The following is a 70,961-nucleotide window of genomic DNA, read 5'->3' on the forward strand; positions in this document are numbered from 1 at the left end:
TTGCCATAAATTTTATTAAATCGAGCAAAGCAACGTGTCGCTCGTTCACTGGGCGACACAATGATGTCACCGGCTGAACAGGCTAGATCAATATGTCACCCATACATCGGGCGAGATCTTTCACCCGGTAAACGAGCGACACGTTGCTTTCTTGGGTTTTTTAATACCTTGACCGTTGAGCTCCATTCAACGGGCGATATCTTGTTTTTGTCCGATAAACAGATGACAATAGCCTATTCCTGCAATTATTTCAAACAGATGTGTATTCTTGCATATATATATAATCGGCGGTGGAGTCAGAGCGACTTGGGAATCACATCATCCTCTGCTAGTATGTGGTAGTCAGCTCACTGGATCACTTACACAGTTACACTTACTAGATAGATTCTTGTTTATATTTCTATAAGTCTATTGTGAGCCTTCCATATATTCATCATGTGGGAGTTTATTATCCGCTTTGTTATACTGTTTATTTTAACATATTTTTTCCATATATATATTTCTAGTTATAAGAGATTACATACATGGTGAATTCCATAATTTAGTGATATACTGTCGTACCTAGGTAAAATAGTAGCGATTGTTTCACTATTGTCCAAATGTTAGGCACATCTTTGTATATTCTTTTTTGAGTGATATTTCAACATTTTTTTAAATAGATATTTGTATATTTGCAAAATATTAATGTACGCAAACAGAATTGAGACAGTTGAAGTGCTTGTCATGTCTCGTCAGCAAATTGCACCATTATGCGTGCCCTGCTCCAAGAGATTTTTTTACAACTGCCCAAAGGAAAAGTAGTCTTGTTCAGAACTGGCTAGCAAAATATGAACGGATCTATTGTAACTAAAGCTAGAATAGTTTCATAGTATTTGCTTCACATTCATATCTTTTCATGCTCTGATCTCTCCAATCACATGATTGCTTCCATGATGGTCCCATTTGAAATTTGTACCCGTCACAGCATGCCCCAAAAAAATCAACTTCAGTTCTTTCCTACCGGCCAACAATAGGCCCTGTGGTGGGTGCACATGAGTTAGAGCCTGGTGCCTGCCCCTGCCTCATTGGGTCCACTGTGTATCGTCTTGGTCTTCCTTGAAATTTGGGGGTTTTTTCTCAATTTAAAGGTCATATTTTTATTTGAATTTTTTAATAGATGATAGCTTTATCTATACCATTTTTTTCAGATTTTTTCATAACTATTTCAATTGTTTTGAATTTCGAGAGCATTGAAATGATGTATTTTTATTTTTTAAAAATATGTTTTTAGCAACTGGACCGTCACACTTCTAACTTACGACACGAGTATAGAGTTACAAAATTTCAAAACAAACATATATATATATATATACATAATTTACGGATTTCAAAAATAAAAAGACCTCAACCTGCCCTTCACTCGGCTAATCTGCCCTCCTATATCGATGTCCATCCAGTCTCGTGGCTAGCTGATCGCCGGAATGACGTAGCACGGTCCCAAAATGTTGTGCGTCGTGGAACTGTTGGAGTGTGTGCCATGAGCAGACAAGAGAATTGGAATCCAAGAAGGAGATATTCTTGTGGGTTTTGGCACTACATCCACTGAAAGGTCCCGAATATCAATCATCCCAGTCCAAAAATGCTGATTTTGTGTGGCTAGCCAACATTAGCAGCTAATATTGGTTGTCATTTTGTTTTGGGTTTTGGCACTACATCAAGGTCCCGAATATCAATCACCCTAGTCCAAAAATACTGATTAGCTAATGTTGGTTGTTACTTTGTCTAACGGAAAGTTACGTACTTTCTAAATTATTAGCGAGATCTTTTCATATTCACCGAGTAACACCAACTGCGCCATAGTGTTTATATATTTGTATCTATTTTTTTTTTTACAGAATAGATTTTATATGTCAACCTATCACTATCAGCTTTTTACAAGCCAACAGTGATGAAATATTATTGTCAGTTTGTATTAAGGACCGATACTAAATATCCATTCAAAAAGAATACAGTGAAACTTGACTATCACTGTTGATTCTAACCGCACACCAGCAGTGATAGTTCGTCGAGTATCACTACGATTAATCTTACGAACCGATCGTGATAATGCAGTGATAATAATGATAATTTATCTTAAAAAATTCATAATTTTTTCATATGAACTCGAATGTGGACAAACTTTATATGAAAGTTGCAGTCATCGATAAGATCTACAACTTTGTAGTTGAAACTTTTTTAATTTAAGGTCATTTAGATTTCCAAATAATCATAAAATGTTTCAGAAAATAAGGATTAAAAGAAAATTATATCCTACTGTTATCACAAGTATTTCTATGATGTGAGGGTAAAAACGTATCGCACGAGCTAAATATTGTTGGGTTAGAGTGCCACAAACCTCACACGCGTGAAAAATCGGTGACTTGTGACTTCACAATGAGGGGAAAAAAGACAAATTTAATTCACGTAAAAAATCATGTGACTTTTAACTTTACAATGAAAACAAAAAAGACAAAATTCATTGTAAATGGTTTGACAGACTATGTAGAATAAAATTTATCTTTTTTATTCAAATGGTACAAATCCTATTTTTTGTCTAAATCTTTTTTGTTTGCTTGATCATAGTACCATCTACAACAGTTCGGTTAAAAAATTCATGACTATTTAAATAGTGTTTTGAATTTTGAGAGTAATAGATATATATGTTTTTATTTTTTAATCTGACACCTATTGGAAAGGTGATATCTTTATTTTTTTTAAATATATCGCTCGTTGGAAAGGTGACATCAAACTTTTTGGATAGTGTTTTAAATTTTGAGAGAAATAGACTATGGTGTTTTTTTATTTTTTAACCTGATGTTTATTGGAAAGGTGATATCTTTATTTTTTAAATCTATCGCATGTTTGAAAGCCAATATCTTGTTATCGCCTTTACAACTGGACGACACTAGCCTATTTTTTAATTTATCCAAACGAATGCCTAGTTTTACAATTTTTTGATTTTCAAAATAAAAAAATCAACTTCTGTTCGCCCCTACCGGCCTACAATAGCCCTGTGGTGGGCGCACCTGAGTCAGAGCTTGCTGCCTGCCCTGCCTCCTTGGGCCCACTGTGGCTCGTTGGCCTCGTCTTGACGTTCTTTAAAATTTAGATTTTTTTTCTCAATTTACATGTCATATTTTTATTTGATTTTTTCGGACATACATGATAGCTTCCTCTCCATCATTTTCCATTACTATTTCAATAGTGTTTTTAATTTTGAAGCATTGAAACGTTGTATTTTTTAAAACATATCTTTCAGCAATTTTAGTACGTGATTATAGAGTTGCAAAATTTCAAAACAGATATATATATATATATATCACTCAATTTTTGGATTTTAAAAACATAAAAATAAAAAAGATCTCGACCTGCCCTTCACTCGGCTAATCTGCCCTCCAATATAGATGTCCATCCAGTCTCATGGCTAGCTGATCGCCGGAATGACGTAGCACGGTCCCAAAATGCTGTGCGTCGTGGAACTGTTGGAGTGTGTGCCACTAGCAGACAATATAATTGGAATCCAAGAAGGAGATATTATATTGGGTTTTGGCACTACATCAACTGATGGGTCCCGAATATCAATCACCCCAATCCAAAAATGCTGATTTTGTGTGGCTAGCTAATGTCGGTTGTCATTTTGTTTTGGGTTTTGGCACTATATCAACCGAAGGGTCCCGAATATCAATCACCCCAGTTCAAAAATGCTGATTTTGTGTGGCTAGCTAATGTTGGTTGTCATTTTGTCTAACGAAAAGTTACGTACCTTCTAAATTTTGGGTTTGATTACCTGGATTGTTTATTAGCGAGTTCTTTTCATATTCACCGAGTGACACCAACTGCGCCACATTGTTATACACTTGTACCTGCTTTTACGGTGAGCTGCGTATGCGTGATCTTGACATTTTTTTTTATGTTGCTAGATTATATTTGGTCTTTGATGTTCAAAATATGTGTGGTAATACAATCTGAGTTTTCGATCGGGCGACTTCCTTATTTAACACCACTAAAATTCTCAATCTCGGGGTTGCATTGCCGGTGCCAATGACACGTGGATTGTTAAGGATTTTAGCGGTGGCAAATAAAGAATCTATCATCTATAGTATTTCAATTTCTATGCATATTTATGCTTCAGCGTCGTATGCTCCTTGTCCGACATCTTTAGGGTTTGGTTACATCGGAATTACTTTATTCTGGAAAGAAAAAAAACTAGTATCGATAAGAACCAAGAAATTATAACCTAAGTATCAAGATTCAAACATGGTAGATTCGATCTGGAAAATCACATAGTAAAATATTTCGCAAAATCAACAAGCCAAATTAATTAAAGCAGGTAAAATATTTCGCAAAATCAACAAGCAAATCAACCACATCACATCAACATGGCAATCAATCATTTTATTCCCTCCTCTCTTATTCACTGTGCTAGCAGTAGCCCACAGAGTGCCCCCCCCCCCCCACAAGATAGAGCCACACGACGGTAGTGCTATGAACATGATAGTAGTGACACCAAGCTGACCAAAGGGAATTCAAGCAGGTCCCAAATAAAACGCCAAAACTCTTAGATTTTTCCACCAACGTGTTCCCTGTTCCGACGGACTTCATTCCCCTGTTCAGGCGTCCACGACCTCGTCATGCTTGGACGCGAGGACGAACTCCCCACTCAATGCCGACAACGTCTTGATGGACCCGTCGACGGCATTCGGTCTGCCCAACGCCTTCAACGCCAGGTGCGCCGCCTTCTGGCCAGAGATCATCATGGCGCCGAACGTCGGGCCCTGCGAACAACAAAGGAATTGAACAAATCCACATCGGTCCAAGAACCGTGTAAAAATGGCAAGATACCATGTAAAAGATGTTGCAAAAAATTTGATCTTCTCTTACCATCCTCGGGGCACCGTCGATCTCAGCGACCTCCATCCCGGTCACGATCATGCCAGGCACGACCTCGCGGGTGAGCCGCACGATCTCATCCTCCGCAGTGTTCATGTCGAGCGCTTTCATCCCGGGCACGGTGTCGATCATGCCGATGTCCTGGAGTCGCTTGACCCCGGTGGCCCCGAACGGCCCATCGTGCCCGCACGAGCTCACCACCACCTTGGCCTCCATCACGTTGGGGTCCATGCATGACTGTGTGTCGTGGTTCATTGACACGAGCGCCCAGTTGGTCACCACGCCACCGACGCGGCCCTGCTTGACGATGAGGTCCTCAACGGCGACGGCGTTGAAGAGCTTGACGTTGGGCCGCGCGAGGAGGCGGCTCATGATGGTGGAGGTGAAGAGAGCGGCGTGCTTGATCACCACATAGTCATCCGCCTCGTCGTACGCGATGTCAAGCTCATCGAGGAAGAGGTGCGCAGGCTTGCGCACCACCATGGCCGAGAAGAGCTGGCCCCCAAGCCACGCACCGCCTCCCGGGGACACAGACTGCTCCACGATTGCTATGCTGATGGATGGGTCCTTGGAGAGCTCGTACGCGCAGGAGAGCCCCGCAGATCCCGCGCCGACGATGACGACATCGGTGTCGGCGTAGGTGATCATGTCCGTCATGTAGCGGCGTGTCATCTCGCGGGAGACGATGGACTCCTTGATGGGGCTGAACTTGAAGGCGTTGAGGTCGTAGGACGGGTTGGAGGAGGAAAGGGACGAGCAGATGGGGCCAGCGGCGCACGGGGTGACGACGACGGAGGATGGAGAGTGCGTGGCTGTCGGGATGCGGAAGCCAGCGAAGGAGGACCTGAGGAGGGTAGACGCAGTGGTAGCCATGGCTGACATGCTTAGAGCTTCTTGGCTTGTGGAGATGGATGAAGCTCTGGATGGTGCTCGTAGTGTGAGGGAATGGGGCTGTTGTGGCTGGGGTTTAAGAAGGTGAAGGAGCCTAAAACAAATATCTGGGCACTGTGGCTACGTGTCAGAATATGGACCCAAAGAGTTGGGAGGCTGTGGATGTGGATTGGTTGTTCATATATTTTGTGAGGGTTTTATGGATGGTTTTTGGAGAGTGACGTGAGACATAGACTTGTTGTTAACGGGTACCTATAATTACATTATCATCTGTTAAGTGTATGGTGGCTAGCTCATTGATCACTTATATTTACTTAGATAGATTCTTGATGATATTTTTAGAAGTCTATTGTGTGACTTTCATATATTCATTATGTGAGAAATTATTATCTGTTTTGCTATATTGTGTATTTTAACATATTTTTTCTATACACGTAGTTCTAGTTATAAGAGATTATATATATATGGTGAATTACATAATTTAGTGATATAGTGTTGTGCCTAGGTAAAATAGCAGTGATTGTTTCACTATTATTCAAATGTTAGGCTTATCTTTGTATATTCTTTTATGAGTGATATTTCTATTTTTTTTTTAAAACAGATATTTGTATATTTGTAAAATATGAAAGTACGCGACCAGAATTGTGACCGTTGAATTGCTTGTCATGTCTCGTCAGCAAATCGCACCACTTGCGATATGGTGACATGACACTCCACAAGCTATACTTTCAATCAACATAGCAATTAGTCATGATGACATGCTTCTCCTGTAGTGGCTAATGCTTCTCCTGTAGAGCCTCAGTTATATATCCAACACTAGACTACAAAAATGTCATCTTTATTGAAATATCTGTGCCACATTTGGGTCCAGATGATTCTTGAAAGCGGCATTGCATCCAAAAGACTTTTCTAAGAAAGGATATGTTATTTGTACACCTTTCCTTTCTTCCCTGGTTTAAAATGTAATGATGTGACCCATGTATTAATTTTCTAGCACAATGAAACATGCCGTGAGCTATAGATCTTTCAAACAGTGGGCAGCGATTTTTGACATCGGATATTTCATCGGGGGCACGTCATGATCGTGTTTTGAGTCATTTATAACTTAATTGTACCATTGATGCAGTTATTTATGTACTCCAAATGTATACATTACGCATGCCCTGCTCCAAGAGATTCTGTTTTACAACTGCCCATAGGAAAAGTAGTTAGTCTTGTTTCAGAACTGGCTAGCAAAATATAAAAGGATCTTTTGGAGCTAAAGCTATAACAGTTTCGTAGTATTTGCTTCACATTCATATCTTTTCGTACTCTGTTCTCTCCAACCACATGATTGCTTGCATGATGGTCCCATTTGAAATTTGTAACAGTCACAGCATGCCCTAAATATATTCTCTAGTATGGCTCTATTTATAGTGACATAAATAATTTTACAATTTTACCGAATAACTTTTACGATTGTCTTGATTGGAGCAGATCGATGGTTGTTCTATATTGAAGATATTTTCAAGCTAGCCGTGGTATCTATAATCTTTATGAAATCTATATGGTTTTTTTTATTGCAAAAGCAACTACCAAAGTTTGAGGCATTAAGCTAGAGGTAGCATTTTAATAGTTCCATATTAGTCCTTTCACATGCTTGACTTTGTTTATATCGACATGTGCTATTATCTTCCTTATAACTTGTAGATATTATTATAGAATATATCTTATATACTTACCTATCGTTGTCTTTTTTAATCAAAGACTAGTGCTAAATATCCATTCGAAAAGGACCAGCAGTGATAATTGACAACCACTATTGGTTCTAGCAACAAACCGGTAGTAAAATTTGACTACCGGTGTTAATTCTAGCCACACATCGATAATGATTATTCGTCAAGTTTCACTGTCAATTCGTAACATGAACCAGTAATGATAATGGATAATAACTTATCTTAAAAAAATCATAATTTTTTCATACGAAGTCGGATAAGGACAAACTTAGAATAAAAATTGTAACCATCGACGAGATTTATAACTTTATAGTTGAAAACCTTTTAATTTAATGTTATTTAGATGTCCAAATAATCATAATTTTTTTTAGGAAATAAGGATCAAAAGAAAATCATATCCTATTATTATCACAAGTACTTTGTGGTGGGATGGTAAGTACGTATCGCGCGAGCTGAGTGGTCCCAGATTCGAGTGCCATGAATCTCACGCGCATGAAAAATCAAATAACTTGTGACTTTAAAATGAGAAACAAAACACACAAATTTCATTATACACGGTCTGACAGACTGTGTAGATTTTTTTTTATTTTCATTGTATAAATCATATTTGTGTCTAATTTTTTTGTTGGCTTATCATAGTATCATCTACAACATATCATAGTATCATCTACAACATACATTCGGTTCAAAAAAATCATTTCATTCGCGAGGAGCTGGATAAGAAGAAACTCTCAAGTCCAGTTTGTTTATGACTATTTGGATAATATTTTGAATTTTGAGAGCAATATACAACAGTGTTTTTTATTTTTAACCTGACATTTATCGGAAAGATGACATCTTTACTTTTTAAACCTCTCATCCGTTGAAAAGGTAACATCTTGCTATCATCATTCCAACTCGCGACTTAACCTATTTTTTTAATTTCTGCAAATGAATCCCTAGTTTTAGGATTTTTTATTTTCAAAATAAAAAACTCAACTTCGGTTCGCCCTACCTGACTACAATAGGACCTGTGGTAGGCGCACCTGAGTCAGAGCCTGCTGCCTGCCCCTGTCTTGTTGGCCCACTGTGGCCTTGTCTTGACCTTCCTTGATATTTGTATTTTTTTCTCAAAATTTTCTGGTCATATTTTTATTTGAACTTTTTTTTGTAGAAATAGATGATAGCTTCCTCCATATCAAATTTTCATAATTTTTATTACTAATTCAATAGTATTTTTAATTTTAAGAGTATTGAAACGATGTATTTTATTTTATAAACATATCTTTTAGCTATAGGGACCTGTCACAGGTCTAACTTACCACATGAGTATAGAGTTGCAAAATTTCAAAAAGACATATATATATACACACAATTTTCGGATTTTAAAAATATAAAAATAAAAAAGATCTCTGTTTGCCCTTCACTCGGCTAATCTGCCCTCCTATATCGATGTCCATCCAGTCTCGTGGCTAGCTGATCGCCGGAATGACGTAGCACGGTCCCAAAATGTTGTGCGTCGTGGAATTGTTGGAGTGTGTGCCAATAGCAGACAAGAGAATTGGAATCCAAGAAGGAGATATTATTTTGGGTTTTGGCACTACATCAACCGATGGGTCCCGGATATCAATCATCCCAATCCAAAAATTGCTGATTTTGTGTGGCTAGCTAATGTTGGTTGTCATTTTGTGTGAGATATAGATCATTCGAACAGTGGGCAATGATTTTTGACATTGGATATTTCATCGGGGCCGTCATGATCGTGTTTTGAGTCCTTTACAACTTAATTGTATCATTCATGCAGTTAGTTATGTACTCTAAATGTATATATTACACATGCCCTGCTCTAAGAGATTCTTTTTTACAACTGTCCAGAGAAAAAATAATTAGTCTTGTTCCAGAACTGGCTAGCAAAATATGAACGGATCAATTGGAGCTAAAGTTGTAACAATTTTATGGTATTTGCTTCACAATTCATGTATTTTCATGCTCTGTTTTCTCTAATCATATGATTTCTTACATGAAGGTCCCATTTGAAATTTGTACCGGTCGCAGCATGCCCCAGATATATCCTCTACTATAGTCCTATTCATAGTGTGACATAAATAATTATACAATTTTACCGGATAACCTTTATGACTGTCTTGATTGGAACCGATCGATGGTTGTTCTATGTGGAAGATATTTTCAAGCTAGTCGTGGTGTCTATAATCATTTATGAAATCTATATGATTTTTTTATTGCAAAAGCAACTACAAAAATTTAAAACAATAAGTTAAAGGTAGAATTTTAATAGTTCCATATTAGTCCTTTCACATGTATGACTTTGTTTATGTCGATATGTGCTATTGACTTCCTTTTATTGCTACAGATAAACCATATAAGAAGCCAACGGTGATAGAGTATCATTACTGTTTTATATCAAGGATCGACACAAAATATTCATCCGAAAGGAATCGACAGTAAAACTTAACTATCACTATCAATTCTAGTCACGCGATAGTTAGTCAAGTATCACTGCCGGTTCATGTTTCAAACCGTCAGTGATAATAGATAATAGTTTATCTTCCAAAATTCTTAACTGTTTTATACGAATTCGGATGAGGACAAACTTTATATTAAAATTATAGTCCTTGACGAGATCTATAACTTTGTAGTAGAAAACTTTTTAATTTAAGGTCATTTAGGTGCCCAAATAATTATAAAAATATTCAAAAAAACAAGCATCAAAAGGAAATTATATCCTATTGTTATCACAAGTACTTCTGTGGTAGGATGAAAAGAACGTATCGCGTGAGCTGAGTGATCCTGGGTTCGAGTGCCACTGTACGCATGTGTATTTCGCGCAAAAAATCATGTGACTTGTGGCTTTACAATGAGAAATAAAAAGGACAAATTTTATTCGCGTGAAAAATCGTGTGACTTGTGACTTTACAATGAGAAATAAAAAAGACAAATTTCATTATACACGGTCTAACCTATTGTGTATAATAAAATGTATCTTTTTTATTCTCATTGTACATATCATATTTCTATCTTTTTTTCAGAGTTAGATCTTAGTATCATCTACAATATATATTTGGTGAGCAATAGAATGTAGTGTTTTTTTTTATTTTTTTAACCTGTTACCTATTGAAAGGGTGACATCTTTAATTTTGTAAACCTATCTAGGCACCGTCGATCTCGGCAACCTCCATCCCGGTCATCTCGCGGGAGACGATGGACTCCTTGATGGGCTGAACTTGAAGGCGTTGAGGTCGTAGGGTGGGTTGTAGGAGGAGAGGGAGGAGCAGATGGGGCCGGCGACACACGGGGTGGAGACGACGGGGATGGAGATCGCGTGGCTACCGGGAGGCAAACGCCGGCGAAGGAGGACTTGAGGAGGGTAGACACGGTGGTAGCGATGGCTGACAGGCTGAGAGCTTCTTGGCTTGTGGAGATGGATGAAGCTCTGGATGGTGCTCGCAGTGTGAGGGAATGGGGCTGCTGTGGCTGGGGTTTAAGTAGGTGAAGGAGCCTGCAACAAATATTTGGGCGTTGTGGCTACGTATTAGAATATGGACCCGAAGAGTTGGAAGGATGTGGATGTGGATTGATTGCTCAGATATTTTGTGAGGGTTTTATGGATGGCTTTTGGAGAGAGAGGTGAGCCACAGACTTGTTGGTAACAGGGTACCCATAATTATATTATCCTCTGCTAGTATGTGGTGCTCAGCTCACTGGATCACTTACATTTACTTAGAAATATTTTTATCGATATTTCTAGAAGTCTATTGTGAGCCTTCCATATATTTATTATGTGGGAGATTATTATTCACTTTGTTATACCGTGTATTTTAACATATTTTTTCTATATGCATAGTTCTAGTTATAAGAGATAATATAAATGGTGAATTCCATAATTTAGTGATATACTGTCGTGCCTAGGTAACATAGCAGTGATTATTTTACTATTGTCCAAATGTTAGGCATATCTTTGTATATTCTTTTTTGAGTGATATTTATACATTTTTTTTTCCAAACTAGATATTTGTATATTTGCAAAATATGAAAGTACGCGACTGGAATTGTGACCATTGAAGTGCTTGTCATGTCTCGTCAGCAAATCGCACCACTTGCGATATGGTGTCATGACACTCCACAAGCTATACTTTCAATCAATATAGCAATTAGTCATGATGACATGCTTCTCCTGTAGCGGCTAAGCCTCAGTTATATATCCAACACTAGACTACAAAAATGTCATCTTTATAGAAATATATGTGCCACATTTGGGACCATATGATTCTTGAAAGTGGCATTGCATCCAAAAGCCTTTTCTAAGAAAGGATATATTATTTGTACACATTTCCTTTCTTCTCTGGTTTAAAATGTAATGATGTGACCCATATATTAATTTTCTAGCAAAATGAAGCATGCAGTGAGATCTAGATCTTTCAAACAGTGGGCAATGATTTTTGACATCGGATATTTCATCGGGGGCACGTCATGATCGTGTTTTGAGTCATTTATAAGTTAATTGTACCATTGACGTAGTTAGTTATGTACTCCAAATGTATACATTACGCATGCCCTGCTCCAAGAGATTCTTTTTTACAACTGCCTAAAGGAAAAAATAGTTCTTGTTTCAGAACTGGCTAGCAAAATATGAACAGATCTATTGAAGCTAAAGCTATAACAGCTTCAAAGTATTTGCTTCACATTCATATCTTTTGCGCGTTCTGTTCTCTCCAATCACATGATTGCTTGCATGATGGTCCCATTTGAAATTTGTACCCATCACAGCATGCCCCAAATATGTTCTCTATTATGGCCCTATTCGTAGTGTGACATAAATAATTGTACAATTTTACCGAATAAACTTTATGATTGTCTTGATGGGAGCCGATCGATGGTTGTTCTATGTTGCAGATATTTTAAGCTAATCGTGGTGTCTATAATCATTTATAAAATCTACATGGTTTTGTTATTGCAAAGCAACTACCAAAGTTTGAGGCATTAAGCTAGAGGTAGAATTTCATAGTTCCATATCAGTCCTTTCGCATGCATGACTTTGTTTATATAGACATGTGCTATTGCCTTCCTTATAACTTGTAGACACTACTACTGAATAGATCTTATATACCTATTCATCACTGTCAGTTCGTATCAAGGATCGATACTAAATGTCTATTAAAAAAGAACCAGCAGTGAAAATTGATTATTACTGTTGGTCGTGGACGCGAGCAGTCGCACCGCTGTCGATATGTAGACATCGAAGACTTCGTGTAACACCTCTCCGGTCACCGGGTACCGTACGAAAGCTTACGGTGACGTGAAGAAGATAGCCCAAGGTCGTGTCAAGCCGGTTCAGCATTTCACCGAACAGGTGGTGTGCACCGCCACCACGAACTCCTCTGATGATGAAATTCACGGGTCATCGCTCCACCACTCCAAGGATCAAAGAGAACTGTTCTGTCATTTCATGGATGCTCAACTGTTGGCGTTTACTACCTAAAAAACGGTTGGCCTTTGCTTCCCTTTTTGTATACGCTCCTGAGGGATGGGCTCCGCTGGTCTGTGCTTCAGGCTGGTACATGACATGAAGGAAGGTGCGAATCGTTCTCCTCGCCGTGGTGGCAAGGTGTGATTAGAAGACTCCTAGCAGAGATTGGCTCTGGTGGCCCATGAAACAGCCTTCGACCGCCTTGACCCCATCACACTTCGTACTTCCCCTCCGCGTCCTCCTCCCCAACCGACCGAACGTAACTGATCTACAGGTGTGGGAACACTAGGCAGGGCGAGGCGACGATCGAATGGACAAACTCTCGGGCACCCACCCGAGATCGGGTCATCTAGGGTTTCCTCCCTCCAGCCCCCTTCCCTCATTGTCGCTCCCACGGCGACGACCACACCGGGCGACGCCGGCGGAGGGGCGGGGATTTGGAAGGTGAAGAGATGGTGAGGTGGTGGTGAGGAGGAGGATGTGCTGGCATCGGCGGCTTTGGCTGCCTGCTCTGTCCCCTCTCGTCATCGCGTCGATTTGATTTGATTTGGTTTATCCTTTTTCTTCACGATTTCCCACCGTTTTTTTAGGATAAGTGGATGGTGGGCTGACTGGATTAGTTTAGCAATTTCTGAGGCTTTTCTAGAGAGAAACAGGTCAGAGCTTGCGTATGTTTACCAGGTTACCCTTTCTCTTGCAAGCAGGTCATGTGACGGGAGTCTTCTTCAATCATGGTGTTGTTATTCACCAATTGATCAAACATCGGCAAAGTTGCTGATGCCCCTTCTGAGATGCCCGTTCTGCCTTCTGAACGGACATAAAATTATCTATTCACCGTATATAAATGTACAAATATTATATCAAGAGAACACACAAACTGATTCTTGAGTTCATTCTCTATCCAATCTCTATTGTCTACAACATCTACTCACAATAGTTATTTTTAATAGAATAGATTAGCATTCCGTTTCAAGGAGACGTATTCACATATCAGATGCTAACTCTTCTCTTCTTTCAATGGGGATTGTAGCGTAAACTTATACTCCCCCCATCCCACAATATAGGGCGTCTAAATTTTTTCACCGAGACCAAGAAGAGGGTGCCTAAGATGATTTCTTCTTGATATACCCCCCGCTTGTGTCGTTTCGCCCATCGCTGCATGAATGCCCGCATCATTTCGTTGGTGGACGCTACATGCAACCTCACGTCGCTTCGTTGGGCGCATGCGCATGCAAAATATTTGGGCGCTCGCGCTCCTGCGCCAAAGCCTTGCTCACTCGTGCTCTCTCCTCACCTGCCTGCATGCCATGTGAGGTTAGCAACCTCGCCCAGATTAGCGCCCAAATTTTTCAAGAGGTTAGCGCCTAGATTAGCTCCCAGATTAGGGCGAAAAACAGCAAGTTAGAGCGCGGATGTCGCCCAGATTAGCGCCTAGAGCACAAATTTCGTTCTCTTCCTACAAATAAGCCATGAACACAACAGCTCGGCCACCACTCTCTCCTCTTCTCTCATCCATTAGCATGCTCCAAAACAATGGCGAATTTAGACCTAAATGTACTGATCAATTGGGAAGAGATTGAGGACTATGATGGCCCTGTCATCGACCTCAATTATGATCTTGAATGGGATGATAGCGATGAAGGTATTATACACATCCTTTGTTCTGTTATTTTGTTCCCCTATCATGCCAATCCCTGATTGATCATGTATACACATTGTCTTGTTTGAACAGATGTACCCGGAGCTGCTGCCAGTGACCATGGTCAAGGAGAAGAAGATGGTATCCCTGCCCATGGGGAAGAAGATGACGCCTGCGAGACGAGTAAGATGATTAAATCTCTTTTTCCATGCTAAAGGAAATCTGTGCCTTTTCGTGATATGTTTTTTCCACACATTTGTAGATCAAGTTGGCAATGTCAGAAGGAGGAGGCAATATACTGATGATCAACGCCAATCCATATATAGCATGCTTCTAGAGAGGACTTCTTTTGGCGTATTGAAACATGGAGTGACGAAGACTGTTTCTATTGAAACGGGCGTGCTTTTGAGAGTAGTGCAGCGGATATGGCTAAATGGACAGTGGGGTGGTGGGGTACATGCAGTCTGAAGCAAGAAGGCAAAGAATTGTGGTAGTAAACAAGTAGCCTTCATTCTCGAAGCCATAGTAGATGTCCCTTTAAGTAGACAAACGACAATCCGAGATCCAGCCGACGCTATGAATATTTCAAAGAGCACGTTATTTAGGTCGTTGAAAGAAGGGAAGTTTAGGCGGCACACGAATGACATTCAATATGCATTGACCGAAGATAACAAGAGAGCATGGGTTCGGTTTTGCCTCTCAATGCTAGATAGCATAAGCATGCCGCAAGAACCAACTTTTGATGGTACGTACAATATCGTGTACATAGATCAGAAGTGGTTCTATCAGACGAGGAATTATCAAAACTACTTCTTGACACTAGATGAGGATAAGCCAGAGAGAACCACTAAGAGCAAGAATTTTATAGAAAAGGTGATGTTCCTCATGGCAATTGCGAGACCTAGATTTGATGGGGATGGAAATGTTACATTTTCAAGGAAGATAGGCATATTTCCTTTTGTTTTCGTAGAGCCGACAAGGAGAAGTAATGTGAATAGGTCAGCTGGTACGTTGGTGACTAAGGCATTGACATTGGTAACCAAGGAAACAAGCTGTGAGGTCCTGCCCGCGATGAAGCAAAAATGGCCAACGGAGGAATTTGGTACCCCCTATTCATCTAGCAGGATAATGCTAAGACGCACATTGCAATCGATGATGACGAGTTTTGTCATGTGGCAGCAGAAGATGGTTTTGATGTAAGGTTAATGTGCTAGCCACCCAACTCTCCCGACCTCAATATGTTAGATCTTGGTTTTTTTGAAGCCATTCAATCCATGTTTTAAAAGTTATCTCCAAGTAGTGTTGAAGACATTGTCACCAAGGTAATCCAAGCTTTTGACGAGTATTCAATTAATAGGAGTAACCGTATTTTCCTCACTCACCAATCATGCATGAGAGGATTTTGCGTCGAAAAGGAGGGCAACACTATGCAATCCCACACTTGAAGAAGCAATCACTTGAGAGGAATAGTGTATTTCCTGTTGGGTTGCAATGTGACCCAGAAATTGTGAACGAAGCATTTGAATACCTCAATTAGATTTTGTTCTTGCAAATGTAATCAAACCATGCATGGACCTCTGAATTTCTAAGTGCATTTGTATTGTTTGTAGTCTTAGTCATGCGTTTGCTTTTGGTTTCGTGTGGCAGCTTGCTTCCTATCTTTAAAACGAACCATGCATGCAGACGGGGTACTCTCAGGAGAATTTGGCAAAAATTGCTGAGGCGCCTTGTATTATGGGACATCGACAAAAATTTAAGGTGCCTTATATTGTGGGACGGAGAGTAATACACAAGCCCTTGCAATGGCCAGGAAATCACCGTGCAGTTCAACTAACCAAGTATCTGACTACATACCAATACCAGTCACAGTGGCATGAGATGTCATGCAATTACCATGCAATAGTGGAACAATACATTCATGCTCAAAGACGCATTAAGGGGGAAAAGGTTAACAACAAAACACCATCCAGTCCCCCAAACCTTGGTACAAAAAAACGCCGGACATGCATACAGGCTATGACTATGCTCAGCCAAACGCACATATCAATATCTTTCTTTTCAGATGACACCATAACTGGTCGTTGAACAGCCCAAACAATTATATGATGACAACGGCCACAACAGGATTTCAAGTCCATCCATGGTCATTAACAAACTTCAAGTGCATACCGCATAAGCAGTCTCCAAAAAGCGGAATGAGATAACCCCATTTATATATTAAAGATGAGATGATTCAAAATTCGTGTTTGATGGAAAGGATAGAACAAGCCTATTTTAGGATATCGGACTCACCGGCATCCTCACGTCCCGAGTAGGACGATTACGTCCGAGAAATTTTCTAGAATCCCCTCCAACACCCAAAAGATCATTCTCCTATAGGAGTATCCTATCCCCCTCATCCTCAAACCAAACATCTGGAAAAAATAGGATGTGATCATCCCATCTAGAGACATCCCACCAAACAAACACTACCTTAGATCTTTTCTAGAATCCCCTCCAACACCCAAAAGATCATTCTCCTATAGGAGTATCCTATCCCCTCATCCTCAAACCAAACATCTGGAAAAAATAGGATGTGATCATCCCATCTAGAGACATCCCACCAAACAAACACTACCTTAGATCATACAGGACAATTAGTTATTACAGAGAGTATCAGGGGTATCCTCATATCAGTATCAAATCATAACATGATTACAATGCTGCTGTCTCAATAGGCATCAGGGGGACAGATCGACACATGAGGCCCCAATAACCTGACAAATCCATCGTCTCGATCATCTCTTCTTAAAACCATACTTCTTACGCTCGTAGAAGAGATCAGTCTTGGCACTTCCAAGATTGACAATCTTGGGACAACCATCTCGGTCCTTTTCCTGCTGTGTACACTCCTTGCAGTAGTAGGCATCTGAGATGCCAACACCTCCACAGATGACACACCTTCCCTGGAAGGAGCCGTAGTTGCACTCATCACAGACCCGGACAAGCGTACATGGGCGCACATATGAGTCACAGATGACACACTTGCCATCGCATTTCTCACACAGGCGACCAATCGCAATGCCAGGCTGCTTCCGGCACATGATGAGATCAGGATGATGCTTCGCCATGCCTGTCGGATCCTAACCTGTAAAATCATAGTGGAGCAGCATAGAGATAAAAATAGTGCAATGTCATAGTCCATCAGCAAAAGGTAGAACAAGCACAAGAACAAAAATTCAGTGAATATCCCTGGTAGAAGCAAATTATAAATTCAATCAATTATCTGTAGACCTTTTGATAACATTAAGAGCTTTCGATGCATCGTCTCCTAGAGGAGCAAACTGTTTGCAAACACTACCAACTTTAGTGCAGCAATCCCATGAGAATCACAGAGCAGTTCAATTATTCATTACTAACATTGAAGCTCTTTTGGAAGTACATCTGGCGTCAACCAGGTTTGTCAATTTAAATAAGAATAGCTCACCTGGAGAAGGTGAAGAATATTGAAAACAGGTACAACTTATAACCAAATTTGACATAAATACAGCGAGTCCAGGCACAAATCCGACTGAAAATAGTGCAATCTAGCCAATGCCAGTCTTTTTTATGAGATCATAAAAACATCTGACATGGCATCTAGGTGTATGCTTCCAATCGATCCCCGGAACAAATGATCAATAACCAAACTACAAATTTAGCTAAGAGCTCGACACCATGGGAAGGAGAAGATGAGTCCGCTAGATGCCAGACGCCAGTCCAGTTTGGAGCCCAACTCAGTTTCTTATCTCAGCAGCCCATGACGACACAACCCATGATCTGTTGTTTGCTTCGACAACCAGCACAGGCCCAATCGCCACTCACCGAGAGCCTCAGCACATCTTGCTGTCGACGACACCTAGCTTGCGAATCCCTAATTCCCCAATACCCGACGACTCGACGAGGGCAGCAGGAGCACAGGGCGTTGGGCCCAGGCGGACGGCAAGCGAGCAGGGGCATGACGGCACAGGGGCCCCATTCGGCGGCTCGGCGCGCAGGGACACGACACGTAGCAGGCGAGCGCAGGCTGCAGCAAGCGCACAGCAGGCTACGACCTGAACGCAGAACGAGAAGAGCTCAAAGCGACGAGGCCTCAAGTGCAGACTTGCAGTCGTGCGGAACAGCAGAAGGAGAAGGTATAAAATTTCTTCTATCAGTTCTGCGGTTCTAGCTCATATGCAGATTAGCAGATATGGTAGATTGATAATTTGCTAAATACTCTGTGACTGTAAGCCTGTCTGCCTGTGAATATATGCTATGCAGTAACATAGTTATGCAGTCATGCTTGTGCCAATAGTGATACTATTAGCACTTAAGCCTCAGCCGCCCTAACAATTTGTGCTGGATCCGCCCCTGGGCTGAAATACAGTTTGAAAAAATAGGGCAATTCTTTCATATACTAATTTCAATGTTGAAGGTTGCCCGCAGGCTACACTTCCGACTGGCCCGATAACCTAGTTACACAAACAATTGTTGCCGAAGCCTCGTAACAACACTCGCACAGCATTCTAATGAATCTATCCATCATTGATTACCAATCCCACCATGGCCACCACAGCAATCAACACGAACTACTACGAACAATACCCATCATTAAACATCCCAGGTTCCCAGTTAGTAAAAAAACGAATCCCAGTTTCCACGCTCCCCCCTCGTCCCCTATCTGCCATAGGTCACGAACCAGAGCCCATACGACTCAGTTGGAGCGGACTGCAGAGGAAGACAGCCGGATCGAACGCGATTTAGCTACGGCGAGTGCCGGAGCGGAAGCTCCAAGTCCCTCGCCCGACGGAGGCAAGGTCAGGCGGCCGCGCCCCTGTCACCGACTAATCGACGAAACGCCTACTCAAGTCGCATCGACTCTAACACGGAGAAGTTTAGTTTAGAGATCACGTACCTCCTAGGGGTAGGGGATTTGCCCTGCACAGTGGCGCTCCGAGCTCCACGCAGGCGACGCGCTGAGAGCTCGAGACGACGGCGACGAGGAAGGCAGCGGTCGGCGGCTAGGGCTCGAGGTCGCGGCGAGATGTATTTGGGCCTTCGGCGGCGGCTGATGCTACTAGAAGCTTATAGACGCCACCACAGGGATCTCCGTCCAAATCGGTCCTCACACCAATCGGACAGCTGTGAACTGCGTGAACGGTATCGCCAGTTTTGTGACACTGAGACTAGGGCCCACCTGTCGGCCTCTCAGATCTCAGCATCCGGCACCCTTTTCCCCCTCCTCCTAGTTCCGGCCGAGCTCGCCGTCGCGCCGCCGACGCGCCGCCGTTGCCGTTGTGGGGAGGCTTCCGCGGCGGAGCTCCGCGTTATTAGCTGAGGAAATCGTTCCAGCGGCCGTGGGTGCTATGGATTCGGATTCTACGAAGCCCGAGGAGCTCGCCGCCTACCATAGCAGCGAGGCCAAGCAGGCAAGGCTGCAGTCCATGCTCTCCGCCCTCCTCGACGACCCCATACTCGCCGATGTCCCCAGGAAGCCCTCCCTCGCCGACGTCGACACGCTGATAAACCTCGAGCTCGGCAGCGCCATGAGGGTGACCGTCGTCAAGTTGGACAGTACCTCCTTCGGTATATGACCCCTTCAAACCTCGCATTTTGTTCTCGTTTTCATCAAATTTCCATCCACTAGATCCTATGATCCGTGTATCTGTCCTAATTCACCTCCGATTATTCATCTGCTTCTTCTCTCCATGTGAAAGATGTCGCGGTGTTGAACTCTGCCACGGTCAAGGATTTGAAGCTGGCTATCAAGAAGAAAATAAATGAGATAGAACAAGAACAGATGGGCCATCGTCATATCTCATGGTAAGCAACAGCCTTTTCTGTAGACAACGGCATGCCTCTAATAATCTAATTGGTTTACGCTGTGCATTACTCTTTGTGATGTTTTGTTTCCTTGACATCTACTTGACTCACGCTAAGCTGTGGCTGTCCTGATTTCGGATGTTCGTTGAAATGCTGCAAATAGATCTTTGTCATTTATTATCTAATATCTCATACAATGGCACTTGGACAATTTGTGGACCAACCTGAGTTACTACTGCATATGGATGTGCGACAATGTATATACTGATCAGAGACATTAAGAAACCAAGTTGAAGTCTGCTCCCATTTTGCACTGAGGTCGACCTGCTTAGGCTTGATGAACTGAACATGTGCACATAAAGCTAGGCAAGCCCTTCTAAATTTTATTTTTCAGGCCCTTCCTATCATAGGTTTTGAAAGTTTGTAAATATAATTTTCCAACATCGTTTTATAGAATTAGTTTGAGCTCAGTATACGAGAGGCTATTAGAAAGTAGTGTCTGAGCTTGCGAGAGGCTATTAGAATGACATATAGCAATTTCTAAGCTTGTGGGTATCGAGTCTTCGCGTCGTGTAGGACCTCACCGACATAATACATTGGTCACTAAAGACCTTCTCGCTCGACAACCAGTACCACGCTCGTGACTTGTGGAGTAGCTACAACATAGAGCAAGAGCTCCTTGTCTGGTCGAGGTGCGGTCAGTACATGAGGGGTGGGGAGATACCTTTTTAGATCTTAGAGGGTCTTTTCTGCTTCTAGGGTCCACCGGAAGTGGTCGCTCCTCTTCAGGAGCTTGAAGAGCGGCAACCCCATCTCTCCCAGCCTTGAGATGAACCTGCTCGATGCTGCCACACATCCTATTAGTTTCTAAACTTCTTTTAGTCTGATTGGGGGTTTCATCTGGTCGATGGCTCTAATCTTGTCAGGGTTCGCCTCTATTTCTCGACTGGAAACGAGGAGTCCGAGCAACTTCCCCGATGGGACTCCTAATGTGCACTTCTCAGTGTTCAGCTTCATGCGGTACTTCCGAAGGTTGTCTAGCATTTCCTAGAGGTCCGTAACCAGGTCGTCCTTGGTTCTACTCTTTATGACCACATCATCCACATACGCCTCGACGTTTCTATCGAGCTGTGGTCGAAGAATGAGCTGAATACAACGCTGGTAAGTGGCACCGGCGCTTTTTAAACCAAAAGACATTTTTACATAGCAAAAGACACCGAAGGGTGTTACAAAAACAGTTTTCTCCTCATGTTTCCTATACATGTTAATCTGGTGGTACCTTGAATATGCATCTAAGAAGCTTAAGAGACCGCAGCCAGCGGTTGAGTCAACAAGCTGGTCGATCCGGGGTAGAGGGAAGAGATCTTTCGGGCATACCTTGTTGAGGTCGGTTAAATTGATGCACATCCTCCACTTACCGTTGTGTTTTCGGACCATGACTGGGTTAGTCGGCCACTCTGAGTATTGTATTTCTCGCACAAAGCCTACTTCTCAGAGCTTGTCAATCTTCTCACGAAGTGCTTCCTTTTGGTCGGTTGTGAACCGACACACTTTTTTGTTTGACTGGTCACACGTCAGGTTGTATTGACAATTTGTGCTCGATCACGTCCCTTGGGACTCTATGCATATCAAACGGACTTTATGAAAAACGTCCGCTTTTGTTCGGAGGAAAATGATGAGCGTGAATTCCTATTTAGGTCCCAGACTGGCCCCTCTATCTGGACCATCCTGGTCGAGTCAGAGTCGTCAAACATACTACTTTGAGTCGCTCGTCCTAGCTGGCGGCGACGTGAACCTTCATCGTGTAGTGACTAGGCGTAGCACTCTCCGGTTGTCACCTGAGAGTTAGCTTGACCATGTTGAGACTCTTCTTGTCGCAGTGTAGGGTCGTCTTTATGCTGCCAAAGATGGCGATTGCCCTGGTCAGATCAGGGATCTTGATCGCCTGATATGCGTAGTGAGCGATGGCCATCGTTGGTCGCCCTAGGATCATTTATAAGCAGTTCCGAAGTTCGTCACATCAAACTGGATCTTTTCGATCATGAAGTTACTTGACGAGCCAAAATTGACGAGCAGCTCGATCCGCCCCAAGGGCTTAGCTGAAGAGCCCAGTGTAATCTCGAAGAAGAGGTAGATGGTTTCAACGCGCTCCTTGGGGTTTGTAGGGCGTCTAGCGCGCCGGCGAAGAGGAGGTTGATAGAGCTCCCTCTATCGATCAACACGCGACTCAGTTGGATGTTCTGAATGGTGGGTTCGACCACAATAGGATAGCGGTCAGGTCGCTTGACACTCGTGGAGTGGTTATCCTGACTGAAGGTAAGGGGCACCTTCGACCACTTCAAACGCGGGCTTAGGCCTGGCGTGCTCGTCCACACTTCCCGGATCACCGATTTGTATTCCCTGTTCAAGGAATATGTCCTAGCGCCCCCGAAGATATGCTGGATCATGTGATCGACCTGCTAGTACCCTAGTGCCAACTGGTCGAGGTTGGCCTCATCCTTACCATCCTCGTCGTGTCTTGATTTACGCTCTCCAAGCTACTTATCAATGATGCCCGCACAACCTTACACTTGGTCAAGTCGTGAGCATCTGTGCGGTGGATCGGACAGTAGCCATGACCCTTCTTTCCCTCTTTTTTCTCGAAGCACCGGTGTGGTTGGCCGGTCTGCTCGACTGCCATGACGTTGGACGGTCCTTCCTTGCATTTGTTTCTCCTTTTCTCCTTCCGACCGACCTCTTTGGGGGAGGCAGGCTGGTCGGAGGTTGACCGTGACCTAGCGTCAATCTGACGCTCTCGGGCCTTAGCGGTCTGTACGCACTTGTCTGTGAGCTCGGTAGTGCTTCGGATTTGCTTTGTGGCTAGCTTCTTGACCATCTTTTGGTCTCTAACCCCTCTCTTGAGTGCTATGATCACGGATTCACCTGTGATCTTTGGAATGGTGTTTTGGCGTTCGATGAAGTGCCGGATGAAGTCTCACAATGACTCACCTTGTCGCTGCCTGACCTGGTACAGGTCGTTCTCGACCCCGGGTCGGGCATAGGTTCTTTAGAAGTTGGCGACAAACTGGTTGCACAGATCCTCACAGGAGTGAACTGACTCACATGGGAGGTTTATAAGTTAGGACCGAGCTGAACATGTCAAGGCGGTCGAGAAGTAGTTGGCATGACTTTCCTATGTCCTCTCGTGGCCTGCACCATGGTGGTGTAGATCTGCAGGAACTTCTCGGGGTTAGTTGAGGTATCATACTTGTCCGACCAGCGCACCTTTCGCAGCTAGGCTGATAGGGCGTTGCACCTCATTCTGTAACGGGGAGTCACCTGCTGATGGGCGATGGCGCGTGTTCGGGGAGAGAGATGACGCTCACGTGGTCCTGGGGATGGGATGGAGGAATCAGACGCCTCCCTATGTAGGGGAGGTGAGTGATAGGACTGCTTGCTCTTTTCTTGTTCTCGTCGGGTGCGGTCCTCCTCCTCTTGGGTGGCTACCTGGCTCTGGATCACGCCGCGGAGGTCGCGTTGGTGCAGAGAGTCGCGCAAGTCAGAGGGTTGGCTATCCTGACACAGCAAAGGTCTCCGAGCGCTCCCCGTTACCGAGGGAGGACGAGATCTTTCTTACCGTAAGGCCTGCTACGAGTCTTGGCGATCGCTCCCTTCACCAGTCCTAGCAACGGACGTGATGTTTGCTGCCACAATTTGGCGTCGGACGGTCTCAACCAAGAGGGCGAGATTACGCACCCATTGCGCTACTGGCGAACCCTCCGGTACTGCTACCGGTGAGTGGCTAAGAAGCATTCGCACAGTCTGCAGATTCTGTGCAAGCGTCATGGCCTCATAGTCGAGCTGCCGAGTGCGGAGTGACGACACATCATGAGGGGGGAGCCCCTGACATTTGTGCGGCGGGACGGTTTTGGTGACGATGCTGCCAAAGACCGTGTCCTCTGTGGCAACTCCTCCGGGTGACGATGTGGTGGTTGGGGCTATGTCAGAGCGTCCCTGTGTCCAGCGCCGGTCTAGTTCCCTTCTAGGCGTGTGGCCTGGGGATCATTGCTAGCACCCGGAACACAGGAGCCTCCTCTACCCCCCCTCCTCCGTTGAATGAACTATCATGCAAACTTCCCGTTGAACCTCGGAGTCTTCGAACTCCGATTCAGTGTCCCATTCCTGGAGCACACCGAACTCATCTAGTTCGTATCCCATGACGAATACCTCGCGGTGACCGGATTTCTCAGAACGGGACTCAGCGGTTGCCATGGATTCGGCCATGGGTAGCCCAATTTAATCTTCAACACCTACCGAAACGCAAAAACGTGCCCCCTACCTAGCACAGCAACTATCGAGTGTTAGTTCCTAACAATGATTCCGGGGTATACCGGTCGAGGGAAGCGTGAACAACGCTTGCGGTGTACGTGTGTTTGTGTGTGTGATGAACTCACGAACACATGAGTTATCCAGATTCAGGCCTCCTGAAGTATAAGAGTTCTAAGTCATGTGTATTTGGTTATGAGTGTTTTTCAACTGGTTATAGATCAGTCTCTCAGACTTATCCTTATTCATTTTTCTACAAATCGGGTCCTCATCTCTTTATATACTAGAGAGGAGAACTTATAAGTGAGTCCCGTTTATCAGATCTATGTCTGGCTAGATATTCTACTCTTGGATCATCATTATGGAAAATTAGGTGATCCCAACTTGCTCTGAGAGCTCCACGTGCCCGTCCCATCAGTGGAACGCCTCCCTTTGTGCACCCCAGACGCTCGACATGTCCCATTGTCGTGTGCCGCAAGATCGTCTGTCAAACCGTCTCGTCCTGTCCCTGCGCTCCGCAAGATGACCTGCAAAATCGTTCACTTGTCTGGTCGTCCTGCAGACCCTGTCATGTCTGTCGTGCGGCACCACGTCGGCACGCAAAGTCTCATCCCGTAGCATTTAATGCTATGGGACGGGGCAATGCCCAACTATGCCATCCATGACTTTGCTCACCGGATGGGGTGCTTGGGAGAGAAAAAACACTTGAGTAGACGATAATAAATGCGATTAGACGGGTTAGGTAAGGACTGGCCGTGTCATAGAAAAGACTGGTCGTGGGATCGCACAATATCTCAAGGAGACTAGTCGCGGGATTGCATAATAACATAAGGAGGCTGGTCGCACAAGTCTTACCCTGGTTGTGTGAGTCACTACCTGATCGTGCAATGAGCCACGAGTCAGGTAATATCTCTTGCTAGCTGTCATATGTCTCGTGGGTCCTGTCAGTTAGGATACCCCTCACCCAATACTCGAAGTACACAAGCCAGTACTATCTACTACTTAAGTGGATGATATCTGTAGCTTATAGCTTCCTGAAGCTTTTCTTGAAGCATTTTCAGGTGCCTTCCAAAGCATGATTCCATTTCTTTGATTTCCATGTACCTTCGTATCTGTTAACATTTTTACTTAACAATACAGGCTTTAGTGCTCACTGGAAAGAGTTCCCGATATTTGTATTTCATACCACTAATTCGCAGAATGTGTGGCACTGGTGCCTATATGTTGTTCTGAAGTATGAGGATAGCATTGTTGTTATGATAAACTATAGGTTTTGGATTGGTCTACTACTTTATTTAGTACAATGCGGCAAAAAAATTATAATATGTTTGTGCTTTCGCAGCTATTTATGTTTGGGGATTCTATCTTTATGATAGCTGGTACAGAACAGCCCCCTCCCCCTGAACGTGTACTTACCAAGCCATCTTATCCTTAATAATCTAGCATCATGATATTGCGGTATTTGGTAGTTCTGAAATTTAGTTATGCTGTGTGTGTGAGCTACCGTGTAACACATCCTTGGTGAGGTTCATAGTTCATCTTCAAGCTGGAAACCGCCATATTTTCATCGTTTGCTCTAATCAGGAGGCTGTTATACTTTTGGTTGGTGGCATTTTTGGAACCTTTTTATCTGTGTATTGCTCGTTGTTTAGGATAATGAGAGTTCAAAACTCTGCTTTATATATTTTATTGATTGTTGTGCCCTTTATCATAATACCATTTCTGTTTGATCCAGGAAACATGTCTGGGATAACTACTGCTTGGCACATCATAACGAGAAGTTGATAGATGACGGTTCTGCACTCACATCTTATGGCGTTCGTAATAACTCCAAGGTAGTTCTTCCGATAAGAATAACATAGCTCCTACATGTATTTTTACGGAAAATGTTGGTGTTCATTCCTGAAAAAAAGACCAAATAAGGTGGCCAGTGACAACAAGAGCATTCCACTTGCTTCTCTCAGGTAGTAACCAAACATCAACTGATTATAACTGTTTGAATTTGACCTTATCTCTGCTCTGTTGATCTAGGTCTGTTTCTCGCCACACATCATGTCCAGAGTGTATCGAAAGCACTCTAGAAGAAGGAAACACCGCTTCTTCCATGGCCTTAGCAGGAAATTGTGATCCCACCTCATGGTTTTAAAGCTACAGGAACCCGTAAAACCGGTGTCAAGGCATGATCGGTATCATCATGTTCTCACTGGAAGCAGCGTGGTCACTTCAGATATGAAGAGTGCTCCAAGCTTTAACTATGTGGACAAACAGGAAGCGTATTTTGTGGAAGCTACGTCTTGTGCGCATGTCATACATGTTTTCTTATTTCAGAACCGCTGCAGTCGTGTAAGTAAGGGGGAATTGTAGCAATATCTCACTGTTTCAATTGAACCGTGTGGTTTTGTAAGTCATATGTCTGACTTAGGTTCAGACATTTCAGTTTTCATTACCAAGTAACCAACGTAAGACAATCTGCAATGCATAAGCAACTGATACAAACATACACTTGTAACCAAATAAGAGCATTTCCAAAGGAAATACGAGCTAACAGTTCAACAAAAGTGGTCCCAGGGCTTCATTCCTGAACGGCTGAAATGAGAAAGTAGCAGTGGTAGAGACATTACTCCTGCTGAAACTACAAGACACAAACAGGAGAGAAGTCTCAAGTCTCAACGGCGGAGCAGCAACCAACCAAGGATGCAGCGGGCAGACAGAAAGATGCCAACTCCATTTTCGGGAAGCCACAAAAGCGAGAGACAAGTTTGACGCAACTGTGCTCCTGCCCCCAAACACATTAGAACAGCCAGTCCACTAAGCTCACTGCACCACACTGTTGTACTAACTGTTAGCATGCATGCGGATGCAGTGCACTACACCACTTGAGGACCACACTACAGCCCGGCAACGGCAACATGCATGCTGATGCAGTGCAGCTGCACCTGCAAACTCCCTATCTAAATAGTACTACTAGAGATCTCTCCAAATGCTAGTATCATGTATCATCTTTCAACATGCTTCTATATATGCTTCTAACAGGCAGCTAGGACAAGGACAGCAGTACTACAACTACGACTACTCTCATCAGAGTTCAGAGACATGAGGACATTGTTTGTTCCAATGAAGTGCTAGCTGATCACATGGTCCCTGCGGGATAAGGGGAGCACCAGGAGTTGAGGGTGAGCTCCAGGGATGCCCCCGCTGCTGGTGGTGCTTCTTGGCTGTTGCCGTAAAAGCTGTGCTGCTCTTGCAGCTGCTGCAGCATATGGTGTTGCTGGATTGTAACGGTAGTAGTAGTAGTGGCAGTTGTGGCAGCAGTAGCAGCGGCCGCACCCCAGCACGGGAGGTTGGGCAGGTAGTAGCTGCTGCCGCCGCGGATGGCTTCGTCTGGGTCGGCGAGCCGCGGGCGCGGGCGGCTGGCGTCGCCCGTGGGGAAGAGCGGGAGCGTCTCGGGCGCCCGCGCCGTCGTCGCTGCCGCACTCTGATCTGACGACGAGAAGTATGCCCACGGCGCCGGCGACGCGGTGCCGGTGCTGCGTTGGTGACTACCCGTGCTCCTCACGCCCATGTAGTCCTGTGCGCACCCAACAATGTAGCGACACATGTAGGAACGTGCCGACGAGTGTAACTGTGAACAAGCAAAAGTACCTGGAGGAAGCACGTCTCGGTGGCCATGGCAGTGTTGTTCCAATCGGCACTTGTGTCCACCTGCATAGCCGCGGCGCTGCCATTGCCGTTGTACAGGCCGGCAGGGGAGGGAGACGACATGCCTGATATATGCCATGCACGCGAGTATGTCACGATAACCATTTGCAATCAAGTTTGGAATAGCTGCTAATTAAACCATGAAGACCAAAGCGATCCATACCTGAAGGCGACAGCGAGAGGGCGCCGAGGTGGTTGACGTCGGCAACGGCGGCGGCGGAGGTGTTGACGTCGAGGTTGGTGAGCCGCCTCTTCTGGCGCTCCCGCGCCTTGTGGTTCTGGAACCAGTAGAAGACGTTCTTGCCCTCGATCTTGCCGTGCTGGCGCAGCATGGCGGTGATGCGCTGGATCTGCTCCGAGTTGGGCGACCGGATGCCGCAGCCATAGTAGAGCTCCTTCAATATCTTGATCTGCTCCGGCGTCGGCGTCCACCGCGACCCGGACGGCCGGCACACGGCCCCGCTGCCGCCACTTCCTCCTCCTCCCATACCGCCACCACTCCTGCCGCCCACATTGGCCGCCGTGCCTTCTCCTCCTCCACTGATCTGCCTCTGTTGCTGCATTGTTCCTGCCTGCGGTGTGGCTGTGATCTATGGCAAGAAGGAGGAGGAAGGGTTTGGCTTTGGCTTTGGCTTTGGCTTGGGGTTGGAGGAGAGGCATGAGGAGCAGAGGAGGGTATATAAGGAGAAGGGGGCATGCAGCTAGGGGCTAGGAGCTAGGAGCATGCGGTAGGAGTGTAGGTGGTAGGGTGATATAGGTTGGGGCTGAGAGGATCATGGGATATCTTTTGGAGAGGGACAAGTGAAGTTGACACACGAGGGAGCTTGGGCTTATAGAAGTACAGAGAGAGAGCTCAGGGAGAGAGAGAGAGCTCAGCTGGGCAGGAGCAGGACGAGCATGGGTATGCAGAGGGTGTAGAAGGCCAGGGTCCCCTTAATGGCAACTGCTTCCTCCTCATCCTAGCTTGGGTAGCCAGGCCACTCTTCCAGCCAATGCAAAGGCTTAAGGCTACCCATGCAAGTGTGCAACTATACCATACCACTGGTGCTGCATACTGCATGGATCGAGCTGGGTTTGGGGCAAACCATGAGTGTGTGATCGATGTGAGAGTTGATGTGGGTCTTGAATCTTGTCTGCTTCGTCTGAACAATAATGTCCAGTTGTTGGTCAGATTGACTGGATTTTTTTTTTTGGGGCCTTCTGCCGTGAAAACCCCAGATACTATACCATTCGGATTTTTTTTTCTATGTGTTTGCAAAGATCCTGAGATTGTTATGTTACAACACAAAATGGACTACTCAGGATTAAAGAATTCTAGGGATGGACGCCAAATAAATCAATTATGTTTGTAACAGGATAATCAACAATCATGCATAATTAACATAATGAATTAAGTGAAAAAACAGCTACAAGGTGGGAAGTGAAAAAGGCACGGGGCAAACCGGCCCACTCTGAATTTCACTATTATCAAACAGTAGGTAATCTTTTCTAGCATTTTAGAAGCGTATCACGGAGAATAAACCCATCATCAAATTTGGTATTATTGGGTAACAACTACCGTGTATAGCGGCAGGAGCCTCCCTTAGCATTTAGCGTTATAACGTGATTTATTGGCTGATAAAGATTAAAATATATCATGAATATTTACCTACGTTACTATAATTTTGTATAATCAGATTTACTAATCAACACATAAAAGCACAGTGATAAACTATGAGATATATAGTAGCAAAGGAAACATTAACAATAAAAGTAGACAAATATGGTTTATTGGTCTTTTAAGCTCAACTTCACCAAAATAACAATTCACCAACTCAAAGTCTCACAAACAAGGTAGATAGCAAGCACTAAATAATTAAGTATATAAGTTGCAATCCATGTCCCACAAATATCAAGCATTTGATTCACTACCTCCTGATTCAGGGGATAAGCTCTTGGCAACTCCATCTCAATATATTCTTCTTCATCCTCAGAACTCGGAAGAAAATGAGGATGAGGACTGTAATTCTTCCTCCTCAATTTAAATAAGTTTCTTTCTTCTCTTTGCTTGGCTGGAACTAGAAGATGCAGTATTACGTGCTGCCATTGCCCTTCTTTTTCTTGTTGGATGTGCAATAGGTGCCACATGTGCAAGTTCAGCCTCTTAATCAGGTTCTTTTTCTTGTGTTCCTCCTTCTTGTTGTTTGTACACTCATTCATTGTTTATATCCTTGATAATTTCCACACTATTGATCTTGACAGGGTCTCTGTTCTTGTCTTTTTTTTTTTCTTTTCAAGCAGCCTTGAATTGAATCTACCCAAACACAACTTAACATATATCGATTTTTGGCGGCAAGGCGATATATCGCTATAATCAGCGATAAATCAACTAAAAAAGTGAATTGTGATATTCTTATATTCTTTCGGTGCCAGTCATTATTTTTGACGCTATAGCGTCGTATTGCCGCTATTTGCAAGCTTGACTACCACCCTTAACAAGAGTTAACAAGATGTGACTAAAATAAGCTAAAGCAAAAAAAAAAAGGATGTTTATGTCCACTTTGGTTGTCAGCTGCAAATTACTAACCCAAAAATTGGGTGAAACTTGGTACTAGGAACGTAGCTCAATGAGTGCCCAACAAGACGTATCAAAATTTCTGCTCAATCCAACTGCATTTGACTAAAAAACAGCTCAATTATTCAAGCTTCAATCCCAGGACGCCCAGCAATATCTAGTAATTAAGAAGTTGATAGGAGTTGTGAATGATCAAAGAAGGAGGATCAATCGCGCGCATGTTTTTAGCCAGATTAACTGCATGCTCATTCTTAAATCCTTGTTCATCTTTTACTCCCTCGGGAACATGAGGATATTCTGTCATGATTGCTTCATGGACAGATGAACTCGTAGGTACGCGCGGCAGCAATAGCATGCATGCGTCCAGCATTCCGCGCTCACTGAACTGACCGCGAGCTACCAGCAACACTTTTTTCAGTACCAAGGCATACGATACATCGACCCGAGAATTTATGCGCAATTGTGGTCGAACTATATGCAACTATATATGCATCTCTGGTTTAATTCCTTGCTCTTTGATCTTCATCCCTATATTATTGTCTGATCAATTTTGGGCGAATTGGTGATCATCCCATGTACATCTTACTTACACTAGCGGAGTTCTTTAGGACCCGTTCGGAACGCCAGAATTTCGTAGGATTCCTATGGAATTACTACCGATTCATACGGAATTCCGGCGTTTCAAATGGAACTAAATCATACAGAGACGTGGAACACAAGACCTCCTATATCCATATGAGCTTGAACGAATTTCCAACGAAATTTCAGACTCTCCAGTACGGCACAGAATAAACCTTTTCCTGCCTAGTCAAGTAGCCAGCATATGAGCCGCCCCTGCACAGTGGTATCATTCATATCACACAGTACTCCCACAGTACTACGCCAGAACCTAGCGATCAGCTAGGTTAGGTTGCCTAGCATTTAACTCAAACTTGATCTTTGAGCAGATCACGAGAACACCACATCACTATGCATGAAGAACAACGACAGAATGGGAAACATCTTGTCAGTCAAGAGAAGCATGCATGTAGCTAGACTCAAATCAGAACAGGAGATCTCACTCTAATGGCCTTTTTCATACAGAATTATTGTGTCTGTAACAAGCATATATCTAGGGTACACCCGTACATGTATGCGTAGTGTGGGGAGCGTATCTGCTGAAAACAGGCTAAATATTGGAAATTCTGCAAGCTTGTCAAAAATCACTGGTACAAGTTTAAAAAAAAATCACTTTGCAAAGTTTTCAATATTTAACATGTTTTCAGCAGATAAGGTGTGGCTAACTACTCAATTTGCATGACAGACAAATGCATTACAGGTGACTGTACTTCACACAGGACAGAGAACACATGCAGTGCAGGCGGGGCCCCTTGTGATATCTTCTCAGCGATGCAATTTTGGTCTCCCGGCCAGCTCTCCCTCTAGCTAGGAACTGAAAAGAGGAGCATGATGGCCTTGTAGAAACTTGTCTCTCTCGCTTTACCCTTTCTCCCCTGCCCCTATCTGCCCCTAAAGAACTTAGGTCCTTCCAATTAAGTGCCTGTTCCTTAGGTCTGCTCATTAGCTGCTCTCTTGTAGTCCATGAGAGAGAGAGAGAGAATGCATTGACTGTTTGTGCAATATGCAGCAAGGTAGCATGTGTAAACTTCAGTTAGGCCATCAAGTGTTTCTTGTTTTGTATGATAGGGAGATGAGTGCAGAACATCCCTGTGGCCACACATAGAATGCTGGACTGAAGGCACAGGCAAAGGGTCACCACTGCTGCAACACCCAACACTGGACAGAAAGGGACTGGAGTGGAGAGCAGTTGCTATCAGCTGCCCAGCTGGGTTGTACAAGTCTAGCTGCAGGTTAACAGAAGTTGAAAGGTACCTCCACTACTACTAGAGGAGTGACACAAAAGAAAGAGGATCAAAAGCTGAGGACTGAGGAGAGCAGCCAGCACAAGCAACGCAAACGAGTTGGAGAGCCATAATTAAGAGAAGTTTCTAATTCTGGGATGCTGGGGTTTAGAGCTGCAGGTCTTTGTCAGGAAAACTAATGATGCCCTTCAGCAACCCCAAGTCCCCAACTTGAAAGAACATATCATAAAGGGCCCCGCCCCAAGTCCCCAACTTGAAAGAACTCTTGCTCGATAGCTCCGAATTGAATGAATCGATTTTATGGCTACTGTAGAAGGCATTATATATTCTCTCCTAACAGTGAGTATGAACTCTACCTACCAAGACATGAATGGTGTAATGGCCTTTTTTTTCCCAAAGGAAGAAATTATATTAAAATTTTGGGCACAATACATCTCATTTCACAAAGAGAACCCTGAATAACAAGAAAGATAGAAAGGTATCACATCCAGGTCCTTCCACAGTCTTCTTCTCCGGTGACCCTTGTCGGTGTCGACGTTAGCCCAGACGAATATAGCCTTGCCGACCAATGAAGCCAGAGAACCATCCTTGTGCGGAAACCGTCGAGCAACCCCAAATATTGGGCACGTAGCAGACATGAATGGTGTAATGGCCCAATTTTTCGTCTTCAATGAAAAAGGATTGTACAAAAGTTATAATAAAAGACCAAATTTCAACCTTCAACTATAACTTTAGTCCGTATTTCACCGGGTAACTCCAAAACAATCTAAAACACACCCGTAAACAATCAAAACCGTTTAAAAACACAGCCATCAACTTGTTTTAGATGGGCTTGCCTTAAGGTGCCATCTAGCTAGGTGTCCAAATATTATCAATACGGTGTTATATACACTACTACAAAAAAATCCTATCACTGTTGAGGACTATCACTACCTATTACTCGACTATCACTACCGGCCTAAGGAACCTGTAGTGAAGAAGGTTATCACTGACAGCTCAAGAAACCAACAATGATGCTCTAGGTATCACTGCTGGCTAGTGATTTCGATCGGTAGTGATATATGTGGAATCACTGCCGGCTGAATCCTTGAGGCGGCAGTGTTTTGCCTCTCCTCTCTTTCTTTCCAACCTCTTTGTCCTCTCATCTCTCCGTCTCTCTCTCCCTCTCAATACATGCATATAATGAGACACATATTTAATGTAAATCAATAATAAAGGCACTTTCATTAATACATAGTAATTGATGTCCTTCATTAATATATAGTAATTAATGTTCTTCATTAATATGATGTCATTTGGTGATATATATGTCGTCTAACTCACTGGTAGACTTCTTCCTTATTGCATAGTCTCTACTAGAAGGTATGATGTCATCTCAAGGTCTCTCATGTGTCGACAACACAATCGATTCATGAAACTTGCCGTTTGGGTTAATAACATGTTCGATGAAGAATCCAACGATCTATTCTTGAATAGCATATATTTTCGCAGGGAATATCGCACTTATGTGTTGTTTGAAGTGCCGCATTTGAAGAATACAAAGAAATAATCCTTGAACACATATAGAAATTAAAAAAAAACATCGGTATGTAATTTCATACCTCAACATCATTAAACCTGACCACGTCTCTATCTTCGCTGAATACATGCAAGAAAGTAAGAACATAGAAATTGTAGAGATTGTTGCTGGTTGCTGCCACATAAATTTCAAGAGGAAAGGATTCGTCAGTGGAATGAATTGAACCTTTTTATTTAGTAAAAATGTAAGACATGAATATTCCCTGCCAACCGAAATTCAGTTTTTACATCGTACTGCTTCTTGTATGGAAAGTAAACAATACTCTTTTGCAGTATCTTGTGTATGCCGTGCATGTGAATATGAATATTAGTTAAACTTATATGCAATCGACATGAAGATTAAATGATCGAGTTTACCTGTTTAGCATGTCGATGAGATTTTAGAAAGTTGTCTTATCTCTCTTTTAGGAGTCTAAGATAATAATCTTACTCAAGTTTGGGTAAATGATAAGGATGATCTAATAAAAACTGCAGAAATAAGACCTATCAAAATAGGTCTCTCGGGTCGGCACGGCATGGCCCCGACTAGGCACAGCCTAGCTATAGCACGGCCTAACATGTGCGGTTAATTTAACAGGTCATGCTGTGCCAGCCCACCTGTTGCGCCCTCAGCCCATGGCACGGCCCGTCAGCCACCGTGTCGTGCCTAGTCGGGCATGTTCTACCTTTCTATAGATAAATAGCTACAAAATTTAAAAAATCAAAATATATAAAATATATAGACAAAAAGAGCTTTATTGTTAGTTGCCTCGTTAAAAACCTTTCTACTTGAAAGGAAAAAGAGTACAACATATGCTCCAAAAATTACATGATTTCATTAGGAACTTCATGTTTTTTCTTGCAACATGTAATATTCTTCCTCAAGTGTCCCATTACACTTGTAGACCTGACACATAATTCATGGCTGCATATATTACACGATCGTGATAAAGAGTCTGAACCAAATATTTTTCCTCACCTTGTCGTCTTCTTATTTGTTATGGGCACTAGTGGAGGTCATTACAGGCGAACTCTAGCATACTTTGTTTCATATTTACCATAAATATCGAATAACTTAGAACAAATATTAGTATAGTAAGTAGAATAATCGTGGCCAAGAGCATCACTAGAATTGTGAGAACTCAAAGACATACAACAAAGGAATTTCTTTCCAATATTTTAAAATTTCAGATTTCCAATCTGTTAAAAAGATTAATATTTTTATAGTTGGTCAAATGAATAGAAATTTTAACAAAATTATGTATAACCAAACAAGATGTTGGATAATAAACTCTTGATAAACTCACAATTGAATCATAAAAAATTCAAAAAACTCTAGTATCCTTTCGTCAATATACCAATGCGCTTCCGCAAGTAAAGTTTGACCCCATACTGAAGATAGTGTGTATGAATAAACACACTAAATGTGCTCTTATATGGTACAATATTTTTTAGTATTAAGAAAGTAGATCTCCATCTTACCGGCATGTCCACAACAAACTTATGTGGACACACCCATTGCAACACAGTACTACTTATATGCTGTAATTCGTTGGTTAGAGGAGTTCACAAAAAATATTATAGTACGAAAACCGTCAAGATAATGCGACAACCTCTTCAAACTAGATTTTACTATAAGATTGATAATATAACAAGCACAATGTTGATGTAACAAGAAAAATTCACCATATGTACTAAACTAGGGAGTAAGAATATCAATTGCTCTAGAATTTGCATGTCATTATCTAAAGTGATAAAAAATATTTTATTTGTGAGACCAAATTATTCAACTACTTGAGATATTTTTTCAGCAATATTTGAACCAGTATGCGCATTGTCAATCAACCGGAAACCAATATTCTCTTTTCTAGTTCCCAATCATTATTAACGAAATGAGGAACCACACTAAGATAATCCTATCTAACCCTACCTACCCATATGTCCGATGTTAAAGTAACTGAATATATATATATATATATATATATATATATATATATATATATATATATATATATAATTTCTTTAAGCTTACTACGACATGCATTGTAGTACTTTACCATATCTCTACTAGTTTCCTATCTAGAAACATGTATGAATCTAGGATTATGAGCTTGTTTAATGTAATTTTTTAATGCAACACACTCACTGATGTTGAGTGGTAGATCCGCTCTTGCAATAAAGCAGCATAGCTCTTTTCGAGCATTGACGGAGTCATACTCCCAATGACAAACAAAGTTGTTAGGATTATACTGCAGCATTGTCTACTTCATGGCTGCTCCACTCTTTCACTTACAAGTTCTGGAGTGTCTTATCAAGTGTCCGGTTCCACCTGAGGACTTTGCAGATAATTCATAATTGCAAATATAACACCTAGCATACCTGACACTGACTCCATCTTCCTCTCTGTAGATTCTTTCAAAGTCTTGCCAAACTTCAGAAGTAGGGGCTCTTGATCTTTTAGAGGCGATGCTTGCTGACGTGTGTGCACTTGTAGAGGCTGACGATGAAGGTGCTGCTGCAAGTGAACCAATTGGCGGTTCACAGTAGAGTCCTTCTTCACCTAAAGCACTTCTATCAAAGGGGTCGTGGTCCCTCGAGAGTCATTGAAGAAAAATCATGATCTATAGACGTATCATCATGATCATGATTACTTGCGTCCATGATTAATGTCGAATGGCACTAAAAAAATTCAAATATTTGGAGTTAGAAATAATCAAATAACTAACAAAGAATGGAAGAAATAAGAAAGAACAACAATGCAAAAAATCACCAAGATTTCTTCAAGACAACAAGATGAAATTTCTCAGATTATTGGCAACAATTCAAACTAATTTTGCCAAATTGTCACAAATTCTCAGGAATGTTGAAACAAGAATGAGAGGAGGAAACATGAGAGCAAATATTGTTGCTGGTGTAGAATGAAAGTGCATGATGGTTCTCTATTTATAGGTGAAAATGGTGATTTTTACAAATTTTTGTATTTTTTTTGAGCCTAAAAGTCACAAAATGGCTACAAATTTCAAAATAAATGGGTTAACGGACCAGGTGATACCCATTCAACCCATTAACCCCGTCCCTGTCACCACGTGCCCGCCCGGGCCACCTGTGCCCACCGTGCCCTCACGGGTTGGCCCCACGCGTAACAGCTCCTGGTCGGGCCAGGCGTGCCTGGTCGGCCGGGCCTCCATGTGCCTGAGCTGGGCCGCTACCGTTTCATGTCTGGATGGGCCTGCTAGGCCGGGCCAGGTAGGGCCCATGCTAGCACGGTCCAGCTAGGCTCTAAATATGTCTGTGCCTAGGCTGTGCCTACAGTGTCGGGCCTCAGGCTGGCCCAGTAGGCACAGCCCATTTAGACAACTTTAGCATAAGTATGTCATACCATAGTAAATTAGTATTAGAATCGAGTTGACCATAAACGTAGATCCACCTAGTGCGCAAACACGTACTCAAAATTGTAGGGTAAGTGTACTGAAAGGATCGAATGGCCCAAGAGGGGAGGTGAATTGGGCACTAATTAAAACTTCTACTGCTTAAACAAATAAAACCTTAGCCTAGACAAAGAGAATGCGATTAAGTGATTTAAACTAGGACAAGGCAACTAAATAAGCAAAATAAACAAGAGAGAGAATTTTAAAGAATGACTCGCAATAGCAAAGATACTCAAAGTAAAATGCGGGAAAGTAAATAGTTGGAGAAGAGAACACCGATTTTTTTCCGAGGTTTCGAGAAGTTGGCACTTCCCCCTAGTCCTCGTTGGAGCATCCACCAAGGATGTAGCTCCCCTTGAGTCACCAAGACTCAAGTGCTCCCTCTTGATTGCCTCTTCTCCATCTCCGGATTGGCGGGCATCAAACCAAGTACATGATCTCTTGCCGGGGCTCCCACAAGTCCTCCAAGAGCTCACCGAGAAATCCTCCGATCACCAAGACCGTCTAGGTGTTTCCAACCACCAAGAGTAACAAGCCTCAAGCTTCACTTGACAAAGACCAAGCCTAGACAACAGCTAGATGCACACTTGTTACTCTTTAAGCACTCAAAAAAGTCCTTAATCTTCAACTAAGAACTTAGAATTGACACAAATGCTTTCTCTCTTGCTTCTAAATGACACACCAAGTATATGAGCTGCTACAGGGTCGCAAGAAATTCTGAGAGGTCCAAATGGGTGGGTATTTATAGGCTACGGATCGAAAATTACCCATTGTCTAACAACCCAGAACTTTTTCTTAACGCCGGAAGGTCCGGTGTGAATAACACGCTTCACATCGGAATATACGGTGCTAATACTTCTGACAAAATAGCCGTTAACTGTTCCATTAGCCGTTAAAGCTCCGGTGATTAATCCTGACTTACGGCGGATCATCCGGCGCATTGAAGTGGGCCAGATGATAGTTTGCAACCTCTCTGTGTAAATTCATCCGGTGATCATGTTTTGCTACGCCGGACTATCCGGTGTGTAGACTTAATTCTGGACTTCACTGCTTTCTATTTCTCCGGTGATTTCACCTTTCAAACACCGGACTATCCGGCGTGGTCTTCAATAATTTTTCAAGTCAGAACTCTTAGGAATTTGCTCCGGTGAACTCACTCTGATATAGAGGATCATCCGGTGAATTGAAGTTTCGCTGAATTTATCTATTTCAAAACCATTTTGAGTTCTACCTTCTAGATTCGGAGCCAAAAGCTTTTTGAGGTTAACCTAGCAATAGAAAGTCACAAGTGTGCATCGACTATGTCTAGACTCACCTAGGTCAAGCTACAACTCTTATCCCCTCTTTATAGTACGATCAAAAGACTAAATAGAAATGGAACCTATACTACTCTAAGTGTCCTTCATCTCCTTGTGACACTTAGATCTAGAAGATCATTATCCATCAAGTTCCGGTCATTTGATCGTCCATATAAGCTTTTTAACAGGCAAGAGTATCAAGGCATCATTGTCAAATAAATTTTCTTTATCCTTTACACTGCTCAAAAGCTCAAATGTTAGTCACAATGATATGGTTGTCATTAATCACCGAAACTCTTACCTCTTTCTTAGGGGCCTAGATGCTACAGTGTACGAATTATATAACATGAATTATATACATAAGTCACTTACAGAGTTCATGCTCTGACTATAGACATGTTGAGGGTATCTTCCTGGTATAATTCATACAAGCACTTGAACTTCACCCAGAAGTAGTCATCCCCGTTGAGAAAATATGCATCTTTGTATCTTATGGGGAATGCATGTATACCATGCCCGAATTGCTCTAAGTACCACAAATGTAATCGAAATATTTGAGTTGTAAGGTTATTTTTTATATCTAGTTTGATCATAGGTTTGCCTAACTCAAACGGCCATCTAACATCCAACTTTAGAATTTCTGCTCCTTCAACAAGATGTGCTAGAGGCTCTACCGATGATCCAGAAATAGCCAGAAAGCCCCCAATACTTGGAGAATCCTCAATGATTAGGCCTGATTTGCTCTTGGCCTGCTTCTTGCTGATGTGTTAGTAGTCAGTCGGTGGCTTCCTTAAAGCTATCTCTATTTGTTTAACTCTGGCTATATTCATGATAAAATTCAAGCTATCTTCGGGCACAATAGGCTTCGGTGGAGGTGCTGGAGGATGAAAATGTGCCATTACACCAGCATCCATAATCTTTTTAGTTTGCTTAGGATTAAGTGAGTAGACATCATTGGGTTCCGCTAACTTCTTAGATAGCATCAACTTCTTAGATGATGTCGCATTCTTAGATGTTGTGGAACCTGATCGTGTTTTCTGAGATGATGGCTGGCTTCTTGAGAGGTGGACTTCTTCGAGGTGATAGCTGAGGAGGTGGACTTTTTCTAGGAGATAGCTGAGGAGAGGGAGATCTATAAGACGATGACGACCTGGGGTATCGTGGAGAGTAGAGGTTCTCAGGAGCTATTCCTGGTGAAAACACTATGTAGGCTTTCTCCCATGTGATGAATGTGTGCTAGTTCTCTCCTATAGTGTTCACCCCCTCCTCTGTGGGGTAGTCCACCTCGACATGATGGTAATGGTCAACTGCCTCATCTACTTGGATCACGGCGTAGCCCTCCAATATTGGACGTCTGTGCAAAAGTTCATGGGCGTCGTAGGGTTAAGCTACGCTGAAAGTCACCTTGATGGTAATATTCTTAACACCAATGTGTAGTTCACACGGTGTCTGTTCTATGATGTGGTCCATGGGATAAATGATGGAGTCCTGGATTCCCGGAGATGAAGAAGCGACTTGGGTTGACACTCTCAACGGATCCTCCATGCGCTGGGCATACCATAGTTCTTCCATGCGTCTTTATCGTGGCGGAACTCTCGGAACTCCCGTGGACGCACAGCCTCTAACTACCACCTTGGCTAGAGCGCACAATATTAGAAGACGCTACCAGCTATTTCTGTCTGCTCCCAATGGCTCCCCGTTCACACCTGATGGTTTCCTGTACTGCTTATCTTATTTTTACATCTATCTATTCCCTCTCACATTGTAGCGCAAGTTCAAGCATGTTCATCATCATAGCTCCTTCTGCATCTAGGTCTGCTTTGGATCTCTTAAGACTCTTGTAACTATCAACGGCGTCTGGAAATCCATATTTCTAACCCATCACACCAACACCTCGATGACATTATATTTGGTTCTGCTAATAAAATATTTTGTGAAGAGTTTAGTAAAATTATGACAAAGAGGTTTGAGACGTCAATTATTAAGGAGTTGAAGTTCTTTCTAGGATTCCAAATCAAGTAACTCAAGGAAGAGACATTAATATATCAAACCAAGTAATCAAAGATATACTCAAGAAGTTTGACATGGAGAATGATAAGCCCATCAAGATCCCAATGCAAGCTAATGGACATCTTAACCTAAATAAAGAAGGCAAGGTCGTGGATCAAAAGGTATATCACTCCATGATTGGTTCTTTAATTTACCTATGTGCATCAAGGCCCGATATTGTGCTTAGTGTGTGTATGTATACAAGATTTCAAGTCACTCTAAAAGAGTATCATTTAGTGACAGTTAAGAGAATTCTTATATATTTGTTCTATGCCCTTACCTTGGCTTATAGTATCCTAAAGGTTCAACATTTGTACTTATCGGCAATTTGGATTTCGAATATGCCAGTTGCAATGTAGATAGGAAGAGTACATCTGGGACTTGTCAATTCTTGAGTAGGTCATTGGTGTCTTGATCATCAAAGAAGCAAAATTTTGTAGCCCTATCCATCGTCGAAGCCGAGTATGTTGCCACATGCGCTTATTGTGCTCAACTATTTTGGATGAGGCAAACCTTGAGAGACTATGACTACAATATGACCATAGTCCCACTTTTGTGTGACAACGAGAATGCCATAAAAATAGCCAACAATCTTGTGCAACACTCAAGAACTAAACATGTAGACATTCAACAAAAATTCTTGAGAGATCACTCAACCAAATCGGATATCTATATTCTCCATGTGAGAACCGAAAAATAACTAGCCGATATCCTCACCAAGCTATTAGATGAGCAAAGGTTTTGCGAGTTGAGAAGTGAGCTAAATATCGTAGATTCTCGCAACGTGGCTTGATATGTTTACTACAGATATTACATTATCAAGCTCTATTTCAGATTTTCCTTGCGAAACACAACCAATTTGTTTATTCATATTATTTTCTGTACCTAATGTTTCATAATCATTAAGCATAGAATCACCAAAAGATTTATCTATCGAACCTATAAAACCAGATTAGGGAACATATAATGTAGTTGCAAATCATACCTCTTTAAGCAGGGTTTCAATTGGTAGAAACTCTTTTATCTCAATGTCGCCTTGATTTGTTTTCCAATAGCATGAAAGCAGCTCCTTCCGATGTTATTGCAATTCCACTTCAATCGCGCTATGATCTTCTTTAGATAATTCATTAAGCGTAGACTTGTTGTCATTATTAATGTCAGTTATAAGCATGGGCATGACCGAAACACCTTTATCTCGGTCCTAATCATCAATTGTTTTAGCATGAAACTCAAATAGTAACACTATAGGCTTAGTTGAATCCGACCATTTAACAAAGGTCGGCTTTTGTTCTTTCCTTTCAATCATAGTCGGCTCCTCTTCTTCAAAAACCGGCTTTAATTTCTTACTTCTAAGATAAGCATTGAGACTCTTTCTCACGTCTTTGTGTATTTCAATCGCAATGACCTCAGAACTAGCTCTCAACTTTTCTATATCACATTGCCCCTCAATACTTTTAGGCTCTACATGATGCTCGGTTATAGGCTGATTAGGTGTCACATCAATTTGTTATTGCAGCCTAAAAGAATTGGGTTGTGGCACATTAAGAGCATATTGTGGCATTTGGTTCGACTTCGTATATGGTATATGCCGCAAAGAACATTACTATCTGGCCATAAACCATGCATAATGCCTAAACCTTGAGATGGTATGGGAGGCACACTATATGCTACAGTGTTGTATAGAGATACATGTATACTTGCTGAATTTCCATCTATGGTGCAACCTCTATTCTAGTAGCATAAGGTGTAGCATATGATAGCTTAACATAATTGGCCAAATAAGCAACATTACTACGACGTACATCTCATTCATCGGCATTGCTTATTGTGTAACAATAGGCGAAAAACCATTGCCAATAAATTAAAAGGTGCACTTTCTTGTTGTACACTGTTAAAATTATTAATATAAGATGGCTCATAATAATTGGCTGAAATTATGATATTAATCTGGCTATAATGATTGTTCATCGACATACTAGTTTGTGATACACTATGTGACCCAAATATTACCGATGAATCAAAAAACACAGGCTCATATTGTATGTTGCTAATAGCATTGAAATTTAAAGCATGCATATTATTTTGTATTGGTTGTTGAATATTATCAATACGTTGTAATTCTAAACTTCTAGTCGATGCATCAAATTCATCAAATATGGGCATAATAACATCAACATGCATATTTATTGCTATCACCGGACTAATATTTGCAGAGAGCAATCTTTCTGTAAGAAATTCATTTAGCCTCACCGGATAATCTGGCACTACCCTAGATAACACACCGGATTAATTCTTCCAAAGAGTAAACTCTCTACATAAAATCGTCTTTACATTCACCGGATAATCCGGCACCTCGCGGATGCTTTCACCGGACGATTTCTTCCAGAGAGCAAAACTTTCTGCACAAACCACCTTTGAATGCACCGGATATATTGATGTATACACCGGAATATGCACTAGACTGATTTTTCCAGAGAGCAATATAACGCACCAGATGATCCGGCATTGACACCGGAACCTTCGCCAGACCAATTCTTGTAGAGAGCAATTTTCCAGCACAAACTTAAGTTGCGTTGACCGGATAGTCCGGCGTCCACCTCATGTATCACCAGACTATTTTTCAGAGAGCAAGTTTTTTTTGGCAATAATTGACTTAACTCACCGGATAGTCTGACGACTACAAATCCTCCACACCGGGGTATCCAACTTTCACAAAAAAAAACATAGGTCGTACCATTTTTGCTATCAACAAGGAGGCATTTTCTTCTTTCCTTCACCATCGATATCATCACCATCAGGGTTGTACCATGTTGCTCCACAGATGAGACACGCTTTCAAGTCTGCATGCTCTTCGCGATACAACATACAATCGTTTGGGCATACATTTATTTTTTGTACTCCCAGCCCCAATGGGCACGCAACCTGCTTAGCCTGGTACGTATTTTTTGGCAGCAAATTTATATTTGGAAGCAATTTCTTTATGAACAGTAAAAACTCTGTGAAACTTGTATCAGACAACTCATTGCTTGCCTTCAATTATATTAGTGAAAACACGATATGCAACTTTGTGTGCTTCTTCTCGTAGCCCGGGTACAACGGTGTTTTAGAGTCCTCTATCATACACTGAAACTTTTGAAAATTTCTTTTATTGGTGAAATTCCCCTCCCTATCATGCAACATGTACTCCAGATCGTCGTCGTCATCATTGTCAGCCAATATCTGCCCTAGATCATCATCGACTAACGTATTTCTGACATGTAGCATATTGGTGTATTCGTCAGCTGTCATATCAGTGCACAAGTATTCGTCTTATCTGTCAATGCGTTGCCCTTCCTGTATGATCTTAGCTTCACCATGCTTAGTCCAACAGATATAGCTAGGCATATAGCACTTTGGCATCAAGTGGTAATGTATTTGCTGGGTGGTGAAAACTGCTTTTTGCTCTCGCAATCGATGCATGGAGATCACATGTATTAAGACTGTGTATTTTACTTATGCGTCACAACTGCTATCAGGAAATACTCCACACTGTTCTTGTACTCTGCGCTCATACGGCTCGCGTCGTACATCCCTATTCTGTTCATCTGCAATTATATTATTATTGTAAATCCATATTTAAAATATCTAGAAGATTTTGCAATTACAAACAAATAAATTATCTCATCTTCTCTTACCGGCAATTGGCCCGGGTTGGAGGTGTCGCCTTTTGTATGCTTTCATGTCTGCTTCCAATATGTATTTGTTGGTACCATCCCTAGAAGTTTTCATTATTATTCAACCCTTATGTAAGACTAAGAAAGTAAAAATAAAAAATAAATACGCTCTTGCATAAAGTTTCTATATTATAGCTTGTTAATTAAATAAAATATAAAAAACATAATTTGTTCTTGCTACATACCTAATATCGAAATTTTCTAATTCATTAAAAATCAAAATAAATATGCTCATACTTAAAGTTACCATATTGAAGCATGCTGATTAATTAAAATATAAAAATATAATTGGTGCTTGCTACATACCTAAATATCATGCCTATTTTTTCTAATTCATTAAAAATCAAAAATAAATATGTTCATGCCTAAATTTTCTATATTAGAGCTTGATAATTAATTAAAATATAAAAATAATAATTGGAGCTTGCTATATACTTAATTTTATAGCTAATTTTTCTATTCATTAAAAATTAAAAATAAATATGTTCGTACCTATAGCTAATATAAATCAATAATAAAGACACTTTCCACCATAAATCTACTAATTGAAGTTTCCATATCATAAATAAGGTATAATTGTATCTACATTGTTTTAAAACATCATTATCATATGTTCATCTCCATCATTTCAAAATCTAAAGCAATTTAGCAAATAAAATTCAATTAAAAATAGATTGATGATGATGTTATATACCTTGAAACATCTAGAGTAGGAGGATTCCTCTAAAAGCCGGTTCTTTAGTAGTGATATTTGTTATATCACCTCTCTTTTACGCATATTGATGAGAAGAATATGCTTTGCAGACAATGTGGATGCATATGGAAAATTGAAGAGTCTATTGTGAAAGACGTTCAACTTTTCAGTTCAACCTTTGTGCCCTAGCTAGTAAACCCCGCAAGAGTCCTTCTGTAAATGGCATGTCAATAAAACATGATTTTCGGAGTTATTTTAATTTTGAAAAATAATCATTTTTCCAAAAAAAAAAAGGTACTAGAATACTAGTAGCAACACAATATAAACAGTCAATCAGAAGAAGTCAATGGCTGGGATAATTGAAATGCAATTTCGTTTCGTACTACTCCCTCCGTTTCGTAATGTTTGTCCATGACTTCGGGAGTATCTGTTTCAAATTGTTTGTCTATTACGGTAACCAAGGATGCTTTATGGTCTATTTTTCTGTTATATCTTTGAGTGCATGCATGTATTTACTCCAACGCTGATGAGTTACTTGCTCTCATCCTTGTATTGATTAGGGGTAGCATGGTCATCTCACTGTATTTTTTTACTCGATTTCAGTATTTTTTGGTTTGTACGTAATGATGGGCGTGGACAAATATTGCGAAACGGAGATAGTAATATTAAGGGACAACAATCCTTAGCATGAAATACCAAACGCATCGGGTTCCCATGAAATCCAAAAGAATGTGCATCAAAGTAGGGCACATGTATATCAGAGTGAAACAATTAAGAAAGGTAGAATATATGAAATCTACAGGGCACAATCAAACTACATAGCATGATAGAATAAATTTGGTAACTTTTCGATAACATTCCACAGATCTTTTTTCGAAACCAAGAACATTCCGCAAATCACAAGAACTTACCTTCACAAGTTGAGCAAAGGGCCGCAAAATCTCCACATCTCTTTCCGGACTCGTGTGCACGAAGTATCAAGCAAGGGTGGCGACTGAATCGATGAACACCATCGGCAGACAGGCGGATAAAAGCACCTATCAAATCAAGTTATGGTAACCCTATCCCTAGCAGTGCTAGGAGTTTGCGTTTGTTCAGAGTACCAATCATAGCGAGGGAAGAAGCTGGACGGGCGCGTATGCATGCATGCGTACGTGTACCTTCCCGAGGTTACACTGAAAAGTAGTGTAAGCCAATCCCTGAATTACTTACCTAGTTCCATCTCCATTTACTCCATGCAGTATCCACTATCTCTCTCCTCCGCTAGCTCATTCGCCTTGCAGCGTAATCTGAAAAAAGATTCACCAGAAGCTGCACACATCAGTTCCATATTACATGCGCATGCATGTACACCGATCAGCTAGCTACTGGGACTAGTTATATACAATACTAATACACAAACATTGAGGTGCCAATTAGCATGCATGCAGTGGTGCTGAATATGTCGTTTCTTCAAGCTAGCATAGATCAAGAGACAATTTCACATGGGATCGATGCAGCTGGAAAAGAGGCCATGCATGCAGGAATATGCTGCTGAAATCAAGCTGCCGATCGGTCGGTATTGCATGCAGCGTCCAGCGTGTGGTGTTTGAGTCTGGGGAAATCTCGTGGTCGGCAGAGAATTTGGGAGCATGTGATGGATGATTGATCGATCGATGAAGGTAAACCGGACTGGACATGAATTCTTGATCCTGTGGTTGCACCAAAGTTTGCGAAATGAACAGCACCCCCGCCCTGCAGGCTGCAGGTTACGTACTTTTGATAGCTAGACGGCAGACAGCCTACATGGGCTATAGCTGCGTCTCCCTCTCTCTCGTACTGTCTTGTCACCTCGTATGTGTAAGTGTGTTTGCGTTCCTTTTGCCAATCATGGTCATGGGCAAGGTATCGTTTTACTCTCGTTGGAACAGTAGTGCTGCAGCATAACAAAAAAAATCTCTTGCACACACGCACAGCTTTCTTACCGGATTCGTCGGGCTCCAGATTCCAAATCCTTGTCGCGCAGACGTGCACACGTACCTAGTAATGTAGACACGCATGCGAATCAGTAATTCAGTATCTTCAATCGAAAGGCCAAGTCACCTCTTTTTTCTTTTGTATAGACTAAATACAAAGTAGGGTCAGAACAGGAAAAACAGCACTAGATAATGGAAAAATGAAGCAGAGTCAGCCGTAAAGGAGGAAGGGTTTCACAGATCCATTCAACTAGCTAGCACTTTGGACGTACCTCTAACTATCTCACTATCTGTGGATGATCTTGCTTGGGCTGAAGACCGAATGGTCCAGACTGGGTTGGACACTGTTGCAGAGATTTTCTTATTTTCAGTATACATTCCTAACCAAATGTCTTAGCAAGATTCTCGTTTGCATATTAGCATAACGATTTCCTTTTGCATATTTGCAGAGTATGCAGAATGTGGACAGGTGTCTGTTGCTGGTGATACTTACAGCTTTGGAATTACTCTGCTGGAGATGTTCACAGGATCTTCACTGATGGCTGCTTGCGCTTGTTTGCAGAGATGGGCTTGCCGGACAAGGTGACAGAAACCGCGGCCCAATACAGCTACCAAACGACAACAGTACAAGGTTGAACAAGATACTGACTTTCTTAGTTTCTGAGAGCCAGCATCTTGTGCTCAAAGCAAGCCCCGGCAGAACGAATGAGCATGAATTATGCTGCTCCTGAGCTGCACAAAATCATATATGCAGCGATGGTAACATTAAACCCCAGAATCCTTTTTTTTTCTGGATTATTCCGTGTAGAGAACTTCTGTTGTGATATCCATACTGAATGCAATAAAACTTCCTCATGAGAAAATTCGGTATTGTTTCATCAGCTCAAACATAACTACAGTATGAGCTTGCCATGCAGCAGCATGAATCTGCCAAAGCAAAACGGACACCGTCAGATATGTTAGCAAGCTAGGAAATTTGAATTCGCATTTAGATGTATAGATATGGACAATTAGTAACGTATAATTACAATCCAGAACACATGACGAGGCAACACTCTTACAACACCGATATACACGTTTGCTCTTGCTTCCCGTAAAACAACAGAACAGAAAGAAAAAGAATATCAACTTTATTATGGAAATTATTTGCTGTACAAGCCTCTTTTTAGTACATGACCTAAATGACGAGTGGCCCAGCCAAATGGGCAAGCAAGTATGTGCACCGACCTCTATACATCTTCAGAGGGCATGGAGCTTCACTTTTGTCCATTTCCTTGTCCATATCTGTACGTGCAGCTACTGAACATTAGCCATGAAACAACATCATCAACGATTTTCCCGTTGAACCGTGTTTGGATCAGACATCATATCCATCATCATTTTCTCTGGAGAGTCTTCCCAGCTGGCAAAAGTTTTGAGATCAATCTGAAGGAGCAGGTGGGAAATATTATAAGCATAGCTGCACATTTTAACAGCTGACATACATAGTGAATGGTCCAAGTTTGATCGGAGTAGAACCTTTCTTCGCTGCTCTGAGAAAATATTCTATCTCTTCTTGTACACATCCTGTTGCCATCTTGTTGTTTCTCCACCAAGTCCCCATACTTCAGCATCAAGCACTGAAGACTCAACACGTAAATAACCCTACATCACCCAAAAAAACACAGAAAGTAAAATCACAATCTTCTTTTGGTAGCATAATATAGTAATCGTGCTAAAATGAAACATTCACAACCTATATAAGCAGATATCATGGCAACCGAGTGGCTTATTTGTACAAATTACTGAAATAGAATGTGATTTATGATTTGTGAATTCTTCTTTGGGAGAGTGTAGAAGAACTACTCAACTGAAGTGTTCATTCACCCTATTCTATGGTCTGGCAATGTAGTGACGTTATAAAAGCACATCTGTTTTGCCACTTTTGGATAATAACAACCTATATTTTGAAGCCAAACAGAAATGAAGACTCCGTAGCTAACAGGATTCCACAGCAAAGCAGCAACAAACTGGCCCTCAGACTCGAGTATTCCGATATTACGATTAAGGTGGAACGGTATATAGAGCAATCAAATCGATATCTTCATGAGTACCAGAAAATCCTTATTTAACCTGACTAGGGATGAGAAAAATAAAGCTAGCCAACTGAACCGTGCCTACTGAACTCGCCCGAGCCCCGTTACTGTAGACACGGTCTGGACACGCCACAGACCAGCTAGGCATAGCCGACCTGGACATGCCACGGTCCAGCTAGGCACAGCCGGCCCGGGACGCCGAGGCACGGCTGTGCAATGCAATGACATCTGTGATTCGCTAGCAACCTAACCTACACCTACCTGGACGCCGAACTAGATTGCGATTCCAATTGCCGTGACGCCGTCGCAACGACTAGACCACACGATTACATCTCCAGCGGAGATGGCCGGCCGTATGGAAAAGCAAGAACAGATCACGCCTGATTCAAAACGGAGTAGACAAGGGAGCGGCAATGGCTACCTTGCCATCTGTGAGGTGACAAGTTACTGAGCAAGTAACAAGAGATGGAGAGGAAAGAAAGAAGCAGAACAAGACATGGGAACGAGCTAGCTGGAGCTCTAGAGGAAGATGAAGCACTCCATGGCCATCGACGGGTTCTGCCCCAGCGCGTCCTCCTCGCCCTCCGACACCTTCTTGCGCTCTCCTCCTCCCCCTCCCAACACTGGCAGCTCGTCGCCGCCGTGACTGGTGTCTAGCCCGTCTCTGTTCCACGGCATGGTTCGCTCGGGAGTGCTCTGTTCCTTCGCCGCCTTTCGCATGGGGCTCGCTGGCCAGTGGATGGGGCTGGAAGAGACCGTGCCGCCGGGCTGGTCGACACACGAGCCGACACAGCACAGCTCATTACCATAACTAGACCTAATGTGTCGAGCCTAGCTGGGCCTGTATTAGGCTGACCCGTCAGACCCATTTGGATAGGTATGGAGAAAACCATGTTGGTAAGTTTTGTCAACAACGTCATGGCGAACTATGACTTTAGAGAAGACTTCATCTAGAAAGATCCTCTCATTTCCAACTGTTCCACCAAATGCTAAGCCAATAGGCTTTGGATTTGCCTCATAAGCCCTTATCTGAGGATGTAGGTGGCAGTACATGAAGTTCTTCTCCTTACCTGCTAGGTTAGAGGCGCAATAATAATCATCTATCAGCTGTGACAAAGGCATGAACAGCAAAAGTCATACCAGATGGCGGAAGAAAGTTGGGCTTCGCGGCCGCCGCGGTTCTCATCCCAGGCCATCTGAAAGAGTGAGTTCGGCCGCTCCGTCCCTCTGGTCGTGCAGCCCGAGCCGGCGGCTGGTCTTATGGCTGAGATGGCAGCAAGTACCTACACCATACGGCCGGGTGCATCTAGGATCGCTCGCTGCCCTTTTCATGAGACCGAACGCACGAGTACCTACACCATACGGCCGCCCATTGTTCACAGTAACCAATGGCTGCTTGCACTACAAGTTCTACAGCAGCGAAACAACTATCTTGCCACTCGATTCATGTGTTTCGATTCGATATGCAAGGGAAAATGTAACACTCTAGAGACAAGAATGACACAGGAAAAATCGACATATAATCCTGTCATAGTCGAACAACTTGATTCCATCTTGCCGTGAGCACCGTTCCAAACTAGATGTCTCCCGCAAGAAGTTACAAAGGAAGTAAAATATCTCAATTCCCAAGCTCATGAGAGAATACATGCACAAGTTCATTGATGAAGAAAGAAACCATGGAGCTTCTTTAGGGCATTCCATTTTCCAGCGTATATGACTATGAGGTCGCAGCGCAATCAGCCAGTCCTCTTGATGATATGCACCCCGCTCTCTGTATCAACCCCGTCACTTATATCCCCACCTTCAGAGCAAAAGCAGCTTTCTCAAAAACCTTTTGCATCTTACCCCTCCCAAATGGACCTGCAACAATAATAATAAAATTCAGTCACCGTTGATCATGGATTTTCAAATATTTAGACGAAAATGTATGAATCTAAACAGCATCGGTTGACGGTAATTTTTGTGAGATCCATAATGTGCAATGTTAGCTTCCACATTACATGCCATTTTGATCCCATTGACAAATTTGTTGCAAGCCAGCAAATCTCTTTCGCTAGAAATGTTTAGCATGAAATAAAAAAGGAATCCAGTTGACTACTTTGTCACACGAGCAAGCTGTCATGCTAGGAACTGCTTCAGTGCTTTCCTAAAATGTGAACAGCACAGCTTTAATTCATGGTTAATATGCTTTACGCACCATTTGACCAACCATGCCTAACCATGCTGCATTAAGATCAGCAGAAGCCACATTCATAATAAGTTAATAACAGATTGCAGATTTTTCCCGCCCTTATTTAAAAGTTACTGTTCCGATTCTTAAATTCATACTGCATTCAATTCTTAGACTCCTGGTCTCTCGACCAAGTCACCAGTCTTACCACAAGATTGCTACTGTTATTACTCACTGGGAATAACAAAAGGCTAATAAACAACAGAAATGTAGAGTGACAAAAACACCAAAGCTGCTAGTCAACTAACACATGTTGTCATATCCTTCTCTTTACTCCTCTGCAGCACTCAGAAACCCCCATCCACTGCCTCCCTCTACCAGATATCCCTAACACCACTCTCCACCCTTTCAGATAGACTCTACTTAGCACCTACACTTACCCAAAACCAGCATACCCATGTCAAATCCTGTGTCAAATGCTGAGGCGTATCCAACATGTGTTGGGTTATCTTTTGTCGTCGAAATAAATCATTTCGTTTTCCGGCACGACATCGACACACCTGAAGACACCACCCAGCCTAAAACAGGACTACATGCATATGGTGCCATAAGTGGTTCTTTTGTTCTCATTTGATAATAGTTATCCATAGTGTTCATATCGTCGTGTCGCATACAGATGCAGCGCAGCATACCAGGAACAAAACTCAAAGTTGCTCAACTTTCAACTCATGCAGATGTGAATCTTTGTGATGTATTCTTCAATCCACATAAATGAAGCAAATGAGGCAGTTAAGTACTGTAACTCATTCCAAGCTGTATCACGATTGATGACCATGGCTTGTTCTAGCGAATACAATACTTAGCTTAGTAAAAAAATATTTTCTGGAGAAATAATGAAACAGAAAGTTGAAGACACAAGAAGCTTTTCAGTAATAGTCATATCCAACAGATTAAGTAGCCAATCAAGCTAGTGGGCCGGTTAAAGGGGAAGCACAATTTTGCCTTACTTCGCATAAGTGAAGGTACTACATTAACAATAACTGTCTCCCGGAAGGAAATAGGGCATTTCTCGTCTGAATTATAGTGCATTCACATGTAAGTATGTAACTCCCTATTATTGTGCATAACTAAACACGACACAATAGTGGATCCAATGACATCAACCATCCTAATATACTAGTACATAGCCAACACCAACTGCATCTAGATCAGAGTGAGGGTTTATCGACTAGAGACGTTACCATATTCTCTACTACAGAAGTTGGTATTTGTAATTCTAATCAGGATCGAAAACAGGAAGTTCTTCTATCCACACACCGAATCAACCGTTCGCCAAAAAACAAACCCTATACAGAGTGCATATACACCAGCGAGTTGGCCAGGGGGAGGTAGCAGTACGAAGAACTGACCGAGGTCACCGCCTCGTTTGGCAGAATTGCAGTCGGAGTTGTCGCCTTGAATTCCTTGTACCTCCTCATAATCCTCCACGATCTGCGTCACCTCCGGCTCCATCTCCGAGATGCTGCGCGCCGCCGCTTCTAGGCCTGTGGTGATTCTATTGTACTGTATTACGCACCCATCTACGTATCAAGCGAAGGGGCGGGTGGAGCTCGGCTGCTCGGGTTCGTCGTCGTCCCCAAATCGGGTTGTGCTGGAATGAACAGCTTCGCTGGCCATGTGACGACTGACGAACCTTCCGAGAGGACCGCCAAAGTCTCAAGCGGCATTGGACAACCTTATGCGGTACGTTGCAGAGTTGCATCGCCTCGCCGGTCGGAAGGATGATGAAGGCCTACTGCTCTACCTCGCAGCATCCCCCACGACCTTATGCGCTGTCCTCATCCAGGAGGAAGAAGCCAGCCGGCGATAGTCGGAGTACTTCATCCCCAAGGCTCTACACAGTGCCCAGACGCGCAACTCAAAGCCGGAAAAGCTCGCATACACACTACTCATGGTTTAGAGAGACTTCGTTGCCAAATGGGAACTTGCCACGCATCAGGCGGCGGAACCTTCCTCCCGACTCTGGTTGAGTTGAGCTGGATCCAATCTTCCCCCTTTCTTTTCATAAGAAGCTGTCTCTTATGCCAGAAAACAAAGAATGCATTCAGAGAACCCAATGCCCATTTCTTTTATTTACAGAACTATGGCTACTCAGTCACTCATTTTTTGCATTGCAGAGTTGCTTGTGTAATGCTGCAGAAGCAGCAGTCCTTACTAAGCTATTTGGATGCAATCATTCAATACATGCACGCCATTCTCACTCATCTGTTGTACTTCTGAAGGTGATAAAATCCGGATGCATCTGACACAGTTGACAAATTCCCTGTCAAATGGTAGAAGCACCTTAGAACGAGCAGAATTACTATGGTGAAGAACGACACGGTTCGTACTGGAGGTAAGTTACTATATGGTTTGTGTTGGACATAATTCAGGAATGAATGCAGAGATTAATTTTTTACAAAAAGAAGAAAAAACGGTGCAAAGAAGCTTATACTTACTCCCATGGATCATCTCCAACAAGAAGAACATCGTTTTCGTAGTCGACATAAACAAGCTTCCAATCTGAACTGCCGGGATGTTCCAATTTCCCCTGGAGCCCAAACATGCAGGCAATGGCTGACCTCAACTCATGGTAATCTCTGAACCGTGTCACATCAATAGATCTTCCAACTGATCCTAACTTTTGAACCTGTTAGCAGATAACAAGATAGCATAAGCAATATGTCAGATTCAATATCAACAGCATTCGACAAATGTTTCCTTTTGACAGTCGTGCAATGTACCTTTGTATATGTCCGCACCGGTGGTTTCATCGGCTTCACACTTCGATCAATGCTGTACTCAGCCGCATCCATACTGCAAGAAGGTGTTCCCATGGAACTGTTATGAATCTCTTGCAGTGGTAAGACTTGGGATTCTTTTGAATTTGACAACTTCGAGAACATCCCTGCATCAAAGCTCCCGGTAGTCAGTGGTTGAGAGCACGAGCTGTTGTTGTTCATGCTTATATGAATAGCTTCCATGTGCAGGCCACTTAAGGTTGTACTCTGTTTTCCACACTCCTCTGAGAAACTCATTTGTGCATATGAGTTGGATGTGCTCGGCAAATTGCTGCCATCATGTTGGACATCCAAATGTTGCATCTCTGGCGACATAAATGTTAGTGAATTTAGATCCGGGCTGCTGATAAATTCTGGAATGGAATTAGGAAAGCAGTCTGAAAGGCAAGAGGTTTGAAATGCCTCCATAGTATCAACATTTATTGTGGAAGGTACATCTGCAGATGGATTAAAAATATTGTCTGATACACTAACTGATTGAATGCCATTGGAGTTTTGGTAATAGGAAGGCTGAATCATCCAATCCAGACCCTCAAAGAACTGTGAGACACACCCTTGGTTTGGAAATGAGCTGACTGAGTTCCCTCCGTCAGGAGATTTTGACGATTCTAACTTTGGTGGTGACAGTAGTTCATGTTGTTCAACCTGCTGAACTTGCAGCTCTCCAGCAAAATCACCTCGAGTAAGTGCACCAGATGAATCTTCATTATTTCCACAGTTAGCTTGTTCAGCTTCACAATCAACCAAATTTGCTTCTGAACCATGCAGCTGGTCGTCACAAATCTGAGAAGGGACGGAAGAAAGCTTAGATTTATCTGAAATGGTTTTGTGAGACAAGCCCTTCTTGCTCCTTCGAGTTTTGATTCTAGGCTCACCCTTGCTGCTTTGATCCGAAATACTTTGAGTTGGGTATGAATCTGTGTTTCTTGGCCCTCTTGCTTTAACATTCATTTCCTGCGCAGAAATTGAATCAATTCCTGGCTGAGCTTCACAGCTTACTTGATCACCTTTCTGAATCTTAGGAGCATTCAACTGTTGTTGTGCTTCATTTGAAGGCATACATTCTTGCTTCATTGAACCAGTGGAAGCACCAAATGTCGATGGAGGGATATAACTGTGCTTAGCATTTTGAATAATACTAGAAAATGAGGATTGGTGAGAAGTAAGTGGACTCCCGAGGTTCTGGCCAGATTGATTGAGAAGCATCAAAGCCAGTTCTGAGCCGATCGCTGGCATGTGTTGCAAGTTACCAAAAGGATTTGCTTGCACCCTCGGAATCGATGACATATTTGCAGATCCAATTTGTAGCCCATGAACTGCAAATGGAAAGGAAGAAAGATTGTTTCAGCTTAAGACATGACCTGATGACCCTAAAGAAACATAGAGAATGGTAGAGAAATACCTCCATAACTGGGAAGGCATTGCCGCTTAGAATTCAATGGAGAAGAGAATGCTAGAGCGTTTTCTGGAGTTTCGATATCCCATATGCTGACTCTTTCAGGTCTTTCTCCATACCCATGTTCGTCCCATTCAACCTGCAAGTTGCGCCATTTTGAGTTTGGCCAACGCATCGGATCATAGTCGCTGATTCCCACAATAGTACCTGTGCATCTGCAATATAGAACAATTTTGTTTAGAATAGTTATGGTGCAGAAGTACTGACCATAAGCTGAAAATGATCCTGCGACTTCTAACCCAAATTGTGCCATATGTTAGTCTAATGGACTGGTCTAATACTCAATCTAAATCATATTTTTAGAAGATGCGTGATGAGGTTAATTTTCCTTTTGGCAAAGCAGAGGATGAGGAAACATTCCAGAAGTACTATTTTGAACCTTAAAAAAAGCATGCTAGTTCACCTTTGACACTAGCCATCAACTTTAGTTGCGTGCATAATAATTCAGAGCATCAAATGAGAACTAGACAAATGCTACACGCATATGAAGCGAAAAAGATGACAAACCTGCGCTTGCTCGACTCCTCTGTCTCAAACATCATCGCAAATCTCATTCCAACCGATGGATGCATATAGTTGGCCTTATTGTACCTTGCAAGAGGAATTACAAATGGCGACGGGCTTGTCCTAAAGAGATTTCCAGGATACGTATATGTAAATATGCTTACCAGAAAAGCATACCAAATAACAAGTAAAACAGATAGATAAAATTACGTACCTAGGATTGTAGTAGATAGTAAATGAGCCACCACTTGACGCCGCATGGGCTGCAGCAGCAAGAACGCCTATGTGCATACTATCAGTAGACAGGACAGATGATGACAAGGCCGGTTGCTGTCGGGTGGCCCGCCTAACACCCACAAGGAGTTGTGACTTCTCATCCCTGTATCAACATTTGTTGTCACTGAAGATTTTGCATTGTAGAAAGTTTATTATGTGGCAAATTTATGACATGAAAACTAATTTTAGACTGGGTCAGTTAAATTTTGGTGTCACTGTGGCATAACACAATAGAAGTCGCTTTCATCTTAGCATTGACAAACATTAGCACAGACTGGGCCATACATTACAGTAACAGTAGCATAAAGACAAACATTTAAAAATCAGGAAGTTGAATATGTACGTTGGTGACCAGCTACTAGGAAAGACAAAAAGGAACAGAACAGTGTACATGGTATTTCCTCCATTACAGCAAGGAACATAAAATTAAGTCAAGGAACTCCCACAAGAAAAAGAAAAGGTCAAGGACCATCTCCTTATTGTTGATTCCATGCGATAAAGGACAGTTATTACGAATCTAGCAGATATAATTTCTCAACAGCACCATGTGCCTTTGCTCAAGATGACAACTACCTGATAAATAGGACAGAGTCCCCAGCTTTAAGCCGTTTTGCCCCAACAAAAAGACTCCATCCAGTTGTTAGAAGATGTCTCTTTGGCTGCCCTGGAAGGAACATGAAAACAAGAAATTTCAGACAATAGTGACCAAAGATAGCCTGCACTTTTTATCCGTGAACTAAGAAAACCAAGTCGAACATTGTCAGACCCTACCACGATAAATGTGCCGGAATGTCCAGAGGTTATCATGCAAATCTCGAACAATAAGCTCCTGATTAGGAGGTTGCATTGAGTAATCCTGGGGTTCCAAAACATAACTATGAGCTGAAGAGTTCAATAAGATCAACCAAGTAGCTAGTGTGTGGACAAAAAGCTCATACGAGTTGTGGGAACAACTTCTCTGCAGCCCTTCGTGGCACTGAGAAACCACCATGAGTGCTTGTATCGCTTGCAGTTAAATTTTTGCAGAAATATTCAGTGGGGTGCTTGCTTTTGGTATAAGCACCAAGAGTTGGAATTGGGAAGACGTCAGTTTCCTAAAATTGACAGCAAGAATAGAACTCTCAAGTGGAGTTGAAGTTTATAATTTTCTTAAGAATAAAGGTTCATCAGCTTCTTAGTTTTTTTCAGTTGTTCCATTTCCTATAGTTACTATATAGATAAATTCAGTATTAACTAGTGTGCACATTATACTGATGTTTCCTAAAACTAGTGCATGTTATTACAGTGCATTATTGGAGCTTATAAGAGATAAAATTGATCTGTACTTGCTGTTTGAAAAATCTGTGCATAAATCATTTGCTTACGGAGTGTACTGGTTGAAGGGTCATCTGAGCATAAATCTCATCAGTTTCCTTGTCCGCCTGTGCAAGCCAAACGTTCAAGCGTTAATCAAGGAGTACACATTGGGCCATCCAAACATTTTATCTGAACTATTATTTGCACTTACATGCAAAGTGATGTTGTGAACTTGACATAGCAGCTGAGACGGGAGGCTCGGGTAGTTTGGAATCCGAGAATTTGGTGTCTTTCTAGTGGTAGCTGCAACCTGCAAGAGACAGCATCAGCATCGATCATTCGAAGCGCATTTCGGAGGTTAAGCTAATCAGAAAGCATTCCATGGATCAGGTAAGTAATTTAACCATATTAATTGGCGCCCACAAGTCCAAACTCCATGGCAGTGACATTTGCATGCACTGTATGAAAACGAAATTAACCGGAACAGAATATTCAGAATCCATTCGAACCTGTTCGCTGTGCCCCTGGGGGAAGTAGTACACGAGGCTCCCCCGCTGCGGCAAGCACACCAGCGGTCCGGCACAGGCGTGCCAGAGCTCGGAGTTGATCACCTTCTTTGCACCTAATGGACGCACAGGAAACACTCGTATCACGCCTAAATGCGACGGAGTAATGCACAATTTTGAATCAGTAAGCAGCAGCAGTATCTGAAACAATCACCCTGCGTTTCTCCCAGGAGCTGCATCTCATCGAGCAGCGCCGCCGCATTCCTCAGAACACCCGACGTGACCTTCTCCTGTGAGGACGCCATCTCCAGAAATCCACCGAACTGAAGCTAAAAAACCGCAGCTTTCTGGATGCCAAGATCCTGACGAATGCTCGGTTCCCAGATTATACACACTTCACCATTGCTCAAAACTCAAAATGCCTGCATGCCACAGTGAGAGAGGCAGAGGGTATCAAATGTCAAGCTGTTTGCGAGCAGTAGGGAAAGAGGAGTAAAAGCCAGGTGAAGAAGACGGCCCCAAAATCCAAATGCACTCGTCGTGGCCAGCTAGCTAGCTAAGCCATGGGTTGGGTTCCCATGGCTAACGCCATCTCTCTTTCCCAAGAAAGCAGGCGGCTTTTGTGTTTTCACGCCACGCTACGCATGCCTCTACGAGGCAGTAGGAGTAAAGCCGAACAGAGCTAGGCCTACGCGCAGAGTAAATGGCACCAAGAATCTTGGCAGCTAGATGCTCGAACGCGACCAAATGCCATTTGGCGCCCGGCCCTGATGCTTAGAGTCATTGCAGCCCTTCAACGGCGTCAAGCATGGCCGGCCTAAGCCAAGGAGCACTGGTGCTTTCCACAGATGGTAAGATCAAGTAAGCATGGTCTCAGGAATGGCAATGCCAAATAGCAGTAGCTCCAAGAGCAGAGCTTGAAATTACAAGGAGTTGCATCAAGAACTGCTCCGTTCTCCGTTTCAAAAAAGGAAGAAAAAAAGGAACGGGTCTATTCCAGAAGAGGCAAGCTGGGAGCTAAACGGGACAAAGAGTGTGAGACAGAGCAAGAACAATGACAAGAACAGAACCCACCTCGTCTTGTCGCTGTGTCTCCTGAGAGTGCCACAAACCACGACGCGCCGGATGGGAGAGGTGCGAAGTCTGAAGAAGGCTAGGCAACCGAGCAAGTGAAGCCCCAAAGGGCCAAGCCCCCAACTCGCTCTGATAAATAAGCGAAAGCGCGACACCAAGTGCCAAACGCGCAACGCCAGGGGGTGCTCTGGTAAAGGCAAAGCGGCCGGGGTAGGGGCAGAAAGGGAGATGGGCACGCTCGTGCCACGCCGGGTAGCACGCGAGGAGGTGGTGGCGTAGTAAGAGCAGTAGAAGGCAGCAGCAGCAGTAGCAGGGCCGCCGGTAGCTAGATGGCAATGATACGCGGGTGGCCTTTGCTGTGCTCGCCTTTTGCGCGCTGTTCGCTCGCGATCTCTCTTCTCTCCTCTTCTCTCGTCTTTTGGCCTTTGCAGCCTGATGACTGCTGAGTGCTGGCCGCTGCTGTGGCTTTGGGTTAAAGATGCCGACCTTTCGACGGGAGAAGCCATGATTCCTCATTTGCGCAGGCATGCTTTGCTGCGTGTCCCATCTCTCTCAATTCATAGCGTGATCCATACCTATTTCTTTCTTTCTTTATTTTTTCACATATAATTCTCTCTGATTTTATCATAAATTCTATGATAACTTTTTTGATATATCACGTTATGAATTAAATTTAGATCGTAAATATGTAAATCTCTCCTCGCATATTACTTTCCCTCCACCTCGGTTTCTCCTGCGCTTTCCTTCCACTTCGTCTTGATCCCCACATGTCAGTGATCAGCATGCAGGCGCGGTACGACGGAGCAGTGCGTACTGCGTGCCTACGCGTACAGCCAAAATGCGACGCGCCACGCCATCTCTCGCCTCCCCTGCTGCGTCGCTCGTGGGCGGAAGGGAAGGGCGTGTGGGTGGTATGGGAGGCGTGGATCTGTTGGAGGGATCAGGGGCCGACGCACGCGGTTACCGACGGACGTACGAGTCTAGGGCTCTCGGCTCGCGACGCCAGACGCGGTGGCAGCCTTTGCGCAGGGAGGGAATCCGAGCGGCACACGTCAAGCGGGAGTACGAGCCCGTTGCCAGGCGTGTTGGAATGGGCTTGGACTGCACCGAGCGGCGACGACCACCGCCTGGTTTCGTTCGAAACTGAGAGCAGAGAGGCCAGCCCTGGAGTTTAGGTCTATTTGTTTTGATTTTAGATTGTGATTTTTAATTTTTACAATTTAAATTTGAAAAATATATATAAACTTTTTGTTATATCTTTTTATAATCCACTTGTTATCTGTGAAAATCTAATAAACTATTTTTCTTAGCTTTTTACATATTATAAAAAACTATTTTATTAAATTGTTCATTAAAGTTTTTTTAAACTCATAATCTAAAAAAAATTACAATCTATTTTTTTACTATCCATAATCTGCAAGTTTCTTTTCAAAATCCCCAACTAAAACAAATATACTCTTACGTATACCGTACCAATATTGCATCCTCGTCGTGTTGATGTACACATACTATCTTTTACAGGAATGAAGTTGAGAGGAGTAGATAATGTAAGCTGTGATATGCATGAGCATTGTATATGTCTCCTCGTGGTCGTACTGGGCTTAGGGACCAAGCTAGTGTAGCTTGGGTGATATAGTAGTATTAAGATGAATTCTTTTTATTAATAATCTTCTTATATTGATCATATAAATTTATATATACTATTAGATGCATAGTGAGATGGTATTAGGATCATTGACTTAAGCTTCACCCCTGATCGGCCTGTTAGCACTTAGCAGATCGAGACGTCTACTCGTATACATGTTGTCTTTGAACTCGAAAGTTAAAACGCATAATGAGATTCGCCAGTGTGAAGAGCTAGTGTCTCTTTTCGCTGTTGACGATAAAAAGTCGCTTTTTTCGTTACTTCCCAGGCCAGGATCAACATGAGGAATCATGCCCATCATCACCGTGGCCTTGATGATCTAAGGGGGAGCAACGCTCACTCGAAATCATTTCGTCACCCTTTCCACCAGTAGGGAAAGGTCGGATTGCCAATTCGCAAAAGGCGTGTTTGCAGCGTTGCATGCGTTTGCACAGCTGCAACAGCAAGTACATGTGTTTTCGAAAGCCGGGTAACCCATTCTATTAATAGAGTAACGGAACCGTTCATCGAACAAAGTTTATAACTTTAGACAAGAAATAAGAGGTTAAAAGATCATCTGGAAGGGAGGAGAGTAATGTCAAGAGCACACAAAACGCTAGAGCAGCACTAATAGATCATAGCATAACAAAAAGTAAACAAACAACCACATAAACTACAGAAGTAATCGATCACTCCACCTCTTCCTCATTCTCTTAGTTGTTGGCGAACTGATCTTCGTCATGCAGAAGCAACAAGTGACCAGCAGGGGGAGTTTGGGGCAACTGATGCTGAGCAAATATCTAAATATAGATTGTAGTAGGCTATGGGCATCACGGATCAAATCTTCTTGCTCATATCTTTGAGAAAATTTTATTAGAGAGTTAGTGAGGAGCAAGCAAAAAAAAAATCACTAAGGTGACAAATAATTTTTTTCTCAAAACATGCACTATTCTTGGCTTTGCAAATAGTCCAACATATGACTGCAAAAACCCATTGTGTAAAAGGTTTTGTCAAGGTTCACCGAAGATTCAATCCACATATAGTACAAAGACAAGGACTAACTCCTAACAAGTTAGCCACTAAACCCCAAACCACCTTAGCAACAAGCCAAAGAGAGAAAAAGTATATGCGGCTCTCAAGTTGAGTAAAAAATAACAAGTACCATCACCCATCTATCTCCTTTTAATCATGTTATCTTTAGTAAGAATAACATTTTTATTCAAAACCAGAGAAATGTTTTTATCTTTTCAATGATTTTAGCCTTCTAAATATGTTTGTAAGACTGGTTGAGAGTATCTCTTATTAAACAATTATACATAGATTTGACAGAAAATTTATCATTAGAATTGAAATATCAGATCATTAAATCCTCATCATTAACCATCTCCTAAAAGAGATATGCCATTGATTCGTAGCAACCTCATAAGCTGAAGAGTTTTATTCAAGCAAATACTAAAAAAATAAACGTGCGCTGCGTACAACGGATTGGTATATAGACATGTCTCAAGTGCATTTTCAACGGTGACACACCTTTTCGCTTTCTTTGCGTGGCAAAGGAGTTGACACAGATAGGAAGACACGCCTTCTGTCTGAAAGAGGAGGATGCCATCGATCACTGCAATCATCAATATTCCTCTTGTCCTATGGATGTAGCAACGGTCAAACTTCCATTACAGGACTAAACTTTGCACCGTCGTTGATCTCACCGAACCGTGAAGTTTTTGACAGTTATTGGACTCGCCTTCTACTGGAATGGAGATTTTTACATTATCCTTTGCAGTCATATTTCTGTCCGCGCCTCATGATCAGGATTAAAAATTTGATGAGATCTTACGAATTTTGAAATTTTCAAAGGAGAATGAGTTATTTAATTTCGTAATTTTCTTTTACTGATATATAGGATATATAGAGCAGACTAAGAAAAATAATTGAAATAACATGAATTTCGATCTTTTCTCGGGAATGAAAAAATTATAAACGAATTTGAAATACCTGGTCATGACAAGGCATTCCAAAACTTGGTGTCTGTAATCTTGTTGATTTGTAAGCCTAGCCGCCTCAAACCTTGGAATCTACTGATCTGTCCAGGCACAAGTTAGACAAGAAAAACTTGGAATGACCCAACGAAAGAACAGACACGACGCCGCTGAGCTCGACCACCTCGGGGCACAACAAATCCGATTCCGATCCCTCGGCTGCGTTGCCTCGGGCAGGAAGCTCGAGCTCGACGTACGTACCCGCACTTCTACTCCTCCTTGCACACGGACACACGACACGTAGCGCTCAGAGCGTCCGTCGCGTTGCGCCTCAGCGCGGCCACGACGTGCCAGAAGTCCAGAACATGACGACGCCTTCCGGCAAGGTACGTACGGAGCCAGTACAGACAGGTTTTCCAAGCAATTTGACAACACGGCACGGCACGGCACGGCTCGACTGCCGCGCGCGAATGCTTCCGGCCATGAGACCTCTGCGGCGTCGCACCGCACCGTTCGTCGGCATTCGCGACAATGCCAAATACGTACGTGCCCCCTCGGCCGTAGACTGAACCTTTTCGGCCGTTGCCAAGGATGAAAACAAAATCTACACGCCCGGCCAGACCCGGCTGACGATTTCTCAGGTGCCCTTGCCGGAACGGATGCATTTTGGCCGGGCTACCATGCACGCACCAGATGGCAGTTCCCGGCGACGCTGCACGTCGTGCCGCACTGCCGCGGCAGCGAGGCGAGACGGGACGACGACGAACGGGGGGCAGGTACAGCGGCGGCTGGAGGGGGCAGCGTGGGGGCAGAATCCCGGGAATGTCGTGCCGGTGACCACACCCTGGCCCACGACGGGGGACAGGACGTGTCACATGACGTCACCGTCAGAGGGTGCGAAGGGAATCAAAAGCAGAGCAGGAGCAGCAGCTCCCTAGTAGTACTAGTAGTCTTACAAACGGCCCTTTTCCACGCCTCGGACTTCGCCAAGACCCAAACAGTGCTCCGCATGGCGCGACTGCTGATAATGCACTACTCCACCGTGCCGGGCAGTGCTAGCGTGCAGTTAAAAACACATTGCTAACGCTTTGGTTATTAACCGCGTGATTCGTTTGTTCTAGTAAAAGAATCACATGCCAATAATCAGCACGTTTTCGTTTTCTATGAGCGCCGAAACATCATTTTCTGTTTCCTGAAAAGAATGTTGTTAATGCGATCAAACGAAGCCGCTTCGGTGATGTTTCAGACTTTTACTGTTTGCGTGAGCTATGTTCAGTGTGGGCATGGGATAGGACTGGTGCACGCTACTCATGTCTTCATGCATGCATGCGTTTTTCCATGGAGCGAGTTGAGGCACAGTGGCGGCGCGTGCGTGCTCGATGGTGAGGTGAGCCGCCTTTTCTTTGTGCGTGTTCGATCCATATCCTCCGTCATCAAAAGAAAGGCGTCGGCCATGCCACGATAGGAACTTTGGTAAACCTCAAATTGCGGCCTAGCCTAGCACCCAATGACCCAAGTACCTAACCCAAGTACACGTAAAAGCATTGCGCAGTCTCAGCGACTCTCCGCTCGTCTGTCAAAGCACCAAGCACTTCTTTTTTGTGGAAGTACGCAGCTTCATTGCACAGGAGCCCATGTAGAGGAAAGATGAGTTCCTTTTGCAATATGGAATTGCCATTGCCGTTCATATGGGTTCGCACAATGTTTGTATGAAATGTAGATGAACAATGAGTCACATGAGAAGTGTCGTTTCCCCGAGGAATTACTGTAGTAAAGTTCAGTGGGATCATGCAGGGCTCCATATGACTCCATCCTCGCTCCAAAGTCCAACAGAATGATCTCACTGAACTCCGCCTGTATAATACTATACTTCGCCGAACTCTTCCACGTTATAGGCCGGAAATGTACTGAGAAGAATCTACTTTCACTGTTTCACATGGAGAACTGCAAAAACTGTCAGCCGGCGTGGAGAAGTAGGCGAAGTGGGGTACATTACCGCCGGGTCTATCACCGCTAATGATGAGCTTTAAACTGAAGCCCTGGAGCTCCAACCATTTTGTCACACGGAAAGACGTGCCAGGGAATAAAACAATCCGGGATTAAACCTTGGAATCTCACACATGATTAGACAGGCTTTGCTCAGATCATAGTATTTGACAGGTGCCGTGACAACCTATTGTCCTAGAGCTCGCCGTCGTGCGTACCATACGGTATGAAGTACGAGTACTCAGGCAGTCAGGCCATGTCTTCATGCAACAGGGCGTGCTGGTGGCAGGTGTGAAAAACCTGCAGGAGACAGCGCTACTTCTCCACCCCAAAGGCAGAGCGATGAAGAGGTAAGAACCGAGAGAGTGTAGAATGAAAGTTTATACAAGATGAGGTAATTGTCTAGTTCAACTAGAAGATTTGGCCTTGCCATACCGAGGATCCTCAGCGGTTTCTGTGTCTCTTTTGCTTATGTTCTGGTGTTTTCGGGACTGTAATTTTTTACCATGGGTCGCAAACGCTTGGTATTTAGTTAAGTTCTTCAGTAGCTGTATCAGCGAAACAATGTGATCAGTCTTTCTGCTGCCTTTTGTTTCAGGTAGCCCTTGGTGTTGCATCAGTATCCTGAGTCGTATTAGGTTAATGTGTAGATCGTTTATGTGTAATTGTGTCGGTGTATTTATTGGAACTTGTTGTAATTTCGTTGCTCTAGGGTAATAAAATTCAGATAAACCGTTCTAAAAAAAAATAAAGAAAGTACTCTCCACCCAACTAGACCCAACCTAAAAGTCCAAAAGCGTATGTGGTCTGACTTGAAAGTCCAATAACTTCTCAGAAGAAGTCTAGAAGTCAGGAGTCTACATAAACGGGTTTACTGAAAAGTAATTTCTGAAAAAGTCACAAACTTATTTATGAGGAAATAAAATAGAAGCTAGCTGAGAATAGCTTTTCTGAGAAATAACGTGCTGAAAAATCAAAAATTGTTGTAAAATTCAACAACTAAAATTAAAAATAGTTTTTTTAAAAAAAAGTTTTTTATTTAAAAAAACAGCTTTTTAAGGGAACTAGATCCTCTGACATTGGAACGTCAGAGACGCACGATAATATGTGAGAGACGTTCGTACAGTGCAGAATTTTAACTGTTTATCAAAATACTCTAGCGATTTTACTGTTCACCAAAATACTGTAGTACCAGATCTCATCTATCCGTTTGCGATCGAACGGATCAAAACTGCCCAACTACCCTCTGACGTTAAAATCCACCAACTTTAGGCCAACTCTAACAGAGGTAGTATCTGTACCTTTTGCTTCCTGCTACAGTAAATGCATCTCCCTTTACATCGTATCTCTCTCTAACAGATGCTCCAAATCAACTTTTTCGTAGCTACAGTAATACGACCGGGATGGAGCAGCCGGCAAATTTGCTACCTACTGTAGCATGCCTCATCACTGTGTACTGAGTATGCATATGAGTCCGAAGAGAGAAGGAGGGTAATAAAAAGTAGGAAATATGGTGGCTATTGAAAATGAAAAAAATATAGGATACTATAATAATATTAGAGAATATTATAATAATACTATATAATATGTATTTTTAGAGTTTCTGTTAGATGATGTCAGAGAATCTCAATAAGAAGCCCTGGAACCCAACGGGGAAAGCAAAGGTAAAAGTGAGGCCGGGGCGAAGCGAAGAGCGGAAGGACGGCGGGTGTGAAAGAGCGGCGACTTTTGACTACGCCGCGCCGTGCCCTAGGGTGGGAGTGGGACGCGTGCCCGGGCCGAGTTGTCGCCACACGCAGTGCGGGCGCGCCTGCCTCGTACTCGGCGCGGCGCCGAGAGGGGAGACGGACGGGTGGGATGGAATGGAATGATCGGTCCATTGGTTCGATCCGGGCGCGGCGGCCGAGGAGCACGCGCGCGCCTGCGTACGGCGGGGTAAAGGCGGAGCCCGACTCGATCGATGGCGCGGAGGGGGTCGTAGGGGCATCATGGACCCGGCGGGGAGGGTCCTCGCGTGGTGCCGCTGCGCCCAGGGATGTGACGGCCGCTTTTCGGGTCATTTTCTCGTGAGCCACGGTGTTCGGCACCGAGGAACCGCCAGGTCCGCGGGCTTAAAGCTACTGCTGCAGCCGCGCGGTCAGGGGGGTGGTTTACTAGCGACACTGTCCACACGGCAGAGGCTAATTTTCCCGTACCATTACAGGTGGCTGCTGCTGCTGCTGCTGCTGCGTTTGTAGAATTGTGGCCCGCAATGCAGGTGAGCCCGTTCGTTGTTCGAACGTGTCCTCCTGCAAAACGTGGAGCCTTGTTTCACTTGCTGATTGGTGTTCGTCGTTCAGTTCAAAGCGGCTCAAGTCGGGAAGTACTGGGAAATGGAGCGGAAATACATAGCCGGTGATGGTGACGTCTACTAGGCACTAGCTGACCTGTGCTGTGACTCCTATCTTGTTGTGTTTAGGGAAAGACGCTTTTTTTGGTAAGTGAAGACCGTGCCAATACTCCATATTCTAGCGCAGGGGCGTAGAAAGAGAACGGGCCTTGGTGGTTCGCTGGGCCTTTGGGGCTCGCATTGCCATATAGATCTGAGTTGGGTCAATGGGCCTCCAGGACGTACTGTTTAGGTCATCTCTGAAAATCGAGAATAAACAAGTCCAAATTGGTCAATGTTGGACACAAAAGCCGTGACTGATCCTTTCTGCTCTCAACGTCTTATTTCTCGTCCTGGATTGAAACGTTGTTAACCTGCAAGTTCAACTTTCGAAAGAAAATTGGTCTGAGACTCAGTGCACGGTAGGTACTGGCTGATGTTCGGGCATACTTGTTCTTCGTCAAATTATTCCTGCTACTTCTCTTTGAGCAGTTCACACAAACTTTTACGATTGGAGGAGGATAGTGGTTTAGCAAAACGTTCACTTCAAGAATCCATTTTAAGCTCCAAGTCTGACATTTGAAGTAAAATGGAGACTTCCTGGCTGGTCTTTTTGCTGAAGCGATAGTTCATGCATGCTAGGTCAACCAGTATCAGGTCAAGGTTTACTTCCCCACGTCAGTAAATACATGACCCTGGCCCTTTTTTGCGGTACGTACGGACCTGTCCATATGATATCGCATGGAACAGTGAATTCGATGCCGTGCGTGCGCTCGGACTACATAAGCTACACTCTTGCTGTTTTAGATCACGACCGGTGCAGCATAGGCATGGCCGATCTACGGAGCTTTGCGCTGTAATCGGTCTGGGCTTGCGCACCTTTCTGGGTCCCTCCAGCTAGCTTGATCCCGACAGCTTCAGCGAAGGAGGAAACGGCAGGAACGTGGAGGTTTCTCTGCTTCTGGATTTGCAATTTTGCATGCGCTCGCTCGGTCATCTGCGTGCACAATACGCATATGACACCAGCAATGTGAATTAAGCCTATAAGTTAGCAGCAGTAGGCGTGTGAATTAAATTAATTGGAATCCTTGGCTAACACGAAACATATATGAACCCCTGAGGCTTCCTACCCTATTCAAGATGTTTATATGCAGCAAACAAGTTGAAAAAGTTTCAATTTGGTCTAGACTTGTACCACAAGTTCTTGCGGAAACAGCTCTGAGAAAAAGAAACAGTGTGAGAAATGGAACGTTGGTGTCTTTCGAAAAAAAAAGAAATGGAACGTTGGTTGCCATGCATCAACTCCGATCCCCCTGGAAACACACCGGCATCGTCGACCCGTGCTAACGCAGCCTCGGTGCTAACTAGTACGTGTAGCAGCGCGTCACCACCATCTTATCCGCCCGCTAATTTTATCGAACCAATTAGACCATACACATAGCAGTGAAGTCAATTTGGATTGCTGAAAAGAGGCTAAAATTAAACTCTATCTGACAGATGACTGTGATTAAGAAACGGAGATGATGAAAAGTATGAAATACTCGTGCATTTTGAATGAGTTTAACTAGCTTGTACCTTCCAATTGACTTGCAACGAAGCAAATGGGGCTTACTTTGCAAGCCAAAGCATCAATTAGCTTGACTGATCAGATCGAAATGTTTGGTATGGACTTGTCGTGCTACCTGTAGCAAGTTTCTTCGAAACACACCAAATTTCTCAATGTTCCATGAGCTAACTATTTAACCTGCAGACCGTGTTATGGATCAGTTCTTGAATTACTTCATTTCCATCAGTTAACTGTTTTGACATGTTATGCATGCATCCTTGCAGCATCGTGAAGCAGAGGCCTGGGGTCGGTAAACCAAACAACCAGCACTTCAGATCCCCGTATTACCAGATGATCTACATTTGGCGATGGCATGGAGGCTCAAAAATCGCGAGAAAAACCATGGAGAAGGGGGGGGGGGGTGGAATTTCGCATCATCTTGCAGAAATTCAGACTTTGATGTGATCCCTAGAGGGAGTAATGAAAAAGAAAGCGAACGAGCGAATGCTCGGTTGTTAAGCTAAGAGGAGCGAAAAACGAGTCGGAGGTTAAATCTCCAGCTCTCGCATCTTTGTCAGTTGTGTTTTAAGATGGAGTCTGTCTTCGTATGACCTCCAATGAAGGTCGATGCAGTAGCAAAAATTAAAGTCCCTTTTTTAAGTAATGAAAAAGAAAAATTCCGTCTGGGGGTGATCGGTGAATGAAACAATGGCCACACTAGAACCGTGCATCGTCTCGATCTTCTCGACGGGCCACTGCACAGCTTCCCGCCATTGTCCAGCCACAACACCCGTGGAAACGCCCGAAGGCCGGACTAGCCCTTAGCGACGTCGTCGGCCTCGTTGTCCAGGCCGGCTTGGCTGAGGGGAGAGAGGGGAAGGGGAAAAAGAAGAGGGTGGCTTGGGCCGTTGTGGGCCAGCGAGAGGAGAATAGGGGGAAAAGGGGGCCGAACTGGGACGAGAGAGCGGACCGGCCTAACTGCCCTCTCTCTTTTATTATTTTTCCTTTTTTATTTGTACAAATATCCCTTTTATACATACATAGATATACATATACATATGCGCGCGCGCGCGCGCGCACATATATATATATATATATGTGTGTGTATCCAAAAACAATAAATGGTTCAATAAATTTCAAAAAATCCCTCGTACACCTGGTTTGTAACACTAACCAATAGTGATATATCACTGTCGGTTTTTAACAACTTAATGTTAAATTTGTTGGTTCGACTTATGAACTGACAGTGATATCTTATCACTATCGGTTATTACCGAAATGACAGTAAAAAGGAGACAGAGATAACCCTTTTATAATAATGCCTCTCAAATAGTACAACAGGGCATTAAGTCATGAACGCTGTTAGGGCCAAGGGCCAATGGGATAATAATTTTGACACAGCTTAAGCCCATAGGTAGTAAAAAGAAGCAACAAAACATTTCTCGATGGCTAGGAGCAACAGCAAGATAAGTGCATGTACTTCAAGAAACAGCTTATTTCTAACCGCTATTAGCACCTCAAAGTAAGGATGGACCATGCGATGGTACCGCAAGCCGTGAATTTACTTGGCAAAGTCAGGTTGGGTTGAGCCATCGAGGAGGCATATTAAATTTGGAGCAAAAAAAGTATTTCCTCTTTTCTTGATTTCATGTCTTTCCTAAGCGAAGTATACTAACCTCACATGATAAGTCTAAATATAGTTATCTTTAG

The 70,961-nt window shown here is 43.1% G+C and overlaps 5 protein-coding genes and 2 pseudogenes across 6 annotated transcripts; 1 reads left to right on the top strand and 6 right to left on the bottom strand.

Annotated features, from left to right (window-relative positions):
- Window positions 1–4,310: 4,310 nt before the first annotated feature.
- On the bottom strand, window positions 4,311–5,881 carry LOC133888037 (thiamine thiazole synthase 2, chloroplastic). The gene is made up of 2 exons (XM_062328130.1): window positions 4,900–5,881; window positions 4,311–4,793 (listed from the first exon to the last, which is right to left on the bottom strand). Exons 1-2 carry the CDS (start codon window positions 5,788–5,790, stop codon window positions 4,629–4,631), a joined length of 1,056 nt encoding a protein of 351 aa, XP_062184114.1. The 5' UTR covers window positions 5,791–5,881; the 3' UTR covers window positions 4,311–4,628.
- Window positions 5,882–17,206: 11,325 nt separating this feature from the next.
- Window positions 17,207–19,715, bottom strand: LOC133888283 (PHD finger-like domain-containing protein 5A). Its single transcript, XM_062328469.1, has 2 exons — window positions 19,533–19,715; window positions 17,207–17,744 (listed from the first exon to the last, which is right to left on the bottom strand). The coding sequence occupies exon 2, from the start codon at window positions 17,725–17,727 to the stop codon at window positions 17,395–17,397; it is 333 nt and encodes a 110-aa protein (XP_062184453.1). The 5' UTR covers window positions 17,728–17,744; window positions 19,533–19,715; the 3' UTR covers window positions 17,207–17,394.
- A 46-nt stretch (window positions 19,716–19,761) lies between these two features.
- LOC133888282 (U11/U12 small nuclear ribonucleoprotein 25 kDa protein) lies at window positions 19,762–27,199 on the top strand. The gene is made up of 4 exons (XM_062328468.1): window positions 19,762–20,203; window positions 20,335–20,440; window positions 26,481–26,580; window positions 26,777–27,199. The coding sequence occupies exons 1-4, from the start codon at window positions 19,984–19,986 to the stop codon at window positions 26,870–26,872; spliced, it is 522 nt and encodes a 173-aa protein (XP_062184452.1). The 5' UTR covers window positions 19,762–19,983; the 3' UTR covers window positions 26,873–27,199.
- A 676-nt stretch (window positions 27,200–27,875) lies between these two features.
- LOC133889622 (WUSCHEL-related homeobox 1-like) lies at window positions 27,876–29,007 on the bottom strand. Its single transcript, XM_062330073.1, has 3 exons — window positions 28,584–29,007; window positions 28,388–28,509; window positions 27,876–28,313 (listed from the first exon to the last, which is right to left on the bottom strand). The coding sequence occupies exons 1-3, from the start codon at window positions 29,005–29,007 to the stop codon at window positions 27,876–27,878; spliced, it is 984 nt and encodes a 327-aa protein (XP_062186057.1).
- Window positions 29,008–48,880: 19,873 nt separating this feature from the next.
- On the bottom strand, window positions 48,881–50,694 carry LOC133889623 (uncharacterized; annotated as a pseudogene).
- Window positions 50,695–51,174: 480 nt separating this feature from the next.
- On the bottom strand, window positions 51,175–53,783 carry LOC133889684 (peptidyl-prolyl cis-trans isomerase Pin1-like; annotated as a pseudogene).
- A 119-nt stretch (window positions 53,784–53,902) lies between these two features.
- LOC133889683 (auxin response factor 11-like) lies at window positions 53,903–60,182 on the bottom strand. Of its 2 annotated transcripts, none has more exons than XM_062330140.1 (14): window positions 59,752–60,182; window positions 58,892–59,099; window positions 58,681–58,793; window positions 58,383–58,481; window positions 58,240–58,296; window positions 57,814–57,969; window positions 57,650–57,731; window positions 57,449–57,539; window positions 56,814–56,978; window positions 56,603–56,722; window positions 56,042–56,250; window positions 54,583–55,955; window positions 54,298–54,488; window positions 53,903–54,122 (listed from the first exon to the last, which is right to left on the bottom strand). In XM_062330140.1, the coding sequence occupies exons 2-14, from the start codon at window positions 58,980–58,982 to the stop codon at window positions 54,014–54,016; spliced, it is 2,856 nt and encodes a 951-aa protein (XP_062186124.1). In that variant the 5' UTR covers window positions 58,983–59,099; window positions 59,752–60,182; the 3' UTR covers window positions 53,903–54,013. The 2 variants fall into 2 exon arrangements, with proteins under 2 accessions (XP_062186124.1, XP_062186123.1); XM_062330139.1 differs by having other exon boundaries at window positions 57,647–57,731.
- Between the last annotated feature and the right edge of the window lie 10,779 nt (window positions 60,183–70,961).

This window comes from Phragmites australis, chromosome 13 (genome assembly GCF_958298935.1).
Source record: "Phragmites australis chromosome 13, lpPhrAust1.1, whole genome shotgun sequence".
Classification (NCBI taxonomy): domain Eukaryota; kingdom Viridiplantae; phylum Streptophyta; class Magnoliopsida; order Poales; family Poaceae; genus Phragmites; species Phragmites australis.

Excerpts from the sequence above, each read along its gene's own strand:
- LOC133888037 (XM_062328130.1), bottom strand. The coding sequence starts at position 5,790 with ATGTCAGCCATGGCTACCACTGCGTCTACCCTCCTCAGGTCCTCCTTC. Across the intron at positions 4,794-4,899 it reads TCGACGGTGCCCCGAGGATG|GGCCCGACGTTCGGCGCCAT; the intron begins GTAAGAGAAGAT and ends TGTTGTTCGCAG.
- LOC133888283 (XM_062328469.1), bottom strand. The coding sequence starts at position 17,727 with ATGGCGAAGCATCATCCTGATCTCATCATGTGCCGGAAGCAGCCTGGC.
- LOC133888282 (XM_062328468.1), top strand. The coding sequence starts at position 19,984 with ATGGATTCGGATTCTACGAAGCCCGAGGAGCTCGCCGCCTACCATAGC. Across the intron at positions 20,204-20,334 it reads GTTGGACAGTACCTCCTTCG|ATGTCGCGGTGTTGAACTCT; the intron begins GTATATGACCCC and ends TCCATGTGAAAG. Across the intron at positions 20,441-26,480 it reads GGCCATCGTCATATCTCATG|GAAACATGTCTGGGATAACT; the intron begins GTAAGCAACAGC and ends TGTTTGATCCAG.
- LOC133889622 (XM_062330073.1), bottom strand. The coding sequence starts at position 29,007 with ATGCAGCAACAGAGGCAGATCAGTGGAGGAGGAGAAGGCACGGCGGCC. Across the intron at positions 28,510-28,583 it reads GGATCGCTTTGGTCTTCATG|GCATGTCGTCTCCCTCCCCT; the intron begins GTTTAATTAGCA and ends GGCATATATCAG. Across the intron at positions 28,314-28,387 it reads CCGAGACGTGCTTCCTCCAG|GACTACATGGGCGTGAGGAG; the intron begins GTACTTTTGCTT and ends GGGTGCGCACAG.
- LOC133889683 (XM_062330139.1), bottom strand. The coding sequence starts at position 58,982 with ATGGCGTCCTCACAGGAGAAGGTCACGTCGGGTGTTCTGAGGAATGCG. Across the intron at positions 58,297-58,382 it reads TTCACAACATCACTTTGCAT|GCGGACAAGGAAACTGATGA; the intron begins GTAAGTGCAAAT and ends TGGCTTGCACAG. Across the intron at positions 57,732-57,813 it reads AGAAGTTGTTCCCACAACTC|GATTACTCAATGCAACCTCC; the intron begins GTATGAGCTTTT and ends TTGGAACCCCAG.